Consider the following 53,211-nt stretch of genomic DNA (forward strand, 5'->3'; position numbering starts at 1 on the left):
AGTAAATTACATTATAATTCAAAGTTACTAAAAGGAAAACAAACGAATTTCTAAACACCTTAAATTTATTAGGTTAAAGATTGGAATTTTATTTACATTAAGTAGCGGATGTTTATCAATACTTAAGATGATGACATTGTAATTATTATTAAATACTTATCAGGGATAGATTCATGTACTTGGCTTAAAGTTATATTTCAAGTATGAGGGTTATTGATACTAATCATTTTCTCGAACAAAAATAAGGTAAGACGGTGTTCGAACCTGTGACTTAATGACTGGAAGTCGAACGGGTTAATCACTGAGCTACCGCCTTACAAGTGATGTCAACTGGTAAACTATTGAAAATCAGAAAACACTGGAAAGTTGTTTAACTTCTTTCAGTAATTCACACTGATGATCTGACAAATAATAGAATACATTATATATATTCCTTGTAGAGTTAGAATTACTATGAAAATCCTGTTATATTCTTTCGAACCTTAGCCTCTAGGTGCCAAATTGGTCCATGGATGGCAAGGTATAAACACTATTTAAATTTTTTATTCCTTTTTGGAAACATCTTAAAAATATTCTATCGATTTCTAAGGCTATCTAAATGCTTATTAGACTATTTTCTTAGTTTAGATGATTTCTTTCTCATAGAGACTATTGTTAGCTCTATTTTTACGACGCTATGCTATCGTTAAACTGTCAATGTGAATTTGTTGTTGAACCAATTTATTCACGTTTGGTTCATTTGATAATCAGTGCTATGTTGCACACGAAACAACAAATCGAAATTTGATGGTCTGTTTATTAGTTTATTATGTTGGATAGATCGTTTCTAGGTTACTTTGTTTCTTTAATGGTTCTTAGCCATATCCATACCTTTAAAAGTTTTTACAAAACCTTTGTATGATTTATTTATAAAAAATTCTACTTATGCATCAGTTTTAGTATCTATAAGCTTAAACACAAGTAAAACAAGGCCTTTATATAAGATGTGGAATAAGCTTGAGTTCAATCAATTACTTAGAATCTACTAAATCACAGTAATAATAGTTTGAGTTTGTCTTCATTACCCTTTTGATTGACTTTTGTGATCAAGTTTCTTCGGAAACTATAAGATGTTTTAATTAATTTGAGGTGTCTTGATTTCAGTTGAGATCTTGCTGGAAACCAGAAAGCACTAAACAAATATTTCACCATAGTATGACACTCCTTAAGGGTGTGGATCCACATCTTCCCTCTAATAATCAAACTCTGGTCATTCTTGACTTGTGGCAAGTGCCTAACACTTTAATATCAAAACATTAAGTTTGATTTATGAGCTTATTTGAATCTCATAGTAAGATAAGCTGTCCAGTCTTCTTTGGTTTTCAGTTTGTTATCCTTATGATGACAATTCATAACGGAAACTATTTTCATAAAACAATAAGTTATTGTAATCACTGAGTACATTGTACTGCAAAATCTTATCTTCGACTTTTCTAATTCAACCATTTAAATTGTAACGGATCACATGTTCCTATGTTCTATAGTAATACTCGTTTATTATTGCCTTTATTCAATATTACATTTTTGGTACAATATAGAATTCTCATCACAAAGTATTTCAAAAAAGTATTCCTTATTTCTTAATCGAGTCTTGTGATAAATAATGAGTGATTGCCAGTTAGAAGTTAACAGTCCAGTCAATCGACATCTGATTCATGTATATATTCTTTTTTATACATATTGCCAGGAACCACAGTGTCTCTGATTGAGCTCTTTTTTAACTTGTACAACGAAATGTCGTTAACTTTTCACAAACGTACCTGATGAATAGGTTATGCAACCGATAGACATAATGATGTGTTAAAACAAACAAGAAAACAGATAACTTATTCAAATATCCAAATGGTAGGAACAGGTAGCCCAGATATTCAAACAGGCTGCCTTCAATAACATAATACTAGATGTTCATTTATATATTTCTTTATAAAAACAAGCTAATTCAACCATAAACATTTTGTTTTAAGGATTTATAATAAGTGGGGAAAAATTCTTCAGTATTCAATTATAATGATTGGTTAACCAATCAAAATCAACTACATGGAGTATATATACACATACATACATACGTGTTTATAAGATAATAATTAACAATACGTTTCAGTATTCTCACAATATTCAAAGATTTCTGAAGTATTCATCGTAGAAATATAGTCGTTTTTCTAAAGAAAAGTACAAGTAATTCACCATTTACCAGTAAGTTATATTAATAACATTGAATTAATACATTTTTATCAGAAGGGGATTTTGTAGATATTATAGTAATTTCATTAGGTAATATCATGAATCAGTGGTCTAGAGGTTAAGCGTTTGCTCATGAGACCGATAAGTCATGGGTTCAAATCCCTCGAGGCGGGATCGTGAATGTGCGCTACTGAGTACTCTCAAAATAGGACGAAACAGCCGTCCAGTGTTTCCAGATTTTTCATGGTGATGGTCTAGTTTCAAATGACTCATGATTTCAAGTAATGAAACAACACATTTTTGTTTAATAAGTTTTATAAAAAAAGATTATGATACTTAACTTTATACTGTAAAATTATTCTTTTTAAGGTTCCATTTTTTAATGTTTATGACAAACTTATACCCATTGGAAGATTTCTCTATGGTAAATATGAACGAAAAATCTTAAATAACCAATCGAGATGTATTTGTTATTCTGTTTTATTCTATTGTATATAACCATCTAAATATCTACTTAAACATCGTGAAGTATAAATCCCAATGATTAGACTATGTTGATAATTGTGAGATTGTTAACTGAAATTACTTTTGCCAGATTAATAGTAATACATTAGTTTCCCTGAAAAAACACTAAAGTATTCTTGCTTAAGAAATAGTTCAATTTGTAATTTTGATTAAATTTCTATATTAAAAACACGAAGTTCAATGAAGGGATCTCTTTTCAACGAATTTTGTTAAAGTACTAATTCCATGAGGAAATATGAACAAGGAATAACCAAGATGATATAATAGAAAGATTATAATACTAGATTACGTAATACAAATAATAACAATAGATTTAGTGAATATAATATGATGATTAAAATGAATAGAAGTAGTTTTGACAGCAAATCTAGTTGTTCCATCCCAGAGAAAAACCTCTTTATAAGTCTGGAATTTAAACGGGATTGAACATCTAACGTAATCAAAAATTATCTAACGACAGCGATCAAAGGAACACTTAATGCGGCAAAACTGTGAATAACCTTCACTAGTAGGAACTTATTTTCTGTATCCATAAAAGATAAGCTTCCGCATCTGCTTGCCTCCATGTGCATCTGCCAGTCCACCTGCTCTTGTGGAGCAAGTTACATTGGCCATAGCCAGCGCTCGCTTCCAACTCGGATACAAGAATATGTTCTAGTTTAGTTCTACAAAGATGAAAGTTAAGCAGTTAGAAATTCTATATTTGAACAGCTAATCGACTGTAATCATTCTACGGATCCACGGTTTGATTTTAAGGTTGTTTATATGATTCGTTTAAATCTACCTAGATTTCTTGGTAGCCAACTCTTAAAAAAAGCTGAACCTCTTATCATCCATAAGCTCAAACCAGAACTATGCGTACAAAAGAAGTACGTCTTATCGTTATCGTTACCTTGGCCTTAATTATTATCATTATTATTATTGCATTCCCCTTTACTTATGTTTTATACTCTCATTATTTTATTCATGAATGCTTATCATATCACCTTATTTATTTTTACATCTCTATGACGTTTAATGACCTTTAATTATTATAACTAAAACATTTTAGTCATATCATTACATTCACTAGATCTATTGTTATTATTCTTATTATGTAATCCAGTATTATAATCTTTCTCTTATATCATCTTGGTTATTCCTTGTTCATATTTCTTCATGGAATTAGTACTTTAACAAAATTCGTTGAAAAGAGATCCCTTCACTGAACTTGCTGTTTTGAATTTTTAATGTTTAACTGAGACTTATCTGTAAATTTTTATTTCATTAAAATATCAGAGTTTTCACAAATAAATCAATTTGATAATTGAATTCATCAGTCGATTAAAATTAGACTATTATGGAAAACTTGAAAGTACTAGACGGATGTTTCGTCTTAGTGTAAGACTCTTCAACAATGTACATCCACGATCCTGCCAATAGATTCCTTTGAATGAAAATATGAAAATTTGTAGGCTGATTACAAGAACGATTCATTTGTGTTTTACTCAGAATTGTTTGTCATACACTTGAAGCATAATTTGATGTCAGATGGTTATATATAATAGGCAGGTAACTTTGAACCTTAGTTTCGATATAGTTGATTCTTGTTAGCAAAGATTTTCTGTAATCTTGATGGAACTGATAATTCTAGTGTTACAATGTATCATGGAGTGATTACTATTGAACCATTCAGTTCCCGTAAAATCTGTAATTAGACTATAGAATGATTATTTTACATGTGTTAGAACCTTTACAGAATACCGAATGGTTTAAAGCTAATTCGTTTATAACTTAAGCGTATATCAATATTTCATAAGGCGTAGAAAAAAGAAAACAATAGTACGAAAAAATTATATCACTATGTATATCTAAAAGAGACTAATTCAATGACAACTCATTGAACTAACCAATTTACTGGATGTTTCCTATTAGACATTGTTTATTTTATCAATATTTATCAATTGTGTAGAAAGAAAGATCTAAAATAAGAATGAAACTATCACATGATTTCACTTGGTGTTGTTTACTTGTATCTTCCCATTGTAGTTTAGAACTGCAATGGATTAGTCTCTTATTGGCGTATATATGCATAGTGTGTGTATGTCTTGATATTGCCTTAATTCACAAGCCTTATAAGCAAAGATGAATAGTATCTAGTAGTGGAATCCAGTTTGACACGTGTTTCGTCTTATTCGGAACTTGTCAGGAGGAAATATGCATCGCGGATTCCACTTCTAGTCATTATCTATCTTTCATTAAAGGATACTAATTTGGAAATAAACAATTACAGAATAGAATTATTTAATTCAATGTTAGTTGAATGTATATTACAATAATCAAACAAAAATACAACTCTTTTCTCTCTTTTTACTTTAAACTAATCACTATAACTTCATTGAATCATATGTAATTCATTATTCTAATTATGGTTGAATAAATAAATGTATTATAATTCAATGATTTATATCAGTCATTATACTGTGTATATATTCAATGTTAATATTACTTACTTACTTGCTTACTTACTCCTGTTACTCTTTCAAGTTGTTATTCATCATATTTATATCTGAATAAGTAACATTGATGAGCTTTATTATTGGGGGAAAAAAAAGAAACATTCTTGAATATTTTATATTATTGATCAAATGTAATATGTTTGTTCATAGGGAAATCATGCATGTTAATTAGTGAATAAATAAATATATATAGATACTATGCAAATAACTGACAGGTATTTGGAAGTAAACAATGTTTTTATTTTATGATGTAATGAAATACAAATATGTAAATAATGATCTTGATGAAAGGTTGGTAAAGATTTGTAAATTAATGAGATGATTTTGATTTGATCAGATCAGTTCTATTGTCTTTATGGATAAGACTGTCTAAAACAAAATAAAAAAAAACAACAAATTGTACAAACTAGTAACTATTTGGACTTAGTAGCTAAGTAGATAACGTGTTGATGTTTAAAGTGAAAAGTTATGGGCTCGAGTTGTGGAGTGAACATCAACTCTAGGATATAGGTACATCCAATTGACGAATTCCAAATAGGATGAAATATGTGTCCTGGATTCCACTGCTAATCACCATCCATCTTTGTTTACAAATTAAGATTATTCATAATTATGAAAATTAGGAATTGTGGAGATTGTAATAATTTAATATTTGAATTCACGAGTCGATTTAAGCTAGTCCTTTGGTAACATTTACACATGTAACTAAGGGACTTCGACTAGCACTAACATACTATACCATAAAGTGAAATGGTGAATAGTCGTTCTTCAAGAAAAGTGAAAGTAACACAGTCAGATATTTCATATTTTCCATTAGGATTCGACATTAATTCCTTAAAGTTCGACTTTACTATAGGATAATCGGAATAGCATATATAAGCGAACAATTTTGTTTCCAACTAAGTCCTTATAAGATTTTAATCGAAAACATTATTCACTTACATCTATTGCTCTAATTCACAAAAATGTAAATTTTCAGTATAAGGAAATCGACTTTGAAAATAATGTTTTAAGATAGTAGGGTGAGATTGTAATTTATGGACGACCTTTGAGCAAAACTAGACTGACGGTGAGAGTGTCTACTCACTTACTAGGATCAAATGAGGGTTATAAAGCAGTCTGAAGAATAACGATTATGATTTACAGTCGATAGTTAAGGTTAGGAATTAGATTTCGGGTTTTCATCACGAACTGACATCAGCTATTATGCTAAAACTCTATTTATCCAAATGGATTTGTGAATTTCCCGCGAAAATCTGAGACCTGTTATCTTATACGTGATTGGTTCATCCATAAATTATAGTCTCGCTGATATTAGATATTTTCTATATATATATATATATATATATCCTCAGATATTCTTACACGATAAACGTAACACATTATAATAAAATCATGAAACTAGTTTATAAGAATAACGAGAAATTTATTGGCATCTAGGCTTTGCAAATGCTTTAGTCCAATTAATAATAACTATTCTAAGAATGGTTTGAACTATTTCTTCTGGTTAGCGTTTTTTTAGCGAGTTAGTTTTCTAAGGAATGGGGTCGCTAACCCCATGCCTAGCCCTCCCCCTTCACCCGGACCTGAAACCGTCAGTAGCCCCAGAAGGGCTCCTGGCGGAGTTGTAAAAATCCTTACATATCTGGGCAGCATCATTGATGAACACAATGGATCTAATACAGATGTGTAGGCGCGGATCGGCTAAGCAGGTCAGCATATCTACAACTGAAGAACATCTGGAACTCAAAACAACTATCTGTCAACCAACACCAAAGTCAGAAGTTTCAATACGAATGTGAAGACTGTTCTACTGTATTGGACGGAAACTTGGAGAACTACGAATGCCATCATCCAGAAGATACAAGTGTTCAATAACAGTTGTCTACGCAAAATACTTCGGATCCGTTGGCCAGACATTATCAGTAACAATTTACTGTGGGAGAGAACAAACCAGATCACAGTGGAGGAAGAAATCAGGAAGAAGCACTGGAAGTGGATAGGACACACATTGAGGAAATCACCCAATCGCGCCACAAGACAAGCTCTCATTTGGAATCGTCAAGGCAAAAGAAGAAGAGGAAGACGAAAGAACCAAATGCAGAGAAACATGAGAAGAATGAACAACAATTGTATAGAACATGAAAGGAAGACCTAGGACAGAGTGGGTTGGAGAATGCTGGTCGACGGCCTATGCCCCATTGGGAGTAACAAGCGTAAGTAAGTAAGTAAGTAAGTAAGTAAGTAAGTAAGTAAGTAAGTAAGTAAGTAAGCAAGTAAGTAAGTAAGTAAGTAAGTAAGTAAGTTCCCCATACGATTATAAACATCTTAATGAGATGATAGAGAAGTTTTGTAGCTCAGATAGACGAGTTTTGTTCTCAGAGCCTTCACTGCTCTTTTATAGAATTTTATCAGCGCAAACTTTAGGTATTATGTGTTGATATTGTTCAGAAGAACGATCAAAGCTTTATGACTGAACCATCCAGCTTAGAGAACGAAACTCCTTCATAAGTATCAACTCTCATGAGACTGAAGTCCAAGGATAATAACTATCTTCAAATTGATCTACCCTCTCCGAACCATGTAATCAAACAATAAGTAAGTAATTCTAAGAATGAAAAATATCTAAAATTAGCCATTAAATTTATATCTTAAATAAACAATGGTAATAAACTTTGATTATTGTCTGCTATAATTTACAATCATTTAATAAAATGGTTATAAAATATTGTTACGATGTGAATTTTTTTAAAATTTATGTATCAAATCACTTAAAGTTTGATCTGAATGCAAAACAAACAAACAAACAAAACTAATGAACAGTTGGTTACTTCAACTATTACATAACAATATTTAACGAATCATAAATGATTCCTATACACAAAAAGCCAACCACCCATCCACCCACCCTTCTCTTTCGTAAACTATTGAATATTTATTACATAAATCTGTCTCATTTGGTGATTTATAATTTCATTCATTAATTCTGTCTATTTTACCTGGTTATTACTATAGAAAAGAAAAGTTCACTTTTTTTCTTCTTCACAGGTAGTTTATGAAGTTAATTTATGTTGATGAAGATTTTTTGTTGAACAAAGTTTTTTTGAGTAATTTTTTTTAAAAAAGAAAATCTATTTTCCATGTGTCTCCTTATTTCCTTCTCCCTCCCTGCCTCCCTCTCTCCACCACCCCAAAAAAACACACAAATAATTACTACTATAAGAAGATGAATTATTTTGCTGTCGTTAGTAACTAACTTGGTTTTGAATTTATTAAAGCTACCTTTATCATTAATTGTCCTTCAATTTATGAGTTCAATTTATTGTTTAGCGAAAAACAACAACATTAACAACAACGAATAATTGACAGTTGATTAGTGGTCGTACTTATACTAAACTTTTTGTTCTCTTAATTAAATATGCATAATTACTTTACTGATTGTCTTCTTTCTTGAAGAAAATGTAAATTGTCATATGCTTATTTATGACTATCATTATAATAAGAGCATTAATTAGGAAGAATGTTGTATTTGTGAAAATCTCAGTGGATGAATTTGAAGTATATCCAACGTTTTGTCTGGTAGTATGACCTATTCTTCCTCTTTAATGTTTCACATCAACACGGTGCCTAAATACTGTGAAACTATTCGATCAAATTCAGACGAAAGTTTTAATTTATTATTCTATAATAAGGGCAGTTGATAGCATGTTAAATGGGTTTTAAACAAAAAAATATGAAGATGAATTTTATGATCCCACTTAGGGTAATAGACAACTGTTACGTCATAACCTGACACTCGTTAAATGCCAATATGAAATCGAACTCATGAATATAATGGCTTAAAGGACGCCCAGCACATTGTTATTCAGTAGTTATATAAATATTATTGTAATATACCTGGTAAACCATTCATATCATTTCAATAGCACTTCAAAAAGATCTACCTCCATGGTACCGCAATTGCTCATAATTATTACTAGAACACGTTAGGTTTATGTTTGTCCTGAACGTAAATATAACAACTCCTCATTGTGTTACCGGCTGATCCTAGTCCGTATATATACCTTTAAATCATAATGCATCTCATGTTGAAATAACTTCAATAAGTTTATAGCTTCTTAAACACATCAAATACATTTCTGTCTGTGATGATATACATCTCATAGGCTATAAGATTTAAATATTATGCTTTCGTTTAAATTACAATTTTGATGTATTCTTTCAATGAAATGTAAAATAATTTAGGATCGATTTCCTTCTGAGTTATCTCTACAATATTTTTATGAATAAAATGTTGTTGCGTAAAGGAGAAGATTGTTCAACTACTTTATGAGTTCTTTAACACCTGTATAAGTGGATGTAATTGAAACAAAACTACTTTGTGTATGTTTTGAATTAAGGTAAATTCTGATTACAACTATTGATATGATTGTTTACGACTTGCCTCTTCCTTGATAGTAAATAAAGTGTGTATGTAGGTTTTACAGTTATTATTGTTCACCTAATATTTCGGGTGATTAATTTTATAAGGAGAGATTTAAATATATAAGACTTGCTTTGAAGTACATGGTTTTTTTTTGAACTGTTTTACTGATGGAATCGTTTGTGAATCGTGCTGAGGACCTTCATGTTAAAACAAGAAAGCTATCTAGTGTTCTCTGATTTTTAATGGTTGTTCAACTAAAGCCAGTCAATGGTATAAACTGTCTTTAAAATGAAATGATTATTTTGGAATTATATAATACTGAATTAAACATTTCAATAATAAGGTCAGAACAAAATTTACAGTATAACATGAATTCCTAATCCACATCAAGTTTCCTCATCAACTCCAAACAAACTAAAGTTACGAATAGTCATTTGACTAGGAACAAAGTTCTGACATGCTTTAGTTAAAGAAGTTACAATTGATGTTTGAAATGAAACGGGAAATATAGAACAGAGATAAGACACAGTATGACATTAACCTTAATAGTTGAGACTGACGAACATTAAAATGTTGAAAATGAGTAACAAAGTCATATTACTGTTTCGAATTTGTCAAAATTCCTAAAATATATTGAATTCATCTTGACTATATCCTCATGTAATACATTTAGACTATTTGGAACATTTACAAAAGTTACCAAGACTTGACAATTAAGTAAATTAGAGTGGGATTTTATGGGTAGTATGGTGATTTAAAATTGAATTCATGAATGAATTGAAGTTAGACCACCATGAAAAACCTGAAAGCGCTGAACGGCCATTACGTCCTAGTATGAAACATCCATGATCCCGCCTTGCGATGTAACAGCGGTCCAATACTTCCAGGTTTTCCATGCTGATCTAGCTTCAATTGACTTATGAATTCAACTCATAAATTAATTAAATATCTTGTAAATAAGCCATAAATTACTGACATATTTTAAAATATGACAAACCTTGTAACTAAGTATAAGTAGATTAAATTGTTTCTAAAACATTATTATCCAAATTAAAATAGGAAGAATTCACTTTGTGTTGTTTTACTTGTATCTTCCCACTGTTATTTAGGACTGCAATTGATCAGTCTCATGTTGGCATATGTGCATCCTATGCGGATTGCCTTGATATAGCCTTAATTTAAAAGCTTTTTAAGTAAAGATGGCTAGTGGCTGGTAGTGGAATCCAGTACCCGCGTTTCGTCCTATTTGGAACTCAGTAGCTAAGTGGATAATGTGATGGCATTTGAAGCAAACGGTATTGACTTCGAGTCCTGGAGTGAACATCAACTCTGAGATGCAGGTACATCCAGCTGACGAGTCCCAAATAGGACGAAACGCGTGTCAAACTAGATTCCAATGCTAGCCACTATTTATCTTTGCTCAAAATAGGTAGGGTTTTAAATCTGATGAAACTATTTAATCATTAAGCTACCACTTCAAAGAAGATAAGAAATAACTGAAGTCGAATGATAATAATAGGTATATGAGGAATAATTTATATTCCCTTCGTTAATTACCGAGGTTATTGGGTTACGTGTATATATACATATATGTCATCATACACAGAGTTTTTTATATCATAAAATGGGTATTTTGTTTGCAACACGAAAAGCAAAGGGAATCATATTAATGATAATAATAATAATAGTAATAATGATAATAACAATAATGAACATCATGAAAGTTCACAAGGCTTTATGTATTTGGGATTTTTATGAATTAAGTAATGATTCTTATATACAACTATTAAAGTTCATCTTATTTTATAATAAAATTCATTCATTATAATTTATTGAAATAAATAATTCTCCGGTTAGCGTTTTTTTAGCGAGTTAGTTTTCTACGGGATGGGGTCGCTAACTCCATAACCAACCTTCCCCCTTTATCCGGGCTTAGGACCGTCTCTAGCCCCAGAGGGATTCTAGGCAGAGTTGAAATAAATAATAATTAACTTTTTCATTATCAGAGAAGGGGGTTTTGTTGATATTATAGTAATTTTAATAGTTGAGTTGATGAGTCAATTGAAGTTAGATGACTATGGATTGGTTTTAGTTAGATATTAACATCGTTGGATGTCAGCTTAGTGGTTTAAAGGTTAAGCGTTCGCGTGCGAGATTGATAGGTCATAAGTTCGAATTTCGTGGGGTGGGATCATGGATGTGTAGCGCTGAGGAGTCCCATACTAGGACGAGACGGTCGTCCAGGTTTTTCATGGTAATCTAGCTTTAAATGACTCGTGAACTTAACTACTAAGTTTATTTTATTTTATTTCAGTAATAAGCTTTCATCTACATTCTATACATTCAGAAAAAAAGTTAATACTGTGATGTAAGGATCATGATTGGTATAACTTAGTATCATGATGTTTGTACTAATTGATGACTAATAAGTGGTCATTATCTTATTCTCTAATCTTTAGTACTAGTCAAATTTTATCAATCCAACACAGATTTAATGACTAATTCGAGTATTCTGAATTCATCTGAATCACTACAAAAATCGGTTTTCAGGTTTTGTAGATTATTTCATCAAAACAGACAAGAAATCGTTTATAAACACGATTAGTATGCATAAAATTCATGATGTAACCAGTAACCATATTTACGCTGATTTATTATTTACATACAGTTTCCTTTCTTTGTTCAAATTTGAGATGACACTTAAGTCAGTGAGTTTAAAAACCAGTTAATTATGACAATCCAAATATTGAGTGTAAAGTTGATTAGTCTATGTACAGTCAATTTTCATACAACTAGTAGGGATAATTGGTAACCCGATCACATAAGTACACACCATGAAGGGAGGATCAGTAAATAATCGACTTAAGATCAATGAATATCAAACAATCATTTTGTTCTTAATATTAATTGTGATATCTATTTCTAGTAATACAATGTTTTTGGTGGGAAACTGTTCAACTTATAAATTACATAGCTAACTTACTTTAGTCATTTTATCCTTAAATCTAGAAAACACTCAACGATAATGTTCTCTAGCATAGAACTGAATTCAGAAACAGGAATAAATATAAACTTAATGATCTAAACTGTAAGTTCTAACACAAATCCTGAAGGTTCTGGGTTTGACCTCCGATGTAGTAGTGATTGTATATTGCCGAGAATTATTAAAATACAACAAAACATCTGATCAGTGCTTCCCAGATTTTAACGACTATCTAACTAAAATTAATTCAGGATGTAAATTTAGAAGTAACGTTTACTTAAAAGTATTTGTAATAAAAGTAGGTGAGACTATAATTTATGGACGACCTTTGAGCAACACTAGACTAACCTTGAGAGGGTCCAGTTAATAACTAGAACCAAATGAAGATTATAAACCTGTGTGAGGAATTATAATTACGGCTGATGGTCAAGGTTAAGAATTATATTTAAGGTTTTCATCACGAACTGACATCAGCTATAATGCCAAACCTCTATTTATCCAAATGGATAAATGAATTTCGCACCGAAATCCCAGACCTGCTATCTAATACCTGATTGGTTCGTCTATAAGTTATTGTCTAACCTAAAAGTACTTTCCCCTGTAACAGGATATATTTACTTAATTTTATAAACAATCCATCTTCCAGTATTTTTTTATAATGATTATTACAAATTTATGATAATAATAATCACCTTACTCAAAATATGTATATGTATAGCAAAGATTTCTTGAATAGAAGCATTTCGCTTGTGAATATCTAAAACAAAGGAAATGTGTGTTAAGCGTCTTCAAACAAATATCAGCTATCACTCAAATTAATCTGTGACTGTTTACGTTCAGTTTTGTTTCCTTAACATCCTTTTACATACTTAACCTATAAATCCTATGATAGTAGCCTCTGTCATCATCGAATTTCAGAGAAAGAAAATATAAGAACTACTAAAGTAGTATAAGCAAAGATGGATAGTGGCTAGCAGTGGAATCCAATTTGACGCGCGTTTCTTCCTATTTGAGAGTCGTCAGCTGGATGTACCTGCATCCCAGAGCTGATATTCACTCTGGGACTCGAACCCAGTGCCGTTCTCTCCAAACGCCATCACGTTATCCACTTAGCAACTGAGTCCTGATAGCCACTTGCTTGTGCAATTAGGTGAAGTTTAATTCACTTGGTATTATTTTACTTGAATCTTTCCACTGATGTTTAAGACTGCAATTGATCAGTCAGTCTCTTATTGGCATATGTGTATACTGTGCATATTGCATCGATATAGCATCCTGATTTCCACTGTTAACCACTATCCATTTTTGCTTATATCATTTCAGTTTATGCATTTGTCAAATTACTTAGTTTAATAGTTTCAAGTTAAGGTTTGATGAGTTAAATGTAATTAGTACTTTGTACCAGATAACAGAATACTAGTTACTATTTGAGAAGTATTTGATTTGAATAAAAGGAATGTTGGTTTTCTCTTTAATTGAGTTTGAACGGTTATACCCATTCAACTGTGTTAAACATTATCCCAAGTACATTTCCTTTCATCCTAACTGGTATTTATTACTGATTGATATAGCCAAAATTAAAAAGTTTTTCAAGATCTAACTATAAATCTATGATAAAATTCCACTAGTGGACATTTCACTAGTTTTATAATTCTCATATCACATAAATTCTTGGTATACATTTTCTTTTATCCCAATGTATAATCATTTTATTCAAATAACCATTTATCATTTGTCTAATAGGGAAGTTACACATAGGGATTCTAGAATATTCATCCAAAACATGATTGGATGGAATATCTTCAGCTCTTTCTGAGCTTCTTAACGCTTCCTCGTGTTCATCTATGGACCGTCCTCACAGTTATTTTAAAATATCCATGTGTTTTTTTAAATAGAAACTAATTAAATTAGACTTAAGCAACTATTTATTATTCAACCATTATAATCTAACTAAGTGTATGAACAATTAATTTGCATGACTGATTTCTAGTTAAACATATATATATACATATTATATAAACGATACAAAATGAAAATCCTTTATTGTCTTTAAAAGATTACAACATTACAACATAACGGATCAAAGAATAAATTTTCTTTTCCATCACCCCACCCCTACCCTCACTCCTAACCGCCCCCCCGTTAAAAAATCTAGTTAACGAAGTGTGAACTGCATTTTTACTATTATTTATTGGTTGAAATTGTTCAGTTGGAAACTTATTATTATTATCATTTGGCTTTTATGTCTATAGATACTAATCGGCACTTTATGTTTATATTCTTTATTTATTTATAAGAATACCTACTGTAATCTTTTTTCTTTTTTAATATTCAACTCGGTAATTACTATCAAGTAAAATCATTATAATAAAGCATACATACTTTGTAAACAACATTTACTTTGATTAAATTAAAAGAACTAATGATAGATATTGTTGTAACACTTGAATTAATTACAATTAGTGATATGGAGAAAAAGTAAAAATAAAACAATATGTATATTAGTAAAACTAGGAGAAAAATAGACTCGAAATATAAATTGTTCTATTTCATTAAATATCATTTAATGAAATAGAAATGAAATGAGCCATCGGCAAGAAAAAAACACATTAAATATTTCATTCCAAGATGGATAATGGTATCCAGTTTGACGCGCGTTTCGTCCTATTCGTGACTCGTCAACTGGATGTACTTGAATTTCAGAGTTGATGTACACTCTGAGACTTAAATTCAGTATTGTTCGCTTCAAACGCCACCAGGTTATCCACTTAGCTACTGAGTCGTGATAGCCACCTACTTGTGCAATGGAATGAAGTTTAAATTCACTTGGTATTGTCTGTTTGAATCTTCCTATTGGCTATATCGAGGCAATACGCACAGTATGCACATATGCTAATAAGAGACTGACTGATCAACTGCACCCCTAAACATTGATGGGAAGATTCATATAAGGTAATACCAAGTGAATTTCATAATAGTTGGTTTTTAAAAAAATGTTCAAATTATGTATTATATATGAAGAGATGTGAGATGTAAGTACCAGTTTGGATGTATTGTATAAGTGTGTAAGTTAGAACAATCTACTATCAATAATAATGTGTACTCAAATTACACTTTTTGTTTGACATACATACTAGTCTATTGAAACCTTTTTTTAGATAAGTAACTAAACATTTTGAGTATCAAATGGAAGTTTTTGTAATCGTTGAATATTTTCAGTAAAACTAGTAAGATGAAATCAATGAACAGATTCAGAAGTATACAAAGTAATTGTCTATATTAAAAGAAAGTGAATACAACTTGATGATAATAGCGTCTCTATGACAGGTATGATAAATAAATGGGTTTAAATTTAGCCATTTCAAAAATCTACAAAATATCCTGAAGTATTCTTAATCATTTCATGGTTCAATCAACAATCTTCTTGAATACTTAAGAGAACATTTTAAATGTACTTTATGGGATCAAGTCTCTAAACAGAAACCAGAAAGGAAGATAACGATTTTTAATATACATCTGCTATAGTCTATTCAGTTATTCGTTATTTATTTCACTAGTAAATATTCGCCTAACCCTTAAGGAAAGTTAGTAAATCAGATTTTTATTCTCTTTCAAAGGAATAAAACGTTGATATATTAATCATTGTAGACAGTCATTACACTTTTCAAATCACAATCATAGAATGAGTTTATAAAAACTTAGTCAGTTATAAAATATATCCTTGTGTGCCAGGGTAATTTTACATTGGTTTCCAAGAGAACCAGACACCATTCAGACTTTCACGTGACAACCCAAACAGTACAGCTCAATCCAGTTTAACAGGAGAGCCAGACATCACCCAGGTGTAAATTTTGTAGCTCAAATGATACGTCTCAATCCCGTTTCCAAAAAAAACCAGACACCACCTAGGCTTAAATTTTATAACCTGAGCAGTGCGGCTCGATCCCGCTTCACAGGGGAACCAGTCACCGTATAAACATCAACGCTACAATCTGAATAGTACATCTCAATCCTTTGGCGCAACCTCACAGGTAGCAAGAACTTTGGTGGACCATTCGCACTATTCATATACACATTCACATCACATGTATAGTTATTCCGATCAATGATCGCATGAATCAATTATGCACAGAACGAACGGGCCAAAGTTGTTCTGTTCCACTTACACGATAGTCAAACTCAATAATGTCAGCCTTAAAATATCCCACTGACAATGGCCCTTGAGAACATTGAAAAGCAACTACCATTATGAATGAAATCGGTTAACAAGCAAACCAATTTTGTGCATGGACAGTCATCAAAACTTGCCAAAGTAATGCCGAACCATCCACAATATCAATGGCTAACCTCTAGTCGTATATGAGACCTTCAGTTCTACATAGCAATATAAACTTAACAGGTTTTATAGAATAAAATACAATATCAATAGCTTTTAAGTTTTAAACAAAGAGAAAAAAGAAGTTATAGTCAGAGAAGAGGTTTGTGGAGATTGTAGTAATTTATGATTGAATTCACGAGACAATTGAAGCTAGACTACCATGGCAAATCTGGAAGGACTGAACGACCATTTCGTGCTAGTATGGGACTCCTCAGCAGTGCGCATCCACGATCCCGCCTGGAGAGATTCGAACCCAGGAGCTATCAGTTCAGGGTTAAAAGAAATTGTTCGAACAAATTAATTTAAATAACAAAAGAGACCTGTGGTATCAATGAAGAAGAATAAAAAAACGTATAGTGAATAATAGTCTCGGCGAGACTATAGTTTATGGACGAACCAATCACGTTTAAGATAACAGATTTTGGACTTCGTCGCGAAATTCATTCATTTATTTGGCTTGATAGACTTTTGACATTATAGCCGATATCGGTTCATGATGAAAACCATAAATCTAATCCCTAACCCTAATCATCAAGTGTGAATCATAATCCTTATCCTTCAGATTGCTTTATGACCCTCATTTAGTCCTGTTTATTGGATGGACACCATAGCCACTTGTTTTTTGACAGTTTCACTTAATGTAATTTAATTTATATTCAATGTAAAGTATTCAAACAACACTTGCTCAATATATTTTCTTTCATTTTAGCAAGAACATCACAACTTAAAGACAAGATTAAGCATGTTCTACAAACGAATAAAAGACTATATACTTCTATGTATGCTTATTACCTTCTTAACTATTTCAATATCTAAAGCGAAATACTCTAAATGCAATATTGGAGCTTGCGAGTGAGTTGATTCATCGCCTATTTCTTGTTTAATCATTTGCTTATTTAAACACATAAGCATTGGTACAAAAAGGCACCAAATAGATATGCGCCACATAAAATCATTCGACTTGTGTGACAGATGGGATACTGCCCGTGTACCCAAACCGAAACAGGTCGTTTTCTTAGGGGGCTACACCCTAAGCCTTTGACCTAAGGGTTTGATCCACAAGACAGTAGAGCAATGTCAGGAGATGCAGTCCCATGGTATCCGGTAACCAAAGACTGGTTCATAGGCCATTTGTTCCATCAGGATCTTGGGGCCGGCCCATGTACACCATTGGTTTGGAGTCAGGGTTTTCCAACTCCCATAGGTAAACTCTCCGTATTCACCAATTCGGTTAAAATACCGAACATTCGGTCTCCGTCATCTCGATTTCGTAAACAACGCCCGTTGTGCGAGAAGGCGGTGAGGCGGACTTCTCTGTGAGTGGTTGTATGTACGTGGTCATTTGAGAGCATTTAGAGAGAGAGAGCTGACTACCTCCACTCTCATCTGTACCAGGGCATTTGGGGGCTAAGACAATTGAGCATGCGAGAATTCGAACTTGTTACCTTCCGACTCATTCCTTAAATTATTATAATAATTATTTTTGATTAAGGTCCCTGCATAATTGATTAATGTATTTTATAAAGATCATCTTCAATCTATTTTGACCATCAATTATATGTTTGAATCATTCTCTTCAAGATCACTCACTGTACACAATGATTGTGGTGAAGATTCAATACGTAAAAGTGCAACTTCATTTATGCTTCTTAAAAATAATCATTATGATATAGGTGAAACGAGTATCATTTAGGTGTTCTATATAATAAATAAGGCTCTTTGAATGATTGATATTCGTTTCGTATTATTACACTAAATCTGCATTTACATTACCTTGCTTGATCGCGCTACAAACGTTTGTGCAGTTCAATTTTAAGGATAGGTAAAGTCAAATGAAAAGTCATCAGAAGAAATGATTTCTTTCTAATATCGTTTTCTACACTAACAATCACCCAAGATCTAATTTAGGGCATTCACTTCTCAATAGGAACACGATATTATCGAAATAATGAGTCCAAATACAATGCTCTACGTTTTCAGATTCAATCCATTCGTTCGGTCATCATCCAAACTCACATTTACTCACTATTCATAAACATCATATACCAATATTTATGAATTCTAGTATACTATTTATGAGCTTGCTTTGAAACTAGTATGGCGAGTTACTGAAGATTAGTGTATTTAAGGTTTACTTAAAGGTTTACGAAGGCAAATCACTTTTTAATACTCATTGCTTAGATGAAATATATTGGTGAGACTACAATTTATGTACGACCTTTGAGCAACACTAGAGTAACCTTGAGAGGGTCCAGTTAATAACTAGAACCAAATGAAGATTATAAACCTGTATGAGGAATTATAATTATATTTAGGGTTTTCATCATGAACTAATATAAGCTATAATGCCAAAACTCAATTTAACCAAATGCATGAGTGAATTTCGCACCAAAATCTCAAACCTGTTATCTTATATGTGATTGGTTCGTCCATAAATAATAGTCTCGCAGTCATATTGTTCAATTTTTATTTACTTAACAGTAACCTGAAACCTTTTATAAATCAGTTTTGCAAGAAGTGGTTTACAATTGAAACAGCTCAGTGATGAGGAATTCGAACTTATAAGAAACATCATTTAGAACTTCGTTAAGAAATCCCTTACTGATCACTATCAATCAGCATGAAACCTTTATTCAGTTCTTCCCTCTAACTTCCTCCAGTAAACTGGCATTTCAGTCTTTTGATATATGATTCTGTAAATGAAATAAAAGAATATAACTATTACTAAACTTGAGTTTATAGTTTTATAGAAGTTTAAGGTTTTCGAGTAACCTCGTAATTTAGAGACCGACACCATAAAAAGCTTACGATGTTTCAATGTTTTAATTACAGAATGACATTGAAATCTTCAAGGTACATATAAAAATTGTTACAGTAATGTGAGTCTAAGGTATATATCACCATGCTAACTTAGGAATGATAATATTAATTACAAACTGCATATTTAATACATTTCCAGAGTATTATACAAGTAAATCTAACAAAATTACGTCCTTTATAATTAATATAATTCACTTGGTGTTGTTAACTTGAATCTCCCCATTGTTATTTAGAACTGCAATCGATCAATCTCTTATTGACATATGTGCATCCTGTGCGAATTGCCTCGATATTAGCATTAGAAGCAAAGACGGATACTGGCTAGTAGTAGAATCCAATTTGACGTGCGTTTCGTCCTATTTAAGACTCGTCAGCCTGATGTATCTGGATCTCAGAGTTGATGTTCACTCCGTGACTCGATCCCATTACCATTCGTTTCAAATGCCATCGCGTTATCCATTTGGCTACTGAGTCCTGATAGCCACTTTCTTGTGCAATGAGGTCAAAAGCTTTATAAACAAAGATGGACAATGGTTAGCAGTGGAACATAATTGTTCATATATCTATACATTTTTGAAATTATACTTATATTATTGTTACCATGGATAAAAAATGGATTCACATATAATGCATACTTTGTTTTATATTTTTAGACGATGTGTGTTAAGTGAACAAATTTCTATGAATGAATGTTGTTCCAATCCTTCAATTCATGATGTCTGTAATTTTTGTGATCAAAACTCTGAAACAGAAGTCGATATATCTGATTGTCTTTGTAAGTAACATTCTTTTGTATTTCTTTAATTCATACCTTTAGTTTAATCAGTTATTAACTGATAAATCAATATTCTATTCTGAATAACTTAGTGATTAAGGCATAAACTACAGTTTTTTTCTCGTGAAACAGGGTTTCCTGTAGAATAGCTCCAAACATTTAACATTTCAATATAATGTATATGATGTCAAACCACTTGTACTAGTATCCAGGTTGTAACTTGATTAACGGAATCCGGTAGGTACTTGACAACTAGACAAACATGACTTTAGTCACTATTCATGAATCAAGGAATTGTGCAAGTGTGGGTCTGAAAATAACAATTAATTCATCTTTAAATTAATTAAATAAAGAATCGTTTATAAATCATACTTCATTGAATGAAAACAATGATAATATATTGTATTATTTCAAACATTTATTACTATAGGCCACATCTACTTCGTGTTTCCATTTTAATGTGCTTATTAGTGAATTTGTCTATGTATAAATACAAGTTAATGATTTAAGATTGTATTACGTTACAGTCAATGGAAGTAATGTTGATTAATGTACGTAATTAACTTTTCGAACAATTACTTTAATCATAAACTCAATTACTGATATGTAGTTAAAGTAATACCTCAAATTGATGTCATTATTTAAACAATATCGTCTTTTATACTATCGAATATTAATTTTATTAATGATAATCATGAACTCGTTAGTTATTCACATCGAGAGGTAGTTTCCAGAGTTCCAGTCAGAATCCTTGACTGATCGACTTCAACCATGTCAGGTATGAGACAATTATTCATCTCTATCAATAGATGATTTCGTACTACCTCAGATTGATTGTATTTAGACACGTATACTATTGGATCCTAGCTCAGTGATCTAAAGGTTGAACTCTCGCCGTGAGATAGAAGTCCACTGGTTCGATTGTCAGTAGGATCGTTGATTTAAAAACCCAGCATACTAACAAATATTTAAATATAATAGTTATTTCTTTGGAGTCCATGATAGTTCACATAAAATCCATGACTTTTCAAAGTGTAGTCACTTATCTGCAGATATTCAGATTATCCTGATGTATTCATCCTAAAACCTTACTAAGTGTTTCAACTATTACAAAACTAATTGACAGTTAGGTCATCGGTTAGAGAATCTTCATAAGATTTTGAGAAAAAAATGGGATCACTCTTCACCAGTGACCAATTTTCATATTCTACCTGATGTACATACGTGGAAAATGAAGTATCCAATATGAAATGCAAAAATTAATCACAATTAGAAACATGAACCATACTGATATTGTTTAGTTCTCTGGTCTCTTGTTATTCTAGACAAAATCACCGTCGTTATATTCATTCATCATTAAGCTGTTTAGTTATTCCTTGAACCTTGAAAAATGTAGTTCTGTCGTCATTGTCTGTGATTGGTTGTTCTCGTGGACTTCAATTATTTTCATATTTCTTTATTCAAGTTAAAGTTCTTGTTTGATTGAATTCCATTCAGTTTGTTGATTGACCTTTTAAGAAAATGTGTGATAGACAAGGTATAATTCCGTATATTTGTCGATTGATCTGATTATTATGTTTCCAGAAATTCCCTGATATTCTTAAAATTTCCTCAACCCAGAATTGTAACTCTACCCGTCAAATTTACGTCTGTACTCGTCAGGATAAATGGATTTCAATGATAAAATACCGTGTGATTTTACTGATAGTTTGAGTTCATAACGCAAGTAAGGAATTTACTTCTACACTATGCTCTGATAACGTCTACAGAAACAATGAAAGCTCCTTTGTAAAAATTATCTTGCTCAAAGTGTCTAACAGTAACAGAAACATTAACCACAGCTTCGATACATCTCTAGCATAGGAAACCTGTCACAGGAATTCTGGTCAACACATCAGTCTGCCCACTGTGGTTCAGTAAACACAGCAGTATGATCAGTATAACATAGTGTAATATCACAACTAGCAATGTTCCCAGGTTTGTTATAGTGACTTCGAGGAAAAAACACAATTTTGGTTACTTTATGAAGATATATCATTAATTCTATGAGTTCGTGTTCACATAGACTATTTTTATTTAGTCACATTTAATTGGATATAAGTAATAAATTCATATGATCAGCTGAAAAGAAATGATTAAATTCTGTGAAATCTTTATGTTCACACTACTGAAAAGCCTCATAGTAGTGTAAAGATAAGAATGCATACTTCAAAACTATTCCTCGATACACTAAACATTGATGAGAAAATACCGTGAGATGAGAATAGTAACCTACTAAAATATAACAGTTTGAGTCGGTCAATTAAAATATTATCAAATTTTCAGATTATAGAGTATAACATCAGAAGAGATTTTGTGGATATTAGTAAATTTTTAATAGTTGAGATCATGAGTCAATTGAAGGTAGACTATTATAGAAAACCTGAAAGCACTCTACGGCTGTTTCATCCCATCATTGGACTCCTGAGCAGTGAGTATCCACGATCATGACTCACAAGATTCGAAATCAGGCTCAGTGGTCTAGTCATTAAGTACTCATGTGCAAGATTGATAGATCCTGGGTTCAAATCCCGCGAGTTGGGATCGTGGATACTCACTGCTGAAGAGTCCTGCAATAAGACGAAACGGTCATCCAGTGTTTACAGGTTTTCCACAATGATCGTCTAGCTTTAATTGACTCATAATCTCAACTATTAAAACTATAGAGTCTAAGTTATTATGATATAAAAAGGAAAAAAATAATAACAGATTGTATAAAAGACTTTAATGATGTTACATTCTGTAAGCTGGATAATCTAATCAATTTAACGCTCATTATGGTTGTTGGTAAACATTTATATTTAATAATGAACGTATTTGTTATTGAATGTTTATTACTTTGTCTAGTTAGATTACTATAACATTACAGATTCAAAATAATTACGTAATTGAATAATTGACAAACAAAAAACAAACAAACTAAATAATGAAATAAAACTGTCTATTTCCATTAATTAAATATAAGAGATAACGCCTTACCGATAAAGAGGCGTTAAAAACTATCATGCATATTATACTACTACTACTACTTGTTATTATTATTATTATGCATATTCGTGATGTATGATTGATGTTAGATAAATCAAAAGAAAAAGAAAAGGTGAACAATACGTTTGAAGTTATTCCGCCAAATAGTTTTCTTTTTCTGTGTAATGAAGATATAAGACATTAATGAAATCTATACAGTCAACGAATATATTCGCAAAAACAATCCGACTATCTATGAAAAAAAGACAAACGTAGTTTATCAGTTCGAAACCGACTCTTTATCCTATTATGTTTATTTAATGAATTTATAATGATCAATTATACTTATCTATTATGATTAAAATTAAAGAATTGATGAGATGATTCAATGAGATTGAAAATAGCAGTTCTTAGATTTTGCCATGAAATTCATTCATCCATTTAGCTGTATAGACTTTTTTTGATGAAAACCTTAATCTAATTCCTAATCTTAATAATCAACTGTGAATTATAATTCAAATTTCTCACATTGTTTTATAACCGTGATTTAGCCCTAGTTATTAGGTGGAGACTCTCAAGTTCACTTTAATGTCACTCAAAGGTCATCTATAAATTATAGTCTTACCAATTATTCTTATTTAAGGCTATTATTAAAAAACAATTATAATTATTACTTTTAATTGAGATTATGAACCGACTGATGTTAGACCACCATTGAAAACCTGGAAGCACCGGGTGATCATTTCGTCCTATTTTGAAACTCCTCAGCAGTGTCTCCCTCAGTACAATGGAAGATGGTCGCGCAACTTCGTGGATTGGTTGCGGTTAGACATTAACACCATTGGATGCCGGCTCAGTGGTCCAGTAAGTTAAGCGTTCGCGCGCGAGACCAAAGGCCCTGGGTTCGAATCCCGCGAGCAGGATCGTGGATGCGCACTGTTGAGGAGTCCCACAATAGGGCGAAACGGCCATCCACTGCTTCCAGGTTTTCAATGGTGATCTAACATCAATCGGTTCATGATCTCAATTAAAAACTTATCAATCTCCACAACCCCTAAACTGATATTATTTTTTCCTTTTTTTATTTTAATATTTACAAATTTCAGCGACCTATTTTCGAATTATGTTAAAAAGACGAGGAATGATTGGCAAACGTCGAGGTTTTATGGGTTAATTTCAATGAAGTCATATAAAGAATAGAAAGAAGTACTTTTAAAGAGAGAAAAAGTTCTATATTATTAAACAGTATATATACATAATACATGTAATTCATTTTATCATCTTTTATCAATTAAAAATTAGTTACAAAATGAAACATTTCAAATGTAAAAAAGAATAAAGTTTTTGAATAAAACGTCTATTCATTCTAAATAAATATAAAAAAAAATAAATAAACATGATGGGTTATTAAAAACGATTAGGAATTGATGAAATTTGAAAGACTATTCAAGAATAGAGATTAAGTGCTCGCATGCGAGATTGATAGGTCTTGGGTTCAAATATTACTGGGCGGAATGGAGGATGCGCACTGTTGAGGAGTCTTATAGTAGGATGGAAAAAGTCGTCCAGTTCTTCTAGATTTTGGATGGTAGTCTAGCTTCAATGGACTCATGAATTCAACTATTTAAATATAAAACAGTGGAGAAAACTATTGTGTAGTAAATTAGACTGATTCTCATTAACTAGGGAATGAATATTTCATTTGTATAATACATAGTTAGTATGGTAGGAAATTCTAGACAAGAACATATCGAATTTCTCATTAATCTTCAAATATTCATTTATATTCGTTGATAACATGGACTGATGGATTTGTTATTCCTAAATATACTTACTTACTTACGCCTGTTACTCCTCGTGAAGGAACATAGGCCGCTCACCAGCATTCGCCATCCAACTCTGTCCTGGGCTATTCCTAAATATGATAAACAAAAAATAATAATAATAAGCGTTTGCGCACGAGACCGGAGGTCTTGGGCCCGAATCCCGTGACTAGGATAGTGGATGTGCACTGCCGAGAAGTCCCACAATAGTACGAAACGGTCAGCCAGTATTCTCATGCTTTTAATGGTGATATACCATTAATCGGTTCATGATCCCAATCAAATACATAATAATCTTCACAACCCCATATTTTTGATCGACAATATCTTTGAAGATATCAAAATGACGATAGGAGAAAATTAAGCATATAAAATTTTATTCGTGAGTTAATCCATCAGTAAAACTATGAAAAAAGCATTGAAAATAGGAATATGTAGAAGGCTGAACCCGATAAATCAGAAATTAAATTATTCCAACAACAACTTATCGGTACACAGAACATTTTGTATAGAAACAGTATTGTAAAGAGTTAAAAAAAGCCCATATTCTGACTTTTTTCTATAAAAACGGCTATCTTCCTAGCTCTACAAAACGACTCTAGTGAGTCAGTTTACCGTTACAAATCACCTAGAGAAATCAGATTCAATAATAATATAACAGTCATTGCAGTATTATTGGAACCTTTGAAATCAATGTTCGTCGCATTTCAATACAGCAAACTTACTTCACGTTATACTAAAACAGGTCATAGAAAGTCAATACAACATTATCTACTAATTAAACTATATCATAAGCGAAGGTACTGCTTTAGAATAGGTTTACTCATCTTTATATCTACTCATAGACAAATATGAACTAGCAGTGAAATGACGCTTATTTCAATACACACAGACAAATAAATATTTTCGAGCTTGTAGATCGAGGACATTATGAAAATTCAGGAGAATTTCTTGAACTATGGCATTTAGAGTAATCTCCAAAGAACGAAAAACACCGACATAGACCCAGTTTATCAGATAATATAGAATGAGTCAATAAAACATTTGATTAAAGGTCAAACAAATAGGATTATTCAACCAAAAATTCCATGAAGTGCAATGATATCAAAATCTATGAAATTGACCAGTTAAAAACTAAGTTTTAGATTATTTTAAAAATCACACTTTTACTTCAAATAGACGCTATTAATGTTGCTTTGAACAATGAAAAGTTATTTATTTCATAGAACAGAATACAACCAGACCCATTCATTTCAAAAACATTTATTTATATATTTAATAAGGTCCTCGTAACGTAATGCTTGTACTTGATGAGTTATTGTAAACCTTTAGCATTTTCCTTCTCGTTTACAAATTCTGATGAACTTGCGCCTTCATATCCCAAAGGATAGATACAGATAAGGTAGTAAGTAAAGTGAATGGTCTATGGTTCATCATCTTACATTCTAATTCTCTGCATGACTTACAATGCTAATCTACAGATATATTCATCATAGGCCAAAAATGCCAACTATACATCTTACTAATCATTTTCAAATTTCTACACAAGTTCAGAAAAGAATATAATGAATATTCAGTAAAGTTAGAAAAGACATCATCTGTTTCACTTGGTATTATTTACCAAGAGAATTTAAACTTCACTCTATTGCATATGTAAGTGGCTATCAGGGCTCAATAACTAAGTGAATAACGTGATGACGTTTGAAGTGAAAGATTCTGGGTTCGAGTTCCGGGATGAAGGTCAACCCTGAAATGCAGGTACACTCAGCTGACGAGTCCCGAATAGGACGAAACGCGCGTCAAACTGTGTTCCACTACTAGTCACTATCCATCTTTGCTTATATCATCTGTTTGTTTAATAAGTTATATGAAAATGTCCCCACAAAATTAACGAAAGATATAAGAAACTAGAAGTCATCAAATAAACAAAATTACACTATGACGAATGAAATTTCACATGCTTTTATATAGCAGAACCATCAATAACACAGAAATCGCATTATTAAGTAAATAAACAAATATATAATAAATAGTTTATAGTTAATAGTCTTATAAACTGTATCTCTATTTAAGCAATCTATACGACTTTATATTTGCGTCTTATATATCTGGGTCATCCACATGGTGTATATTTGTTATTTGCGAAACGCTTAGTTCAATTAATTACGACAGCTTAAATTAAGTTGCAGAAATTGTACTCAACCTAGTTGAACATGTTTTATACATCTGTACATTGAATTGGTAGGTGTAACTCAATCATCGTTGAGGACTAGGTAGGCGTGATGTCGCTGGTGAAACATGAACTTCCAAGTTAAAAACGATATATGGCTTAGTTAACATCTACTGATTTCCAATCCAGAAAAAGATCAAACTAATAATAATAATAATAATACACAAAGCTGTTTTATTCAAGAGTAATAACAGTTTCCAATCATTGATACTATAAAGGTTGTTCGGTAACAATGTTAATTATAATAGTTCAAAATAACAACAGTATGAGCAAATATCGTCCACTCATTAACTGGATATTCCTACTGACTTTAAATTTCAACCACGTATTGCAAAAACACGACACCAAATTAGCTACAAGCAGAGCCACAAATATGGAGATGTTAAAGCTGTAGAACAAAAACTTGATATGATTGGACAAAACCAATGGTTTCCGTTCTGCAGTTCCATTAACCTATAACATTATTACCACTCAATGATCAGTCAGTACAGAACCCACGGTCCTTCTTCAATTAAGTTTCAACTCGAATACCACAGTGATAATATCGCTGTCTGTGGCATAGTTATGAAGTTTGAAATCTCATATTAACCAACAATCTGCTTAGAAATCCAGATATACGATACTAACGATCACCTAATGGCTTTCTATCGCTTAATTGACAATAAAACGTTATAAACATACAATTTATTTGTTGTTTTTTGCAAGAAAATAGAATTTCTATGTTAAGTAAAACAATCTAAGTAACATAAAACATGTAATTAATCAACATGTATTGAAGTTGGGTTAAGTATTTACCGTTTTTAAAAAAAAATCTCTATTTATAGTTCGCTGAAATGATGTTGTAAAGAGATGAAAATTACATACAACTACTTTGAGATTACCTCCTACACATTTAATGAAAGCTCATACCACACTTATTGTATAATTTATATAAATGAATAAAGATCTATCTATCTATTACTGTACCATATATAAGTAGTTATTTTAAGTAGTCTAGAAATTAGTAAGTGAATTACGATACAAATTAAAACTGATAGATTGTAAGTAATGAAAAGACTAAGTAAATATTAACTTTATTAACCTTAACCGATGACAAAGTGAAATGAAATTTAACTTAAGAATCATTAAATAGTAGCAATATATTTCACTGAGTTACTAATCTGTCTTAAGTAAATTTGTTGGTCAGCCTAATGTTTTCTTTACTACATGATTCAACATGTAAATTTTTATCTGCTGTAAATAACAAAAAACGGACGAATTATACTTAAACTGTGATAGATATTTGATGTGAACAGAGAAAACAAGAAGCATTGACAAACTACGGAAGCTAATTTTGGGGGACGTTGTTTCATTTAATCAAAAACTTGTAATACAGTGTTATTTATTTTTCTCCCTCGTCTATTCTACAGATCATAAGCTTTCGTTTGATGTATGATTCACTGCCATAACATTTTCTGTCCCAAAGATATTGTAATTTAAACGTAATCTTTTGTGCTCTATTTTCTATTCTGATTCCCAGCTTTGGACATAATTATATTTTCCTAATTGTTTGAGTGTTGTGGTCTGGTTATTCATCTATTTATTCATGCATCTTTTTGGACTATTCTGAATCGGGGAGCGGATCGGAATTGGGAATAAATCGTGTAGTATTTCAGTTGACTTGTCTTCTCTCACTCGCGTGCTTGTCAACCAATGTGATAGAATAGTTTCCGTCTCTGTACCCCAAGAAGTTGATCTCACTTTGAACTCACGCACATAAGCCTCAGGTTAGACAAATTATCCTCTGTACAAATATAAGTAGACAGATCAAAGACGTAACAATATTAAACCAAAATTCAACCATAAATCCTTGACCTTGATCATTATTTACCTGAATAACTTAAAATGAGGTATTCAGAGTTTTATGTTAGTTCAATAAATGTATGCTTTTTCAGACCGCTACATCTTCTTGACTAAACCTCTATATTAGGCAATTCAACTTACAACTGATACAGCATTTGTCTTGATGGAATTTTTATTATATCCCGATGAGAATAATGAATGGTAACTTTTGGGGTCTATTTATGGACCAATACGGTATATATATATTTATTGTATACTTATTAAGTAGCTAAACTTATCATAAGCTTTATTTTGACCTGTAAACTGTTATAATACGAATTACCATTCTCGAGTTATGCCCTGTCTATCAATTACTATCTCCCTTATTCACAGACACATTTGGCTTGTAGGGTCAGTGAAATGTCACTGAGCCCTAGCCAAATCATCCGGCAGTTGGATCACTGAATGCCGAACAGATCATCGCTCCCTGCCAAGGTCCAGTACGACCAACGCGCATTAGTTAATCGTATACCATGGACTGGCCCATGCGGCAGTGGTCTTACTTCCGGTTGTATCTTCTTTAACTAATATATTTCTGTAATAACGTCCTTTGTGTTGTACAGTCCTCAAAGCATCTATGGTACCTTGATACGTCGATGGAGTAGTCCACGTAAGGTGCTGACTATGAGGTGTGACTTCGATATTAGCTAGTTCGCCACATCATTCACGTCTAACTCGAGTAGGCCTCCAATCATTTCGACATAGATCATCTACGTTGATCATCTACAGGCTAAATCTTGTATAGATGTGGTTTCTTATTTTATGGTACGATGTGGTCCGTTTGATTGTTATATAAACCCAGTATTTTTGAAATAAATGATTCATGTCACAGAGGCTGAGTTTGGTGTTCTGGACTTAACTGGTTGGGCTAGTCAGGAAACAGGACTGATAAGTACTGTAGACTGCTCGTGCGGGTTTTTATGCGTCATTGGTTCGATCGATAAACTACTGTTCTCTAATCGGCGGTATCATCACGTTATACGTTAACAGGGCACACGGGCCGGAAATTATAACTGTTTTGTTCTCTGAGTTGGATGGTTTGGTCGTGGAGCTTTCATTGTTCTTCTGAAGAACATCATCAGCACAAACGTCAGGTAGAGATTTGAAATTTCCTTCAAGAAATATGCACATATCAATTAACCTATAGATAATATCTTTAAAATATCCGTTTTTAATAAAACGTTTGACTAAATTTGTTTCATTCAGCTAATTTAACTTATTATCATTTTAGTGTAACAATAAGTGTTGGAAACTATCGTTCCTATTGATGTAGAAACCCTTCGATTATCTGGAATCCCACTATCTCGGAATACTACAACACAAAACATGTATAAATGTTAACGATTATTTATATCGGTGACTGACATCATCTGGTAAACTAGTGATCTAATAGTTGAATTCATGAGTCAAATGAAGCTAGACTACCATGGAAAACCTAGAAGCATTAAATGGTCGTTTCGATGCCAGCTGAGTGGTTGGGAGCATAAGTTTTCATACGCTTTATTCACATTGAAAATAAGTTGAATGTTAAACAAGTTAAATTGAGTTGTTCTTTTGACTAGATATCCTGTAAAATTATTTACAACTATCGTAGGATCAAATCACTACAATTAACACATTTAACTAATTGTATTGTGGTGTATGCTACTTATACTGATATAAGTAGTATATAACGTGAGTCAGGAATATAATGTCTGGCAGCAGAAGATTGAGATCAATAAAGTAAGAACGGAAATAGAATGCAAATGGTATGAAAATGCAGAAACAATGAAGTTTGAGACATCTAATGAACATTTAGTAAATGAGGTGTTGGAGTATGATTTTTCAATTTTACTAAATAACGCTGTTGAAAATGGAATATAGTGATAGCCACGAAATATAGTTAAATCTTCTAGCAAACAAAAAAGTGAGATATTGTCATTTAAAATTTTTAGGAGTGCATTTGATCAGTCAGTCTCTTATTGGCATATGTGCATACTGTGCGTATTGCCTAGATATAGCCGATAGGAAGATTCAAACAGACAATACCAGGTGAATTTAAACTTCACTCCATTGCACAAGCAAGTGGCTATCACGACTCAGTAGCTAAGTGGAAAACGCGATGGTATTTGAAGCGAACGATACTGAATAAAAGTCTCAGAGTGACCATCAACTCTGAGATGCAAGTATATTCAGTTTACGTGTCCCGAAAAGGACAAAACGTGCGTCAAACTGAATTCCACTGCTAGCTACTATCTATCTTTGTATATTGTCATTTGTCTTTAAAAGTTCATGAAAAAAATGTTTACTGACATCTTCAACTCTTCATAAGAAGAGAAAATATTAGACTTTACAAAGGAGCTTACGTATTTCGAGTAAAGACAGCAAACCATGTAAACAATACAGTTTTTACTGTAAATAAAAAGAAAATCAATATAAATGAGTACTGATTATTAAGTATTAGCATGTTAATAACAGAAAGATCAAAAGAGTAATGTTTACTGTCAGAACTTCAATAGGTCACAATATTGATTTGTACCAAATTCAACAACTCGTTAGATAGTGTTCGTATTTGTGTCTAGATTTTGAAGGAATCCTAAATTGATAAATAGCAACTGTTTTGTATACAAACTAATGTCAACTCATGAAAAAAAACCACCTAAAAACTAAACTAATCTTCACAAAAACATTTGAGGTCATTTTTTTGATTTTTAGTATACGATTTTAATTGTTTGGACTTCTTCGAAAATCAGCTGGTTAACACTTCAATGTTAACATCTAAATGTAATGAAATACACGACAAAAGAAAAAGCCTTACTCTATCTCTCAACTAGATTTCAACGAAAACGCCCCCAAATTCCCAGGTACAGATAAGAGTGGAGAGAAAGTCAGCTCTCCCTCTCCAAATGTTCTCACATGGCCACGTACATACAACCACTGACAGGGAAGTCTTGCTCACCACCTTCTCGCACAACGAGTGTTGTTTACGAAATTGAGAGGACGAAAAGCGAATGTCCGGCGCTTTAGCCCAGTTGGTATACATGGAGGGTCCACCTATGGGAGTTGGAAAACCCTGATTCCAAACCAATTGTGTACATGGGCTGTCTCCAGTATCCTGAGGGAACAAATGGCATATGAACCAATTATTGGTCACCAGCTACCGCTGCCTTGTGGATTAAACCTTTAGGTCAATGGTTCTTGGGTGGCTCCCTAAGAAAACGACCTGGTTCAGTTTAAGCACACGGGCAGTATCCCATCCGTCACACAAATCGAATGATTTATGTGGTGCACATCTATTTGGTATCTCCTTGTAACAATGTTTATGTGTTTAAATAAATAAATAAAATGTCAATGAAAATATACAGAATTCATTGAAAAGAAAATAGTTCGTCAAATTTACATTTGTTTGTCATATCGAATAATAAAGTTTGATACATTCGATAATTTCGTGTACTAAAATTTGATTGACTTTTTTCTACTTCTCTCTTTTTCTCTCGCTGCTTCTTTCATTTTCAATCTGTTACACACACATTGGAATGAATGTCAAAATAAATAATTTTAACTGAAGGAAGAATATTTCTTACAATTAGATCCATTGAAAAGTTTAAGTAGCGTATGAACAACAAGGTTATATCGACTGTATATAATTTGAAATTACAATTATTAACAAATGTTTAATACACTTAGTAGATCCATGTTTTGAAACACAACCGAGATCGTAATCATAAGTGGAATAGGGATACAAAGGGTTTATGAATAAATGTAGTTAAGATAGATATGGGTGAGACTATAATTTATGGATTACTTATGAGTGACTGACATTGAGAGTGTCCATGTAATATCTAGGACCAAATGAGTGTTATAAATTAGTGTGCGGAATTTATGATTTACAGTTGATGGTTAAGGTTGGAAATTAGATTTAGGCTTTACATCACAAACTGACATTATCTATAATACCAAAACTCTATTCAACCAAATAGATGAATGAATTTCGCGCCAAAATTCGAGACCTTTTACTTTATGCGTGATTGGTTCGTCCAAACATTATAGTCTCACCAAGAAATGTATCTATATCATGACATGGTACTTAGAGAGTGATTAGGTTTATTAACTGCTGGGATTTGTTCTAATCTAATTTTGTTCCACATTCACTTAAATATATATTATAAACATGAGAAATTTCCATATAGTGGGAAATCGTAAATTATCATAAACTGAAATCGTAATCACTTTATTTTACAAATAGTAGAATTTATTAATCTTAGCCAAATGATGAAACGATCTATTTGTGGTAATATATTAGTCCAGTTATTGTTTTAACTCATCAGAACTATTCCGCAAGTCCTCATTTGTCCAATTCTTCGGTTATCCCATTGCTTCAAATTTTGTCATATATACATCAATTAACATAGGAATGACTATTTCGTACTTTATGAATGCAAACGAGGCTACATCTGGTGAGTAGTATGGTGACTTGGTATGTTGATCGAAATACTAAAACGAAACTCATGGACAATAACTGCTGATTGTTTAGGCTCAAATTCTGAAAGTTTCAAAATGTCTTGAGAATGTTTCTCAAGCTGCCGCATATGTATTAGACAGATTATGTATTTTATTGTTACTTTATTCGTCAACATTGAATAACTTAATATGGGACATAAAACCACATGATATAGTCTATATGGTATAGTGATATATCTTTCTTAGATAACCTCTCATTCGTGTAGAGGAAGTCCTACAGGTCCATTGAGAAGTAAAAAAAATAATTAGATATAACTACACAAAATATTTATCATCAATATTATGCAAACCAAAAAATAAAACAAGAAACCCGAACAGGCTAAATGTGATATCGATGGATATCGGCAATCATGGATATAAGTTTGCGTAGGATAACATCAGAATACTGAATAAAGGAAATACAAAGTAAATTGCAAACGTTTTGTAAATGCTGATAAAGATTTGTTGCTTGAGTAGACGATTTTGATAGAATTTCATTCCTTGAGCTTGAGAGTTCGTTCATGAAGCTTTCATTGTCCCTCAAACCGAAGTCATTAGAAGTGAAGTATACGAATTTCTTCACTTATGACTGGCAGATTGTCCTAATCGCCTTGATCTTAGTTCGTTACTGTTGACCTTTATCCTGTAGTTGTCTGTATATTTAATTTAATTGTCTCCTCCATTGATTTGGTTCCTGATTCTACGTTTATCCGTACTTTTTTTAATCAATTGACAAGTTGGATTGGGTGCTAATATTGAAAAAATTCTCTTGTGTTTTTAATATTCTCTCTATCCAAAATCTCAGCATTTTCCCATTCGAACGTATCCACAACTACCCACGTGGATTAATATTAGTAGAGATACATCATGGTGTTTGACAGCCGGTTGGTGTTCACGCGGATAAAGATGAATAGGCTGTGCACTTTGCTTGATTTTGTGTTTTTCTCAGCTGTAACAGTATATTTTATGGGTATTACTTGGCTTTGCGTCTTTTGACATTCCATCCATCCGCTTGCATGGAATCTATTGAAGTGATCTTGTTGGTTTATGATCAAACATTTGTTGATTATTCCACGGTATCTGTAATATTGGAACAAAATAGATTACTTACCAAAGGGAAGCTATCTGGGTATATCTATCAGCTGATCAGATATTACTTTCGAACTGTATTAAGTCTATGTGAAACTAATTTGTAGTAATTATTAAACGTTCACTATAGAGAGACATTTTTTGAATTGAGTTACTTATACTTTCACTTAGAAGCTCTATGACGTATGAAGTTAACAAATGATGTATCAAAATCTTTGTATGGAAATCATACTTTAAAGCAAATTGAAAGTCTCTCCATTTTTACTATGGGTCACTGGGTGTGAACTGACAAATAATTCAGAGATAAAACGAAACACCATTCTACTTGCATGAGAAGTGTAGTTACAAAATTGCTTAAAATCTTTAAACATCTGAGTGATACAGCAAAATGCATAATATCACTTAAGGAATTAGTTTCTGTATTATTTAATAAAAAATTAATTAAAATATATTTGACTACATGTAAAATAGCTGAGGAAACTTGCCGAAACTAGCCATCAAATTCCTTGCTTAGGTATCGACAATTGACAGTTCATTTATCAGATATCTTTCTGTAATACTTACTTCCTTACGCCTGTTACCATTGGTCGCATACCAGCACTCTACATCCAGTTCTCTCCCGAGCAATCTTTTCCAGCTCTTTCCAGTTGCTATTCATCCTCTTCATATCTGCTTCTATTTCCCGATGCAATGTGTTCTTTGGCCTTCCTCTTTTCCGCTTCCCTCCAGGACTCCAAGTTAGGGCTTACCTCGTGATGGAGCTTGGTGATTTCCATAATGTATGTCCTATCCATTTCTATCGTCTTTTCCTAACTTCCTCTTCATCTGAAGGCTGGATTGCTCTCTCCCACAGTAGACTGTTGGTGATGGTTTATAAATACTCGTACCTTCCCGATGATGGCTGTAGTAGTTCTCCAACTTTCAGCTCCATACAGTAGAACTGCCTTGACGTTCGTATTGAAAATTCTGAGTTTGATATTGGATTCTCCATCAAGTGTGATTGTGTTGGTCTTCCCCGTGTTGCATTTGAGGATCTTGCTTTTTCCTTTGCGTATATTGAGGCCTACTGATGCAGAGAATGCTGCTACACTGGCTGCCTTTATCTGCATTTGTTCGTGTGTATGCGATAGGAGAGCTAGGTCATCTGCGAAGTCCAAATCCTCTAATTGGTTGTGAGCTGTACATTGTATGCCGTGTTTTCCCTCAGATGTCGAGGCCTTCATAATCCAGTCGACCACCAGAAGAAAGAGGAAGGGGGAGAGTATATAGCCTTGTCTGACTCCGGTCCTTAATTGGAATGCGTCTGTCAGCTGTCCTCCATGCACGACTTGCACTGTAATCCGTCGTATGAGTTCCGGACAATGTTGAAAATCTTCTCAGGAACTCCGTATGTAAAAGAAGTTCCCATAATGGTTTCCTATCTACACTGTCAAATGCTTTTCATAATCAATGAAGTTGATGTATAGTGACGAGTTCCACTCAACTGATGTTTCGACGATGATCCGTAGTGTCACGTTTTGATCTGTGTACGATCGATCCTTACGGAATCCAGCTTGTTGATCTCGAATTTGAACGTCTACTGCATCTTTCATCCGGTTCAGATACACTGTTGTAAAGTTTCCCTGGTACTGAGAGTAGTGTGATACCTCTGTAGTTTTCACATTTGCTCAGATCTCCTTTCTTTGGGATCTTGATGTAGTGTCCTTCTTTCCAGTGCGTCGGGACTTGTTTTTCCTCCAAAATCTTTTTGAATAGAAGGTGAAGCATGTTTGCAGTTACTCCTATGTCCGGTTTTAATGCTTCGGCTGGTATATTGTCAGGTTCTGCTGCCTTCCCACTCTTGATTTGTCTGATGGCCATCCTGATTTCTTCGGTCATTGGTGAAGTGACATCTATAGTAAAGCCTGTGTGTGCTGCTTCGATGTCCGGTAGATTTAATGGAGCTTTTCTGTTCAACAGTTTCTCGGTATATTCTATCCATCTGTTCCTCTGTTCTTGAATCTTCGTAATTGTCTTTCCTTCTTTGTCCTTAACCGGTCTTTCTGATTTACTATATTTTTCTGCTGGTTTCTTTGTTGTATCATATTTCCTTCTCTTGCAGCTATTTCCGCCGTCGTTGCTAGTTCATCCACATATTTCTGCTTGTCGGCTTTAATGCTCTTCCTCACTTTCTTGTATGCTTCTATGTACTCAGCTTGTGCTTGGACTTTCTCTGCTCTTGTTCGGCTATTGTTATTTGCTGTCTTCTTGTTCTTCCTTTCTTCTATCTTGTCCAGTGTTTCTATAGAGATCCATTCCTTATGATGATGCTTCTTGAGGCCCAGAACCTCCTGACACGTCGAAATTAATGATACTTTGATCTCTTTTCAGTTGTTCTCCTTAGTAGTTTCTTCTTCCTTCAGTAGATCCTACAAGGCTTGGAACCTGTTATTGAGAGTTTTCTTGAATTAGTTGAGTTGTATTGAACCTTTGTCATGCTGTTCCTCAGTTGTTCAGTGTTTCTTTAGCTTCAGTTTCATCTTGGTCACAACCAGGTGGTGATTTGAAGCTATGTCAGCTCCTCTCCTGGTTTTCCGTCTTTCTGTATTGTTATATATATATTGCAACATCAACATGTAACTATTTATTAATAACATGTATCTACGAAGACATTATCAATTAAAATACCCGTAACAAATGTATTTTTGACAAACAAATTAACTACCTTCAATGATTATTATTATTGTTATTACTTAATGCATACGAAATTGTTAATTGAAAATTAAAATGACATTTACATAGAGGACTGTTCCTGCTCTCTCTCTCTCTCATTCTTCATATTTTACGCCTTGTTCCATTTCTAAATGATGCATAAAATTAACTTTGAAACCTATTCAACATGATGATGTTACAGAGAAAATACTAAACTATACATTCAACCATTACGATGACTTGAATTGAATTTTATAGTTTTTATTATTATCAAAACAATTTCTGTCTTTTTCTTTCCTACCGACATATAAATAGGTCAACTATTTAATTGCATTTAATTACATAAAAGTTTTCCCGTTACCATGGTAGCTATGAAAGAAAAATGCATCAATCTATCACTTGTTTTGCTTTTTTTTTAGTGAATGTTACCACAATTGATTATGTACTTAAATACTAGAGAAACTCATATAAATAAACATTTAAATAGGTTGATATTGTTAAGCATGTAGTGAATTTGTTTATATTACTAGATGTACATTATTTGTATACTATGTGATTGTAAATGAAATAAATCCTTAATATACAAATTTGATTTTCCAATGTTACTTACTTACTTTTGTTACTTACGCCTGTTACTCCCAATGGAGCATAGGCCGCTGACCAGTATTCTCCAACCCACTCTGTCCCGGGCCTTCTTTTCTAGTTCCCTCCAATTCTTGTTCATTTTTCTCATGTCTATTTCCATTTCTCGGCGTAATGTGTTCTTTGGTCTTCCTCTTTTCCTTTGACCTTCAGGATTCCATGTGAGGGCTTACTCCTTACTCCTTAATTTACATTTAAATTGTAAATTTCTACAAGCAAAATATTTTCTTCAATGAAATGATACTTTATAGATGAACTAGTTACAGATGAGAATTCAACTTTTTGGGTTTTTAAATGAGAATAATGAGCAACAGAAGTATCTTTGTATATTGATGCAAACATTTAGAATAATAACACAAAAAAATATTTTTCACAACCATAAAATAAAAATAGTACTGAACGTATCAGATGCTGAATTGTGTCTCTTGAGTTAATATACAATAGGCGAATCGATACTACCGCTAAACCATAATCCAAATCCTTAATTCTGAAATAAATCTAGACGTGATGAAACTACATTTTATGGATGAAGTAACTAGATGATGTCACTTGTGTTTCTGAAGGAAATTTATTCGTTTATATAACTAGGAAGTATTTCTACATTATGGATAATGTCGATTCATGATGAAGACCCGAACTCTAAATACCTAACACTAACTTGGAGGGTTTTAAAAATTTGTTTGGGTCCTTTAAAGAGTTCAAGAATATAGATAATGTTTACTCATTAGTATGAGTCTATATTTAGTTGTTTTTTCGACTTACAGGTAGGATGACTTATAGAACATATTCATGGACTTAATAATTGTGTAAAATCTCTTTACGCTTAACGACATTATTGTATTCTTTTCCATAAACTATTCATTCATAACAGCTATTTTCTAACTGCCTGGAAACTATCTGGAAATTTGTCGCAGTTGTTTTCACCTTATCCCTGTTATAATTTCACAATTTTTTCCAGCGCTTACTGAAAGTGTTTATTTACCATCCATATCTAAACATAAGTATTTCCAACTATAGTAGTTCACCTGTAATTGGGTTTTTCCATATTTAATTTGGTTAAGTCCTTTTGTTAACTTATTTAACGGAAGAGTCATTCGTACAATAACAACTTATCTATATCACTGTACCTTTATTGTTGTTGCACTTGTATGAATATGTATGCTTGAGCATTGCTTACTGCTTAATGCACATTTGAATCCTGTTCACTGACTCACTTTCATTTGTCTCGCACGCTCACTCACTTGCCTGTTTGCTTTTCGGCACTACTCTTCCATGCTTACTTAACGTACCTGTAAATTCGGTTATCTGTGCGTGGTGCAATAATAAGCTTAATCGACGCTTCATATTCGCCTTCTGATTAGTGAACCGTTGGGGCGTTATCTAGTACTGGTTATCAAGACAGACTAAGGATTATATAGAATACCGACCACCACACGACCATTCGTGGTTTATCAAAGAATAAATTCCACTTTACTTGTTCTTCGTTTCTTTGAGTGTTAGACAAGAAGAAAATGTTTTAACCTCTGCATAGTTTCTGTCTACGTTTTTCAATATTTTGTATCACAGTATGCTTCCTTTAAACGAGAAAACAAACTATACAGTTAATGAATTCAATTATTCAGTTAAAACAAATAAGAAATTTTGTTTAGATAGATGAGGAGTTAGAACATAGGCTACCTACTGGTTTGAGAAAAATACTATTCGGAATCATATACCTTTGTTACAACTTAAAGTAAATTTAAATTAATATCAAAGTTTCATGACTGAATCATAATGGTTGGAGGACGTAACAAACGACATGACAATAACACGTTTAGTATCAGAAGGGGTTTTGTGGAGATTGTAGTAATTTCAACAGTTGAAATCATGAGTCAGTTGAAGCTAGACTACCAGGTTCCTGGACCAGGTTTTTCATGGTGTTCTAGCTTCAATTGACTCATGATCTCAACTGTTGAAATAACACGTTTACCAATCAGACTGTTAGCCAAGAAAAAGTACTAATATTGGAATTTATTGCATATCGGTATTTCCTGATACAGAATCATCTATGCCAAAGTATCGATTATTAGTTAAAACAAATAGCTTATAACGTTACCCTTATCTTTACAATTTTATGAAAGATGTACTAATATCATGTATACAAGAGAATATGACAGTTGTACTGATATTAAACAAAATTATCTACAACGATGTTAAGAATGGAGCGATCGAATAAACAGACGATCGAGTTCATACCGATGTTTTGTATAAGAACTCAGTCAGGTGAATAGTCAGATGCCTATTTCACACTCTGGACTAACTATTGTCGCTGTTTATCGGCCTGTTTCGTTTTCGTGACATCCTAATAATTCTTATTATGAGACTATTCCCTACAAGTTATTGCATTAGAATTCAAATTTAAACATAAATACTGTGGTTGCAGGTTCATTCAAACAACGAGTCTCAATTGGGAAGAAACGGACGTCGTAAATTTCACTTCTACCTGTGATTTTTATTAGTCGAATATCACTTATTCAAAGACTAAATATGAAGTTGAAGACATGTGTTTTAATTTTATAATCACATAAGTATTTAATACAAATCAGATATTTCAATCACCTTTGTTTCAAATGATTTGTATTAATGTTTATGTGTAGAATACTTTATATATAATTGCATTAGTTTTCAATAGGGTAAACATATTCTGCTGGACATTACGTGTACTTCCATCGGGGAATTTTCCGCTATAATCCGGTGTCGTGAGTAATCAATAATCAGTACCATTACATTATCAACCATTATCTATTGATCAATATTGTTTATTTTTGTTAAAAATCTAAAACGTGTATCACTGTTATGAAATCTTAAAAATTTCGTCTCCATAACAGATAGGTGCCATAAAGTTTACAGGCTTATATGTAGCTATCTTACTGTATTTTCATAATCAATAAAATTAATATAAATCATACCACAAAATTATTTGAAAAATCCTCACTGAATATTTGAGTACTTTTAGATTCATCAGTTTGTATCAGTAATATTATCTATTTGTATACCGTTAGAAACGGATATTAATCAATAATACTGAGTTTTGAATGAAACACTTCTTATGTAACAGATGTCAGTATTAATCGATCGATCGTGTACCGACAAAATCGCACCACTACGAATCATTGTGGAACAATCAGTTGAATAGAATTCATCACTCTACATCAATTTTATTGATTACAAGAAAGCATTTGATAGCGTGGACAGGACAACACTATGGAGGCTTCTTCGACACTATGGCGTTACTCAGAAAATAGTCAATATCATACAGAATTCTCATGATGGATTTTACTGCAAAATCGCGCATGGAGGACAGCTGACGAACTCGTTCGAAGTAAAGACCGGTGTCAGGCAAGGTTGCTAACACAAAGGGAGAAGCAAGATTCTCCTATACAACCCAGAGTGCACCAATCGAATCACACTTAACGGGGAAGCTTTGGAGGATGTAAAACCTTTACATGTCTAAGCAACATCATTGATGAACACAGTGGGTCTGATACAGATGTGAAGGCGCTGATCGGCGAAGCAAGAGCAGCTTTGTATTATCCCTAATCAGTTCTTTTAAAAATAGTGTATACTTTTCCTTTTTTTGTTACTAACTAGTCAATTATTATATTCTTTGAGGTTTAACAATTTCCGATATCAATTTGCTCTAAAGTTCAGACAGTACTTCTTCCAAATAACTGACTAAGAAAGCTTTTATTACGCCATGTTCAGTTGTTGGGAGTTTTCAAAAACATATATATTCAAATGATGAATTCTTAATGAAATGAAATGTACATTTTAATTATAGCTATTAACCATGATTAAATATTGTCATATTATATACTAGTTACAATGTCAGATATACGAGCATACATCAATCATTTTCATGCTACTTGATTTACAAATGATCAGGTGATTATACCACCGATGATAGTCATCGATTTAATATTCTGTCTTATTAACAAAAGTGAATGAATTTACAGATCTTAAAGTAATTACACAATGCTTTTTTGAACCACTATAGTTTCAACACATGGCAATTTATCTACATCTATTAACAAGACTGTTTTGGATTGAACACCATTACCATACTAGGAAAAAAACGGTCCTCCATTGCTTGCAGATTTTCAATACTGGTCTAACATTCATCCATTCATCATATCAATCTAAACTCAACAATCTCCACAATCCTATACTGATAATGATCATCATGTGCTTAATAGTGACCGGCTTCAAGATGGATTTGCTGAAGTTATAGTGAGAAGTAGTGACCAGTGCACTTGAACCGTGTCTGCTGTGAGGCAGTTACTGACTGAAGACAATGGCGGATGGTCTCGAAATATGGAGGATTGTTGGAAGTTGGATATTAACACTGTTTGGTACCAGCTCAGTGGTCTGGAGTATTAAGCGTTTGCACGCGAGGCCGATGGATCCTGGGTTCGAATCCTGAGGGCAGGATCACGAATAAATACTGTTGAGGAGTCCCATACTAGGACGAAACTTCCGTCCACTGCTCTCAGGTTTTGCATGGTTGTTTGACTTTATTTAACTCATGAATTCAACTTTTAAATATCCCTAATAGCTGATTTACTCTCTATTGTGTTTCTAATGCAATAATTAGTGCTTACCACAAAATATTGCAACATGTTCCCCCTACGTTTTCTATTTAAATTAGAAAATAGTTATAAATATAAAAAGATAACTTTAAAAAGGTCTAGAAAATTGAATATTAGCCTGATAGTCTAATCTGGTCAATGGTGAGATCCGATGAATTAATTTTCGACCATGTGTTAAGTCATAAATGAGTACTACTTATAAGTTAAGATAAATAAAGTGTTTGTTTACTTAAACATATAGCTTTATATTCACTAGATATAAATTCTGTTAAATGGTCAATATCATCAATTGAAACATGTTTGGATGGTCATCTAATACACCATAACATTTGACTTATTCTTGGATCATTTTCATTTCGACTACTTCTGTCATGATAGAGCTGAAATTAGATTAAAGGAAGTAAAATATTAAAATTTATTTAATTTTTTTCTTCCTGAACTGTATTATCCAAATTGTCAAATTCTATAGTTTAAAACAGAAAGAAATCTTTTCTACCCTTTGTTGATATGACGTTGAAGATGATTATGACCCATACATTAAGTGAATAAAAATGAATGATTCTATTTCGTGTTTAAGTAGTATAATGCAAATTTGTTTACTTTTTTTTTATTTTACAAAACGTGAATTAAAAACTGTCAAATTATCTTATTCAATAGTTAGAAAAGAAAGAATATAGAAATAAATTTACTTGATGTTGTTTTTGCTTGTATCATCCGATTGTTATCAGATCAAATACGACAAAAACGCGTGTCAAACTAGATTCCACTACTAGCCACTATATATCTTTGCTTAAGACTATATTGAGGCTATCTGTACAGTATGTACATATGCTAATAAGAGACTGATCAATTGCAGTCCTAAAAATCCATAGGAAGATACAAGTGAAACAACACCAAATAGATTTAAACTTTACCTAATTGCACAAGCAAGCGGTTATCAAGACTCAGTAGCTAAGTGGATAATGTGATGGCGTTTGAAGCGAACATTACTGTTTTCCAGTCCTAGAGCGAATATCAACTCTGAGATGCAGGTACATCCAGATTACGAGTCCCAAATAGGAAGAAACGCGCGTCAAACTGAACTTCGCTACTATTCACTATCCATCTTTGCTTAGAATACGGAAATAGTTAATCATAACAGCGATAATGTTTACACAGTTTATAAATTTTAATTCTTTTTTAAATCATAATAAATAGATCAGTTTGATAACATATACCATAAATTACTATTCCTTATATACAATAAGATTCTAAGTTACATTTTCGACTTGATATTAATTATTTAAAGGAGGAATATTCTTGTGTTAAGTGGTTATAAACCATAAGAATGAACATCTAGACTATTGTTTAACAGGTTACTTATGTCGACATAAGTAGTATATAACACTAGTGTAGAATAGAACATCTGGCAGTAGAAGATTGAGAAGATCGAGGAGGAAAAAATTGGGAACAGAAAGTAATGGGTATGGAAATAAAGTTTGAGAAAATTTATAAACATTTTGCAAATGAAGTATTGGAATATGTTTTTCGTATTTAATCAATTAACTCTGTAATTGTGTGCTATATGTCGTTGATTGTCTTCACCTGCGTTCTTTTTCATCACAATACTATTGAGCAATAAGGTGAGTAAATATATTTCTTAATGTTATTTGTTAAGTTGTATTTAGCGAATAATGACATCACTCTAAGACGAATATTGAGCAAACACTCCTTATATTAAAATGCCACGTCAATATAAGTGAAAGAATGATTCCAATTACACTGGTTATGTGCTCACTGTTTATTATTGCTTTTGCAATTATCAGCGCTAGTAATGTCTACACATTTCACTAATGTGTTATTATTCAGGGATTATTATTACTAGTCGTACTGCAGGATAAGAACACCAGATTCTCAGCTGTGAATTGAGATTTAAATTTCAAGTTGCTGGAGTCTATTCATATAATTAATTGTTTACAAACCTACGTTAACTGAAAACAGGGAACATTTTACGTGTAACCGTTTTCCCATCGCTATCCGTATCCTCTTTCACTGACAAATAATAGTTTGAAAGTTCGTTAGTTCACTCTGAAGTTCATGATTAATTGTCTCAAAGTTAGAATAAATACAACAGTCAGCAAGTAAGGCCATAGTTCAAACTATTTAAGATATTGAAATACTCGTAAAAAGTCATTTATTGACGGGCAAAAATCTGACAGCTATATCACTGAGAAGTCTTAGGTAAAACATTTTATATGATTTATGCCAGGAAAAAGGTTTTTTTTAAGTTAACTGGAATATAGTTTTTAAGTATAGTTCCGATTCTAACTCCGCCTGAAGCCCCTCTGGGGCTACTACCGGTCCGAAACCTGGATAAAGGAAGAGAGTTGGGCATGACGTTAGCGACCCCATCCCTTATTATTATTATTATTATTATTATGAAGAGCAAATAAGAAGAAGAGAATTCAGCGAAGAAAATTTTCTTTTCGACGAAATCATTTACTTAAGCTGTACATTCGTATTATTATCACCTTTTACAAGTTTTCTTGATTATCATTCAGTTTATTATTATGACCTTTGTTGTTTTGTCGTTTTTCTTCATATCTGTCAATTGGACTATTATCTGACCCATAAATTTTGTTCCTCCTTACCCCTTGATTAGTACGTTAACCTCATTTGTTATTTATTGTCGAATCCATATTTTTGTGATACAATCCTTTCTATCAGAAGGGGTTTGTGGAGATTTTTGGAAATTTTCACAGACTGACATCATGAGTCAGATGAAGCTCGCGCGCGAAGCCAGTAGGTCCTGGGTTCGAGCCCCGTGTGGTGCGAGATCGTGGATGCGCACTGCCGAGGAGTCCCATACTAGGACGAAACGGCCGTCCAGTGCTTCCAGGTTTTCAATGGTGGTCTAGCTTCAACTGACTGATGATTCCAATCTGTGACAATCCTTTCTATCCTTCTATAGACATAAATTTTCATACAACTATGTATACGAATGTACAGCTTAAGTAAATGATTTTGTCGAAAAGAACATTTTCTTCGCTGAATTCTCTTTTTCTTATTCAATGACACTATGGGTTATTTTAATTATCTGAAGAGCAAATATTTTATGTCATATATTTTTACTTTACAGTTCTACTGTATGGGCCGGAAACTTGGCAAACTACGAAAGCCATCATCCACAAGATACAAGTATTTATTAACAGTTGTCTACTCAAAATACTTCGGATCAGTTGGCCAGACACTATCAGCAACAACCTACTGTGGAAGAGAATAAACCAGATCCCAGTGGAGGAAGAAATTAGGAAGAAGCGTTGGAAGTGGACAGGACACATATTGAAGAAAGCAGGCAACTGGATCTTAAGGCACTCCCTCACTTGAAATCCCCAAGGCCAAAAGAGAAAAGGAAGTCTAAAGAACACATTACGTCGGGAAATAGAGATAGACATAAGAATGAACAAAAATTGGATAGAAGTAGGAAGCAATGCCCAGGACAGATTGGGTTGGAGAATGCTGGTGGGCGGCCTATGTTCCATTGGGAGTAACAGGAGTAAGTAAGTAAGTATGATGAAGGGAACAGAGAAGGAACACTAGACTTCCATTTATTGTTATTTAGAACCCATCAACATAATTTATCTTGTAACTTGGGTTACTTAAACTGGTAGTCGATGATGTTTAATTAACACTATAATTTACACAAAAGTAACATTGACTACTATTTCTTGATCAATCAGTGTAATTCTGTTATTATGTCACATTGATTTATAGTGCTATAATTAATAAAGATGATGCGGCAATGTGGGATGATTCGCTCACTCACATACATTTTTAAGTAATTGAATTCATAATGGAGTAAAATAAAAGTTGCTGTGAACTAGATTTGACGGTGAGACTATAATTTATGGATGACTTTTGAGAGATGCTCAAGTGACCTTGAGAGTGCTCAACTAATAACTAGAACTAAATGAAGGTTATAAGCCAGTGTGAGGAATTCGAAATATGATTTATAGTTGATAATTAGGAATTAGATTTAAGGTTTTTATCACAAACTAACATCAGTTATGATGCCAAAATGCTACTTAGCCAAATGTATGGATAAATTTCCCTACAAAATTCCAGACCTGTTAATTTATTACTGATGTGTCCATTCATAAATTTTAATATCGTCAATTTGACCTAAATTTTATGATTTCAATAGTTGAGATCATGGAAAACCTGGAAGTATTGGACGGCTGTTTGGTCCTATAATGGGACTCCTCAGCAGTGCGCATCCATGATCCCGCCTGGGGAGATTCAAATTCAGGACGTATTAGTCTCGCGCTGGAGCGCTTAACCAACCACTAGACCACTAAGCTGGCCGTCATTCAACGGTGTTAATTTCCAACTTCAACTAATCCACGAAGTCGCTTACGGTAAAATGAGAAAAAACTGCTTTAGATACATCTGACTAGTTTTAGAAAGAATGTAAATAAAATTCTTATTCTCTTTTTATAGAATGTTTAATATTTACAATTCTATTGATAAATATGTGATTAAAGTCTCTACCAAGTTATAAATTGTCACGTAAAACAATTAATATGCTTATCACTAAGTAGGAAAACAATCTTAAATGGGTCAGGAAAAGAAATAGTTCCTTATCCTTATTTATTCTAGAATTAAACAAACGGATTATTTAGAGTTTATATATTCAAGATTGTTCACTAGAAAGTTAATTTGAATTACTGATTGAATTCAGATGAAAAACAAGAGAAAATATTGAAGTACTAGACAATTGTGATGGAGTTTTGTTCTCTGAGCTAGATGGTTTAGTCGTAGAGTTTTCATTGTTCTTCTGAATGACCTAAATTTTGTGTTGATGATGTCGTTCAGAAGAACGATGAAAACTTCATGACTAAACCATTCAGCTCAGAGAACAAAACTTCATCAAAATCATCCACTTGAGCTACAAATCTTCTTCACTAGACAATTGTATTGAGTTTACTGTGGTGGTGGTGATTAGAACTGTGATTTTCGATTTCATAATTTATATTCACTTATATTGGATGAAGAAATATAGATTACAGTCATACTGCACTAAATAAATAAACCATAAATGGAAGAATAAACAATCAGTATTGCTCGAAGGCCCTGGGTTCGAATCCTGCGAGCGGGGTCGTAACACTAGGTTATTTAACGATAAACCATGTTATTCATTACTATGAATACCACTGTAGAGTGTAAACAGATGAAAATAACAGAAGGGAATCTTTTTTTATGAATTGATTGAAGTTAGAAATACGGGATATAGGATAATATCACACTCGTATGTAAGTTATATGCTAATTACGAAACCGATTTTTTTTTACGATGTCATAAATGCTGACTTTTGAGTCTCATATTAACACGAAATAAACTGTGCTATGTTTCATAGTCATCATTACTTGTCAAGATAAAGTCAATCCATGATAAATCACTGAGAACTTTCATACACATAGTTTCCTTTATCATTTTGAAAAGAGCAAGAACAAAAGATTCTAGTAGAATAACATGAATTCGTCTTATTTCGTTTGGTTCTCATCAGCTGCTTACAATGTGTGATATTTAAACATCATAATTACATAACGGGTTTAAAGAGATTGTAAATATGTACCTTACGTAAAAGAAACTTCTACAACATTGAATGTGACAACAGTTCAAACGGTCAGAAACAAGTGATTACATAATGAGTAAACATCAATGTTAATGTCTTTCACATAATGTATATTCAGTCTGTTAAATTTATTTACATCCTTGCTATACTATACCACTATGTCTTCAATATAACTTCCAACCAAACTCTTTCATGTAAGTAATTTGAAACCCATGATGTTTAAATATCACAGCTGACGAGAACCAAACGAAATAAAATGAATTCATGCTATTCTGCTAGAATTTTTTGTCCTTACCCTTTCCATAATAAATCTCTGAATTGACTTTACCATTTTCTTCCTTAATAATAGAAGACAAAAGAAAAACAATAAAAAAATATATAAATCAGTTATTAAAACCATAGAACACTAAAGAAACTGGAAAGTACAAAAAATAAACTTCATAGTTGAATGAGCATTTGAACTATTAAGTTAACAATAAAAATTAGGTATATATATATCATTTGTACTCTCCCTCTCCACCCCTCTTATAACCAACCCATACTATAAACATGGTGACTGGGACCTGCTGCACTCACTGGTTAAATTCTCGGACTAAGATACCTTCCTCTTACGTATATATATATATGTGTATATATATCGCTATTCTTATCACTAACTTATTGACACATGTTATTTGTTAACAAAGTATTTATTTGTTAATTCAATAATAAATAATGATTCAATGTTATTGATTATTTCCCAAGGGAATGGTTATTTTTCAAAAAGTAAATTGTTTGATAAAAACAATAAATAAATAATGAACTATTTTATATTAAAGTACGATTGATTTTTCCCTACATTTTCTTTCGGTTATGTAGTTAGGTTACAACTCCGCCTGTAGCTCTTCTAGAGTTATTACCGGTCTCAAGCCCGAATAAATGAGGAGGGTTGGGCATAGAGTTAGCGACCTCATCTACTAGAAAACTAATTCTCTAAAAACACGCTAACCAGAAAAAATAATTCAAACCATTTAAACTCTGCCCTGGGAGTTGGAAGTTCTTCATTTAGAAGAGGTGTGACACCTCATGATGAAAGTCAAGTTCCTTCGAAATTCAAGAGGCCGATGGTTCTTCTAATATCCAAAGCAACAATTTTTATAGGTACATGGAACGTGCAAAAAATAGTTAGGTTGCACTACGAAATATAGAATAGCTTTGAACTTGATAGAAATGGATAGTTAATTTATTCTTGTTTACAAATTCTCACTAGTTGAAGATGTGGAATATTAATTTCATACTCGGTTGTTCAAAAATCTTTTCCGTTTGGCTAACTTTGATGGTAGTGAGTTCGATCCATTATGAAGTCATAAGTGCACACCACTAAGGAAATGAAAACCAGTGTTCCATTAGGTTAAACGGTTATTGATTTATAAATTAAATAAACAATTTTACGTGTAATGAAAGAGACCCATTGTATCACTGAAGAAAAAAAGTGAAGAATTCAGCAAAGAAATTTTTCGCTATGACGCTTTCATTTACTAGAGCTGCTCAATCGTATTTATAGTTAATCTAGTCTGCTAAAAATAATAGTTTGTCGTAAAATAGAATGATGTTAAATAATAAAAAAATACTTGAAGAGGTATCTTGTTTGGAACTGTTTATGAAAATCAGGTTGCACAAAGTTTCTCTGTCGAAACTTATCTTCAAACATTATCGTTCTTGCCTTTCCATGAAACTACAAGGGTCATTTAGTTAATTTTAGGCAACTTCACTTCACCACAAGCCTCCTTCAAAATCATGCATACAGTCAGAAGAGTTAACTTAAGGGAAATGCAAATGAAAAACTTATGTACAGCAGAGACTATTGTAATCCACCAGTTCAAGCCTGACCTTTTCGTACTAAAACAGTGTTCAGTCATTCATTTTACAGCGGTTTTAATCTTCCTTTCTATATTCCTTAATCAATCGCTTTATTTGTTTCTATTCCTTCCCAATGGTCTTTATAAATATTAATTAACCATTTTCACAACATCAAACTATTGCTTTTTAATGGCTATCAAATAGATAATTAACTTCACCTTAACAATTTACATTAACCAATTATCATACAAATTCTTTTCAATACATGATATTCGTAAACAATTCATGACAGGATACTACTTCAAGTTCATTCTAATGTTATTATGATTAACAAAACTAGCCATAAATATGACTGTTAGGGGTTAAGCGTTCGTATGCGAAACTGAAAGTCCTTTAATTCGTAGATGCTCACTGCTGAAGACTTTCATACTAGGATGAAATGGAATTCCCGTGCTTCTAGATTTTTATTGGTAGTCTAACATTGATCGACTCATTGTTTTAATAACATCTAACAATATCTAAAACTCCTTATTGACGAAAAATGGTATATTTGTAATATCCCAATGAGTATAAAAATCAAATTTTCTTAAGTTGTGTGACTGCGTAAGCCACTTTCTTATAGACCAAATAACTAAAATTAATAAAAATTTAGACAGTACTAAAGAACAAAACAAAAGTATTTAGTAAAAGCAATCAAAAAGAGATCTGACCAAGTAAAAATATCACGTCACTCTGGTCAACGTAGTTCAGATGAGACATGTTTGTGTGTGTGTTATTGAGTGGAAAATTTGACATTTATAGTGTGAAATGGTAGACTTGGATTGGTATGATAATGGTGTGGTGTGAATAGCATCAGACATAACTCGGATAGATGATCCAAGTCAAATAGATAGTAATGGCTTTAATTCTATTAATGGGAGTAGGATTTAGCAATATATGGAAAGGTTTAGCTATTCTCCTTTCTTTGTAGTTGTGAAAGCTTTTTTGTATTATTTTGATATTTTTGGTATCGACTTGATGGTTATTGAAGATGCCCTCCAATGTTATTGATGATCAAATTTGGAGTATTTTAGGTTCTACAGGATTATTAGATGGTTTATTTGTGTAGCTTTGATGTTCTTTAACGTGAGTTAAGATTTCACCAGATGAAACTCCAACATAGAAGGCATCATAATCATCACACTCGAATTTATAGACTCAGTCGCGTATCATAAAGCTTTACTAACAAAGTCTTCTTTCAAACGTGTCACTGAATCATGATGCTCTCACTCAGTGTCTGGTTCAGAATTAAATATCCGGAACTACTGACTCTATAGCTGTAACAGAGAAATTGAGTGAGAAGGTGGTTGTCTTATATAAAGTTGAAGACAGTGTCCTGATTAGTTTACCTGAATCCGTCTGGATATAAATCAACTCCCTGAATCATAGTCTACTCCTCGGATGTATATGAAGAGCTCCCGATAGTTCGGATAATGTGAATAATGCTATTATCAGTGAATTTATACATGCATCTGCTCTAAACTACAATGCTAAGGTTATTACAGATTTCAATTACCCTAGAATAAACTGGAATACCGATAGTTATCAGTCATGTAATGATGAGTTCTCAGCAACCATAAACCTGTACTGTTGTACACAGTGGGTTCATACCTCAACAATCCGTGGTAATATACTTGATCTAATATTTAGTTGATATATCATCCCATTATCTGTACAAAGTACACGATGAATTTGAAAGCTGTGACCGCAAAAAAGGGGGTTGTACTCTCCCTCTCTATCCCTCTTATAACCAACTCATACTATAAGCATGCTGACTGGGACCTTTTGAGCTCACTGGTTAAATTCTCGGACTAGGATACCTTCTTCTCATGTAACAGTCTCGTGGATACCATTGACACATCCTATCTAACTGCGAACTCTTGTTTAGATTCCTACCCACCCCTTAAAACCTACAGGTTTAGTAAACCTAACAAATTACTTATACCAGCTAAATATCATAGTAAATCAAGACGCCTACAGAAACGTTATTTCGATTCAAACGATTTCACGGCAGTTGCACAAATAAAAATAATTTTTAACCGAATTAAAAAGAAACACAGATTAAAAGCAAACAATGAGGGGTCGTTAGCACTTAATACTCACTCAAAAGTACAAAACTTGATTTTCCTTTTCAATAAACGCGTTAAAGCAACTCAAAATGTTGATATAATATGCATCCTACACAATGGCAATTTTTATATGACTTTAAAACCATAGCAGACTCTTTCAGTGGTATTTTTGCGCATGATAAAGAATTCGTAAATGACACTGTTACAAAAGCCATGTATTTGACTAGTAACTCAAAATAATCTATCTCCTTCATATGCCTAAAGATTAGTAAGGCTATAAACTCCCTTAAGTTTTCGAGTGGTCATGGAGTAGACGGGATTTCATCCTTTCTCTACAAATATGGTGGTTCAGATATTCCACTACTTTTCCTAAAGCTGTTTACCCTCTCTCTGGAAACAGGTGCTTACCCTTACTGTTGGAGAATCTCGTATATCATACCACGTTATAAATTTGGAGGTAAGATTGAAATGAACTCTTATCGGCTCACAAATATTACTTCAAGGCTCTCTAGCATTATGGAAAAAAATTGTTAGTGACGAACTCTCCAACTATTTA

The 53,211-nt window shown here is 32.6% G+C and overlaps 1 protein-coding gene across 1 annotated transcript; it reads left to right on the top strand.

The window, feature by feature from the left end:
- Nucleotides 1-2,004: 2,004 nt before the first annotated feature.
- On the top strand, nt 2,005-25,016 carry MS3_00007089 (uncharacterized protein). The gene is made up of 4 exons (XM_012944420.3): nt 2,005-2,232; nt 17,740-17,882; nt 20,504-20,625; nt 24,738-25,016. The coding sequence occupies exons 2-4, from the start codon at nt 17,773-17,775 to the stop codon at nt 24,803-24,805; spliced, it is 300 nt and encodes a 99-aa protein (XP_012799874.1). The 5' UTR covers nt 2,005-2,232; nt 17,740-17,772; the 3' UTR covers nt 24,806-25,016.
- Nucleotides 25,017-53,211: the final 28,195 nt, after the last annotated feature.

The sequence above is a fragment of the Schistosoma haematobium genome, chromosome 1 (assembly GCF_000699445.3).
Source record: "Schistosoma haematobium chromosome 1, whole genome shotgun sequence".
Classification (NCBI taxonomy): Eukaryota; Metazoa; Platyhelminthes; class Trematoda; order Strigeidida; family Schistosomatidae; genus Schistosoma; species Schistosoma haematobium.

Coding starts and splice junctions, on each gene's coding strand:
- MS3_00007089 (XM_012944420.3), top strand. CDS start 17,773: ATGTTCTACAAACGAATAAAAGACTATATACTTCTATGTATGCTTATT. Junction 17,883..20,503: donor TGCAATATTGGAGCTTGCGA/GTGAGTTGATTC, acceptor TTATATTTTTAG/ACGATGTGTGTTAAGTGAAC. Junction 20,626..24,737: donor CGATATATCTGATTGTCTTT/GTAAGTAACATT, acceptor TACAAATTTCAG/CGACCTATTTTCGAATTATG.